Source organism: Salvia splendens, chromosome 14 (genome assembly GCF_004379255.2).
Source record: "Salvia splendens isolate huo1 chromosome 14, SspV2, whole genome shotgun sequence".
NCBI lineage: Eukaryota > Viridiplantae > Streptophyta > Magnoliopsida > Lamiales > Lamiaceae > Salvia > Salvia splendens.
The window spans coordinates 20,149,612-20,221,700 of NC_056045.1; the positions used below are offsets into that span (position 1 = coordinate 20,149,612).

The window sequence follows — 72,089 nt, forward strand, 5'->3', positions numbered from 1 at the left end:
CGAAGACTGCCAGGAGCTGATGCAGATGCACGGGGCGAAGCATTGGTTCCCGGGTATGTTAGGCAACATAGATTGTATGCATTGGGAATGAAAGAACTGCCCCGCTGCCTGGAAAGAATTCTACACGACCGGCAACAAGGGAAAGAATCCCACGATGATCCTCGAGGCTGTAGCTGATTACCGGCTGTTGATTTGGCATGCATAATTTGGGGTAGCCGGGTCGAACAACGACCTCAACGTCCTCAACTCGTCGTGCCTTTTCAACGAGCAGTGCCAGGGCGTCGGACCGGCCATCAGTTTTGTCGCCAACGGGAACCAGCATGATATGGGCTACTACTTGGTGGATGGGAGATATCCTAGGTGGCCCGTCTTTGTGAAGACGATCAGATACGCATCAGATGAGAGGAATGCCTATTTTGCGGAACGGCAGGAGTCGGCGTGCAAGGACGTGGAGGGCGCATTTGGTGTGCTCCAGTCTCGATGGGCGGCAATTAGGGGTCCAACGCGTTTGTGGCATGTCGACTACATTGCTGATATAATGTACGCATGTATTATCATGCACAACATGATTGTCGAAGATGAAGGTGTACAACTGACTAGTTAGGCCAACGACGATAATGAAGTCGGTACAAGCCACGGCGTGGCCACCCCCAGCATACGAAGTGGGGTACCTCACGATGAAGCCGGCCGCCTCCAAGCACATGCCGACATGCGCCAAGTGGAAGCTCATATTCGACTCCAAAAGGATTTAATTGAAGAGCAGTGGGCGCGGAGGACTGCACGGCGTTAGTTTTTTTTGTAATTTTGTAATTTTTTAATGTACCTTTTTTTAATTTAAATGAAATTATTGCATTTTCCCGTATCTGTGTCGTAAGTTGAATTCGTATTTTGTGTGATTGTTATTTTTATAATTTTGTTTATTATAGCTGGGCTATTGTTTGTCCAGTTGCTTGTCCTGATAATGTGGCATGAGGAGTTTTAGTGCTGATGATATGACAGGAGGAGTTTGTGGTTGTGCTATGGCTGGGCTATTGCTATTGGAGATGCTCTTAGAGTGAACTTCAAAAACAGTCCATGGACTATGGGTGACGAGTGAACTTCAAAAACAGTCCCTGGACTATGGGTTTATCTCGTCCATAGTCCCTGGATTTTAAAAATATCCCCAGACAATCCTAGATTAAGCCTTTATCTCGAAATGGATCATTTTAGCTTTTTTTTTGGTACAAAAATGCCCTTTTGAAGGCTTGGGCAATTTGAACTTTTCAAAATTTGTACTATTCATTGGTGTTAGCTCATTATTGTTTTTACAGCGGGTGCAATTAATTATATGACTTTAGAGCATCCGCAATGGCGGACGACTGACCGGCGTGCCAGACGTCCGCCATTGTGCAAAGGTGACGCGGATACGGACGTCCGCTGCGGACACCGGAGTTCCGTGGCGTTCCCGGGACGTCCGTTGCGACGTCCTTGCGGACGTCCGCCATTGCGTTGACCACACGGAAGTCCCGATTATTTTATATTTTTTTTCAAAAATTCTATAAATACGGCTCGTTGAATTTCATTTCATTCACACCAATTGTATTAACGAGTATCTCTCTCTCTACGTTTCTTTTATATATCCAGAATGGCTGGTAGTGTTAGTGGTAGTGGTTTTGGTGCGAGCGGTAGCGGTGCGGGTGGTGGTGGTGGGGGTATGATGACAATGAGGCAGTTGGCATACGGAGGCACGACCGACATGTTCGATGAGTACCTCCACATCGGCGAGACGACTGCCCGCGATTGCCTTAAGTATTTTTGTCAGGGCGTTAGGGAGATATTTGGGGATAGGTATCTTCGGAAGCCTACCCCCGAATATTGTCAGGCCTTACTGGATATGCACGGGACTCAGAACGGGTTTCCGGGGATGCTAGGCAGCATAGATTGTATGCATTGGGAGTGGAAGAACTGCCCCGCTGCCTGGAAGGGGGTGTACACTACGGGTTTCAAGGGCAAGAATCCCACTATGATCCTTGAAGCGGTAGCTGACTACCGGCTATGGATTTGGCATGCCTATTTTGGAGTAGCCGGGTCGAACAACGACATCAACATCCTCCAGTCATCCCCCCTTTTCAACGACCAGTGCATGGGCGTTGGTCCGGCAGTCAATTTCGTCGCCAATGGCAACCAGCACAACATAGGTTATTATTTGGCTGATGGGATATACCCTATGTGGCCCATCTTTGTGAAGACGATCAGATGCCCATTAGAATAAAAGAAGGTATATTTTGCAGGTCGTCAGGAGGCAGCGCGCAAGGATGTGGAACGAGCATTTGGTGTGCTCCAGAGTCGATGGGCGGCAGTGAAGGGTCCATCACGGTTGTGGTATGCTGAGAGAGCATCGTTAAAATTTTTAGTTTTTTTAAAATGTACCTTTCTTTTTTTAGTTTTTTTTAAATGTACCTTTCTTTTTTTGTTTAATGAAATTTTTATTCCGTAAATTTTAATTCCGTAAATTATTTAATTTTGTGAATTTTTATTAATGTGGGAAGTCCGTCGGGATGTCCTTGGGGATGTCCGCTACTAAGATTTTAACAGATGGGCTGTCTCCCATGCCGATAGGATAACCCTAGCTCCTAAGAAAGAGGATGCATATAAGCAGAGGAGATGGTTTCAGTGGTTTTAAAGATTCATTCCCACCTCTTTTTGTTGAATCACCACTGTAAGAATGGAAGAGAGAGATAGAGGAGAGAAGGTGTAAAGAGAGAGAAATATAAGAGCATCCTCGTCCGTGCTCTTACCAAAGTGCACGGATATGGGCCAAGACCCACTTTTATTATTTTTTACTCCCTCCTCTTCCCCAAGAGCACAACACCCTCTTTCGCAAGGACATGCTCAAGGGTCTCACCCCATTCCATTATTTAATTTAAATACTTCAACTACTAAAAACATTTCCACAATATTAAAATGCATTAAAAATACCCGGAATACTATTACAAATTACAAAAAAATTAAAAATTACATAATTAAAATCCTAAAAATTAAAAATTACATAATTAAATTCATAAATTTAAAAAAACCCACTACTAGTGGCCGAATTTCGCACAAATGGATGATGAATGTGTGTATTTATAGATGATTTTGGGATTAAAATTTTTTAAAAAAAATTAAAAAAACGGTAATAAAACGGCTATATTTTTGGGAATCAGATTTTTTTTTATTTTTGGTATTATTTTTAATTTTTTTTAAAAGAAAATGAAAATGCCAACAACCAATAGAAACGCGCCAAGTCGCCCTGCTCAGCGGCACGGACGTGCTCAATGTATCGAGTAGAGTCGTGCCTTTGGCAAGAGCACAGCGGAGGACATAGGTGTATGACGCCATCCTTGCGGAAGAGCATCGCTGCGGATGCTCTGAAGTCACCCAGTTAATTACACCACCTGTAAAAACAATAATGAGGTGACACCAATGAATAGTAAAAAATTTAAAAGTCCAAATTGCCCAAAAAAACAATAATGAGCCTACACCAATGAACAATAAAAATTTAAAAGTCCAAATTGCCCAAACCCTCGAACGAACATTTTCGTATAAAAAAAGCTAAAATGACCAATTTCGAGATAAAGGCTTAGTACATGGTTGTCTGAAGATATTTTTAAAGTCCATGGACTATGGGGGAGATAAACCCATAGTTCAGGGACTGTTTTTGAAGTTCACTCAATGATTTATGGTGTAGTATCTATTGCGTGTAATTTCACCGAAGAACAGTTTACGTCATTTATATAATTTTTTTAAGATTCCATTCTTGTTATATCGTTGATTGTGACAAAGTAATAATAATATCGGGTGCAAGTATCTTTTTATTTAAATTTTTAAGCGATCTACATCAATAGTATCTGATCTTGTCGAAAAATGCACCAATAGTCCCTAAAATATTTTAGAGTGAACTACGCAAATGGTCCCTGGACTATGTATTTTGCACGCCAATGGTCCCTGAACTTTAAAAATATCGTAGATAGTCCCTGAACTAAGGGAAAATCACATTTTCGATATTTTTTTCACTTTTTAATCTTATTCTATACCAAAAATACCCCCAATTTTGGCCTACCACAAACTTTACTTTATATACTACATCATCCATTTCTTAATTTTAACTTTGATTTTATTTTCACCACATTGAATTTTATATATTTTCAAAAAATTGATATTCAGCTTCAACTTTCGATTCAACCTTTGTTTTTGTACTTTTTTTATTAATCAAATTAATTTGTTTTCGAAGGTTAAATTCTAACTTGCACATTTAAAATTTTGATATACTAATTAATAGTTTTGTACTCCTACTATATGTTTCATTAATTTTGTATAATGATTAATGCATAATATATCAAAAGTTTGATGATATTTTACAAATAGAATTTTTTATGCTAATAGGAACACATAAGAATTCGTAATTTTGAATGACTGAACATAATACCACAAAATTTTTATTTCACATTATTTCTATATATGTTATGGCTTGAATTTGATTTATTTTATTTTCCTGTACTTTTTTTATTAATCAACTTAATTTGTTTTGGAAGGTTAAATTCTAACTTGCACATTTAAAATTTTGATATACTAATTAATAGTTTTGTACTCCTACTATATGTTTCATTAATTTTGTATAATGATTAATGCATAATATATCAAAAGTTTGATGATATTTTACAAATAGAATTTTTTATGCTTGATAGGAACATAAGCATTCGTAATTTTGAATGACTGAACATAATACCACAAAATTTTTATTTCACATTATTTCTATTAATGTTGTGGCTTGAATTTGATTTATTTTATTTTCCCACTTAATATGCTCAATGTGGTGAAAATAAAATCAAAGTTAAAATTAAGAAATGGATGATGTAGTATATAAAGTAAAGTTTGTGGTAGGCCAAAATTGGGGGTATTTTTGGTATAGAATAAGACTAAAAAGTGAAAAAATATAAAAAATGTGATTATCCCTTAGTTCAGGGACTATCTACGATATTTTTAAAGTTCAGGGACCATTGACATGCAAAATGCATAGTCCAGAGACCATTTGCGTAGTTCACTCAAAATTTTATAGCCTTTTTGGTCTATAAATTATATATTTAGTACCTGGTAGTCTTTTATATCCCTCGACATTTGAAAAATCTCCTAAATGTCATGGAGGGCATTTTTGATATTTGAAAATTACAGTTTTGGTACCTCTTCAATCATGCAATTTTTTTGGACATACACAAAAGCACCTTTTGAAGTAATTCACTTAAAATTTTTAAAGAATTACTTGAATAGTGTATAGATTAAACTTTATAATGAAAAAATTACTATAGTTACTTTAATATTTTTAGTAAAAAATGTTACTTGCAAGAGCTCGCGTTAATTTACATTAGATATAATTCACTTATTTTACTTAAATAATATTTTTCACTATACTATATTTTTATTACTTATAGTAATAAAAATATTTATTTTTCACTTAAGTATAGGAGTAACATTTAAATATTTAAGTATATTTTTTAAATAAAAAATTATTATAGTTTACTATAATATTTTTTTCTTCTCAAATTTTAAAAATTTATGTTGAATTTTCTATAATTCACATTAATATTTTTATTTTAAAATGTTACTATTAGATTTAATTTTTTTCTTCACAAATATACAGATTAATTGAGTTGTATAATAAATAATATTTAATTATAAAAATATATAAAGCATAATTTAAACCTTTGGTTACTTATTTAAATTTTTGCAATCATAAAGCATCAAATATTATTTAAATGATGGGTTCATTGAGTTTTTAAAAGAAAATGATTATGGAAGAAAAATAAAAAAAAAATTAAAGGAAGAGTAAAAAGGTCCAAAATGCCCTCAAACATCAAATATTCACACTAGTGATGCATAGGTTTACTTTAGTCTTATCGTACTAAAAATGATTAAAAAAATTAGGAACCATTAATGCATTTTTCAATAAATTCAGGAACTATTAATGTAGTTCACTCTAAATTTTTAATCTATTAACTGCAGTGAGAATCTTACATCAAATTTATATTAGTTGATATTTTCTAGATACATCTATTATTCAAATAGATAGGTGATATTCTTAATAGACATGAAGTTGACCAAGTGAAAATAGTTAAAACATAAGTTCACGAAATTCTATTCTAATAAAATTGTTTTAATATTAAAACAAAATATTATTTGCACATATAACGAGAAATCTTGAGAATCTTGATACATATTTTAATATGCCAAAACACAAACGGTCAATAGATGACTAACTCTGTGCCAATTAAGGTGCACAAATTTTTTTTATGTGTTTTATGAAAATGAGAAGTAATAAATAGTTAAGTAGTGAAAAAGTAAATCAAGACAGAGAATAATGTGGAGGAGAGTCCACTCTATGTTATCGTCTCTTTTATTTTACTCTACTCTTCTCTATATTATTAACTCTTATTTTGCTTTCTCTCAACTTTAATTATTGTTTTTTTTCTCAAACATGTGCAACAAGGAAACCTATTATCTTAGCTCAGATAAAGGGAGTAATAAATATAGTACTAACTTATTATAGTAATTAGGAAATCATTTTTAAATTTTCACATCTTCATATCTAATAACGATGATATTACGGATTTAAATGCCCATGATTTCATTATGTTCCAATAAAATCGTCTCTCCGAAGAATGAGTATGCATTACAATTATTAATTCATTTCATGATTTCATTATTATTCTAAATAAAATTGTCTTTCTAAAAAATGAGTGCGCATTACAATTATCAATTAATAAGTGCTCTTCACATATACTCAAGTGTCAAGACCTCACCAACAATATAAAACAACGTATCTATAAATCATAGTAATAAAATGCAAACCCTATATTTTGTACCGACTCCAAAATTCTAATCTCAGTCCTTAATTATATTCCATCCATCCATACAAAAATAGAGCATAATTGTCATTTTTGGTTGTCCACAAAAAATAGAGCATATTTAAAAAATGAAAATTTTCAACAATTCCTCTTACCTTTTCCCATTCTCTCTTACTAATAATAGGGACCAACATTCCACTAGAACTACTTCTCTCTTACTTTTTCCATTCTATCTTACTTTTTTCCTTCTCTCTTACTAATAATATGGACCTCACATTCCACTAACACTACTTCTCTCTTACTTTTTTCCATTCTCTCTTACTTTACCAATTCTACATTAAAATTCATGTCATTTATAATATGTCCTATTTTTCATGAACTGAGGGAATATTAAATTAACGATTTTGTTATAAACAAATCAAAATGTCAACAACTTCTGTCAACGAGGGGTAAATTAGGGACAATTGAATTAGACGCTTTTTTTAATTTTGGTAGGACTGTGTAATCCCAATATTAATGGACATCACTTAGTCACTCTTTCCCAAATCCCACTGATAAGGCTCATTTCATACATCGGTTTAAGGGTAAAATGTAAGCTACTTGATCGGTTTATCGCGCAAAACAAGTATTAAATGTGCATGAATGCCGCTTGACCAAGGCAACAAGGCCAAACTGATCAAGTGAGTATAATAGGCGAAAAAGGCCAGATATCGGGGGAGTTGATCAAGGGGAGTAATCAAGCAGTTAAGGAGGGGACCACTGGCTGCCAGAAGAAGGACACATGAGGCTATGAGCTGGATGGTGCGCATCATTCTGTTATCAAGGACAACGTTCTAGAAGAGGACACATGCTGATATATGAGACGCAAGGACGGAGCTGAGTCATGAATTTGTTCCTGAAAAGAGTCGTCATTCTAGAAGGAGAACACGTAGCAATCAATGAGTCGCTCACTCTCAGCATGAGCGAATATTCCCTGTCAAGATCGTTATCCAGCTGGAGGGCGTGCCGAGCCTATAAATAGAGGATGCGCCACCACATTGAAGAGATCCGATCATTTACTTTCCGTCTTAGTTTAGCTTAGTTCTCTAGCATAGTTTGGTTCTCTAGATAGCTTAGATAAAGTAGTGCTTAGTTAGAAAGGGCGATCGAATGAGCGCTGCAGAATACTTGATATCTGTCGGCGTATTCTTAAGTTTCCCGCCGAGGATCTCCTCGATTTTACTCGCTTTCGTAGTTTCCGAAGTGTTAGCTTAGTTTAAATTTCACGTTGTACTGAGTTTAGTTTTAATTAAAGTTGTTTCGTTTTCGTCCTCGCATTTACTGTTTTCGTTCTCGAGCACTAGACCCAGTAGTTAAATTTCCTTTATCAAGTAGTTAGTTACGTTTCTGTCTAAGTTAAAATCAGTAGTTAAAAACTCTCAAAGTTAAAGTGTGGCAGAAGCCAACCCCCTGTTCACTACTCAGACACTTGATACACTAGCTTCTCTGTGGGATCGACCCCGAACTTGCCGCTTTACTGTTAAAGTAGTGCAAAATTGGGAGTTTACAAATTACTTTGGTAGGAAACGAGTGAGAGCGAGATTGCATTGATCAAGTGACAACGACAGTTGCTAACTGATCCAATCGGTTCGGTTATCTTCCATATAACTTGGTCCACGCTATATTCGCACCCCTCTCGAGGTCCTTCCACCCACTCTCTCACCCACCTTCCCACTTTCTCAATTCACTCTTTGTTCATCTCTTCTAAAAATTTCTAGCGACTATTTGCTTGTGCATTTGAAAATTGTTGAATTTGCATGTGTTGATTTCGCGTTGAATTTCCGATTTTCTTGGGTTGAAGTCACATTGAATTTGTGTTGATTTTAATGGGGAAATTGAATTTGAGTTGATTCTGTGAAATTAACACAAATTTAGTGTTGATTTTGTGTTGATGTTGATTTTGTGAAATTAACACAGATTTGTCGTTGTTTATTTGTTGATTCTGTGGCTGATTTTGAAATTAACAAATATTTCCTTTTCTTATTTTCTTCCTTTTCTGTTGATTTTGTATTGATCCTATAATAAACATCAACACGATATCCGCACAATAAAATATTATCAACACCGGTCAATACAATAGAATAATATCAACACTGTGTATGTTAAATCAACATAACAACAATAAATATCAACAGAGAATCAACAACTATACGCATCTATGTATAAATATGTCAACATAGAAGCACCACGTTCCATGAAATATCAACAAAAAATAACAGAATCAACAAAGGATGAACCGCGTACAAAAACAAAAAGCTCCGAGAGAAACCAAAATAAAAACTACTCCCTCCGTCCCTGAAAATTTGTCACATTTCATTTTCTGCCCTCGTTTTGAAAAAAATGATAATAAATAGTTAAAGCAGAGAGAATGTAACTTATTTTCTCTCTTACTTTACCATTTCTCCATTTTAACTATTTATTATCATTTTTCTAAAAACGAATGCAGAAAATGAGATGTGACAAATTTTCAGGGACGGATGGAGTATTAACTAAGAATCAACGTCGTTCAATGAAAAATCATAAACAAACACATATAGTTAAGTTTTCAAATCGATTTTAATGGTATTAAGATTCTTTCCATGATATGAATAATTTCAGTTTGGAATGTGGGAAAAAATTAAGGAACGTCTAAACTGTAAAAAACTTGAGTTACAGAAATACCCTCTGTTCACAAAATAATTGCTCTTGTTGACATTAAAATTCAGCAACGTTATAACCATAAATTTATTATACTTAATGACTAGGATTAAAGTTTAGAGTTTGTATAAAATATATAGTTTGCATTTGCTCATATTTCCTATAACCCAATATCTGATCTTGAAACTTAGTCTGAAAATAAAAGTCAGTCAGTTTCAAACTTTTGAGATTGGAAAAGTTATATTTTTATGGAGTAACATTATTATCAGTCAGTTTCAAACTTTTGAGATTGGAAAAGTTATATTTATGGAGTAACATTATTATCATCCAGTTTCAAACTTTTGAGATTGGAAAAGTTATATTTTTATGGAGTAACATTATTGTATATATTGTGATCAAGAAGTGGAAGAGTACAAACTCGAATCTCTTTAAACAATGAGGAAACACTCTACTTATCAAAATGAACTAGTACACAATCATACATCAATGATTTATTTATACGCATGTTGACCAAGAACTAATCAACTAACAACTTCTATTACTATATCTAGGAAAACTATTACTCGAGCGGATAACTCTTTGCAAAATCAATGCAATTTCAAGTGTGACAAGCTTATAAATTGGATTTGTTCAAATCGTATCAAAAGATTGATGTGTTTGTTTTCAATCTAATCAAGAAATTTATATTTTATCCACAACCACAACACTATTAAATTAGTATAGCGAAAGAAGGGAGTCGAACCTACAAGGAATGGATGTTCCCACTAACATATTTTTCACACTTAACATTTTTAGCGATGTCAACACACTTAATTTTGGAAATTTTCCGACCTACTAATTTAATCAAAACTCATACTCACAGTCTCACTTAAACCAACAATTACCCATAACCATAATTAAAACAAACTAGCTGATTGGCCAGACAAAGAAAGAAGAGGACTGCATTTAAAATAACTTTTTGGAAATAACTAAATAAACTAATTTTTACTCAGATGCATTAAAGAAAATAAAGAAACAAATTTTGACTCCATTTTATAAAGAAAACTAAAAATGCAATCATTTTTATCCAACACTAGAATAAGTGATTTAATCACGATGTGTTTGCTTATGCATTTATAAGATGTTTCACAAACTTTTAAATATATAAGAAGCAAAGTCTAATTTCATGCTACCAAATACTATTCCATGTTTATTTTGCTGCCCAATCTGAATGGAGTGATGCGTGGGTAAATATTCTCATGTTCCCAAGTGAGAGAGCCGATATAACAAAGTGAATGAAGGTGGGTTCGTTCTCTCTCTCGTCTCCATTTCTTTTACTCCCTCCGTTCCACAATAATTGTCACTCTTTTCCATTTTGGTCCGTTCCATAATATTGTCACACTTCATTTTATTATAAATGATAAGTATGTCTCGCATTCCACTAACTCACTTCACTCATATTTTATTATAAAATTAATATGAAAAAGTGGGTCTCACATTCCACTAACTTTTCCAACCAACTTTTCTTTACATTTCTTAAAACTCGTATCCACAATAAAAGTGACAATTATTGTGAGATGGAGTGAATATATGTCAATTGAGTTCCAATCCCTAAGGCAACTTCTTGATTCATTGTATGCTGATATGACGTCTTTGTCTTTCTTAGTATGCTTTTAGAGGAAAGGCACCCTTGGAATTGTAAAAATCATGGATTAAATATGCCCGGTCAATGGATTTTGACCAAATAATAAAAGTGACGAGACATTTAATTTTGTGAAATTAAATGATATAGCGTCGATCTACATTTTACGTAGATAAATGTAGTATATTCACATTCTCAATTCCGATTTCCGCTGAGTGAGAAAGGGTGGACTAAAGTTGGGCATAATTAGCTTTTAATTAAAGCTTGGAGTTGGAGCTTAGGGAATAATTAACTAGTGTTAATTATCCCACATAGGAGAAGTAACACATATTTTAATGTGTTTAAAATAAGTGACTTTATGTTACTTAATAATTATAGTGGACCAAGATGGGTGAAAGAGCCCACACGCGCGCCGCCGCCGCTGCCGCCCGCCCGCCCGAGCCCGTGGTCGTGGTCGAGGTCACGGCCTCGGGCCTAGGGCTCGGTCCCGATCCCGATCCCGATCCCGATCTCGATCTTGGACTTAGACTTGGACTTAGACTTGGACTTGGACTTGGATCTTAGGTGGTCTTTGGGCTTGGTGCTTGGGCTTGTCCCTAGCCCAAACTTAATCTTTTTATATCACCGCAGAGTCAGCAATCCAAGTGGCTTGACACGTCGTCAAGCGTGGCACAGTCAGAGCTGCCACGTGAGAAAAGCACACGCTACGCACGCGAAAGGCACACTCCTGCCACACGCTCGTAACCGTCGGCGGTTACGAATCTGCCATGATGAGCCTTCATGGCTTGGTTGACCCTGCATGGTGGCTTGGCCTATAAATAGGCTAGCCATTCCACTGCATTAGACACACATTACGCAAGCATAAGCTCTCTCCCTCTCTCTGCATTGTCTTTCTATTGAAGCTCTGCCCTCTCCTCCATCCAGTTCGCCGGAGCTCTGTTGATTGCGGTGCTGCATCACCAGAGACGTAGCCGTTTTACCTTTGGGGACGACACGCCAAACCGAAAGCACTACCGGGGCGTATCTCGTCTTGCGGGAAGAGGCCTCCTCGACTCGGCTAAACTTATTCACGGTTACTGTTTCAATTTCAGTTGTAATTTTTAGTTCAGTTTCTCCTTTTGTATTCCTTCTTTGGGTTTATATTACGCCCGGCTTTTATCTCTTGTAATCCCTGAAACCAACAATCGCAAGACGAGATATAACTTGCTTTTGAAGGAATTTGGACACTAAACTGAACCTAAAAACTTTCGAAACATTTAACACCTTTGCAAGAGATGTCGATTGAATCCAACACCGCTGCTACCACCACCACCGCCGCCATTTCCTCCACCATGGCGACCACTGAACCGGTCAACACTTCATCGATCCCCTCGATGATGCCAACCCCTGGCTTCCCTGCCGCCTCTTCAATTGTCCCATGGTTAGGGACAACCCTTTCGGGGCGTCCACTGGTTCCACCTTTGGTGGTTCGGTTGGTTCCACTTTAGTGGTTCCTTCGGATCCTTTAATGGATCGAGTGCTGGGGCCTTCGGGTCTCACACGAATGATGGGGCCTTCGGGTCTCATGCGGGTGCTAGTCCCTTCGGGGCTGGTACGACCATGGCGGGCTCTATGCCCAACATGAATGGTGGGGGCTCTATGCCTAACCATGTTGTTGGCTCCTTCGGGGGCAACGGAATTGGTTCCTTCCATGGACCAAGTGCGGCACCTTTGGCACCAAGAATGATGTCACCTGCCGAGAAACCACCAAGTTTGGAGGATCTGACTTCAAACGGTGGTACCAAAAGATGTTGTTCTACTTGACAACATTGGGCGTTGCCAACTTCCTCACGGAAAACGAGCCGCCTGCGCCAAGCGACCAAGAGACTAGGCTCGAAGTCATGGCGGACTATGAAGCTTGGAGAAAAGGGGATTATCAATGTAAAAATTTTATTTTAAGTGCATTAGATGATAGCCTCTACGATGATAGCCTCTACAATGTATACTCCAATGTAACCACATCTAAACAAATGTTGGAAAACCTAGAAAAGAAGTATAGCATAGATAATGCTGCAGGGACTGAACAAGTTGTAGCTTCCAAATTTATGGACTACAAGATGGTCGATTCTCGACCTGTCATGGAGCAAGTCCAAGAGCTCCAAATGATCATCCACGCACTTGTGGCTGAATGGATGACCTTGCCTGATAAATTCCTAAGGTGCACGATCATTGACAAGCTTCCTCCCAGCTGGAAGGACTTCAAGAGCTATCTCAAGCACAAGCGAAAGCAGATGACCCTTGAAGACTTGATCGTGAAGTTGCGCATTGAGGCTGATGTGCGCAAAAGCGACCAAAAGGCTAAGGGCTTCACCCCAAATGAAGCCAAAGCCAATCTGTTGGAGCGGGGCGGTCCCTCCAACAAAAGCCCTCGCCCAAACCGTCCAAATGACAAAGGGAAGGGAAAACAACCTTCAAAGAAGTTTGAAGGCGACTGCTACAAATGTGGCAAACCAGACCACTTTGCAAAGGACTGCCGCAGCAAGAAAAAGAAGTCGGCTGCCCACGTCGTTGAGAAGGAGTTCAAGGACTGGGACGAGAACGACCTTATTGCTGTGATCACTGAAGAGGTTAACCTTGTTGATAACAATGGTGGCTGGTACATCGACACCGGCGCTACTGCTCATGTCTGCTCAGATAGGAGCAAGTTTGCCTCCTACACCGCGGTTGAAGGAAGGAAGATCAACATGGGGAATCAAGCATCCTCCGAAGTCCTTGGCATCGGAAATGTGATCCTCATGATGACGTCTGGCGTCACAATAACGTTGAAGGATGTGCTGCATGTCCCGGACATCCGCAAGAACCTAGTTTCAGGATCAATACTAGTTAATAAGGGGTTTAAACTTGTATTTGAGACTGATAGGTTTGCTTTGTATAAGTTTGGAAAATCCCTCGGAAAAGGTTATGTAACCGATGAACTTTTCAAGCTTAGTGTGGCAACTCGCAATGTTGCAAAGCCATTGGCTAATAATAATAAAGCATCTACTTCCTCTTATTTGACCGAGTCTTCAAATTTATGGCATTGTAGATTGGGACATGTAAATTCAAAGCCATTAAAAGATAAGTGAATTTAGATTTACTAAAGGCTAATGAAGTGGATACCCAAGATAAATGTGAAATTTGTCTTGAAGCAAAAATGACTAAGTTGCCGTTTCACTCAATTGAACGAAGCACAAAACCCCCCTTGAATTAATTCACACGGATGTATGTGATTTAAAGATGGTGCAAACTAGAGGTGGTAAAAAGTACTTTATCACTTTCATAGATGATTGCACAAGTTATTGCTACATTTATCTTTTAAGAAGTAAAGTTGAAGCAATATAAGCGTTCAAAAATTATAAGAACGAAGTTGAGAATCAACTTGGTTGTAAAATCAAAACGATTCGAAGCGATAGAGGAGGCGAATATGTAGCCCCGTTTGAGGAGTTATGCAATGCAAGTGGTATAATTCATCAAACAACTGCTCCATATTCACCACAATCTAACGGTGTTGCAGAACGCAAAAATCGAACTCTAAAAGAGATGATGAATGCACTGCTTCTGACTTCAGGATTACCACATAACATGTGGGGGGAAGCTGTTTTGACAGCCAACTATATCTTGAATAAAATCCCTCTCAAAGGAAAAGATGTTACTCCTTATGAGTAGTGGAAGGGAGGGAAGCCATCCTACAAATACCTCAAAGTGTGGGGGTGTTTGGCAAATGTGATGGTTCCTTCGCCCAAAGAAGTTACAATCGGACCTAAAACGGTTGATTGCATCTTCATTGGATATGCACTTAACAGTAGTGCAAATCGATTTGTTGTTCACAAGTCTGAAATATCGACTATCACAGTAGGAACAACAATTGAGTCGAGTAATGCTGTATTTCTCGAAAATACATTTCCTTGCAAAGACAAGGAAAAAGTCTCAACCAATTCTGAGACAAGAATTGAAGAAGCCACTAGTTCTAAACCAGTGGAAGAAGAAGCCACTAGTTCTAAATCAGCGGATGAGGAACCTGAATCGCGCAAGCGTGCAAGGCCCAATCCAAAGGATACAGCACTAAGACGTGGTAATAGAGTCAGAACACCAAAAACATTTGGTCCTGACTACATTGCTTTTATGTTAGATGAAGAACCAACATCTATAAAAGTAGCCTTCGATGGCCCAGACGGGTTGCATTGGAAAGAAGCTGTTCAAAGCGAAATAGATTCAATATTGCTAAACCACACTTGGGTGTTGGTAGATCTACCTGAAGGTGCGAAACCTCTAGGTTGCAAATGGGTGCTTAAAAGGAAATTTAAGGCCGATGGAACAGTGGATAAGTATAAAGCCCGATTAGTAGTAAAGGGTTTTAAACAAAAGGAAGGACATGACTTCTTCGATACCTATTCACCTGTAACAAGGATTACATCTATCCGAGTGCTTCTCGCTAATGCTGTATTGCACAATCTTGAGATTCATCACATGGATGTAACGACCGCGTTTCTAAATGGTGAACTAGAAGATGAAATATATATGGAACAACCCGAAGGATTTGTAGTACCTGGACAAGAGAAAAAGGTATGCAAGCTCGTAAAGTCCTTATATGGATTAAAACAAGCGCCATTGCAATGGCACTTGAAGTTTGATAATGTGATGTTATCAAATGGGTTTAAAATCAACGAGTGCGACAAATGTGTCTACATCAAGAGCACTAATAACGACCATGTTATAGTGTGTCTATACGTTGACGATATGTTAATCTTGGGGAGCAACACTCAAGTAATTAACGATACAAATGCCATGTTAAAGAGAAACTTTGACATGAAAGACATGGGTCTAGCCGATGTAATTCTTGGAATGAAGATTCTAAGAACGTCTGATGGAATCATCTTAACACAATCACATTATATTGAGAAGATATTGAATAAATTCAAAGCCTATGATGGCGCCAGTTAAGACTCCAATTGAACTCGACGTTCACTTGAGCAAAAACAAAGGCGAGCCCGTTGCACAAGAAGAGTATGCACGGGTCATCGGGTGCATTATGTACTTGACTAATTGCACTCGAACTGACATTGCTTGTGCCGTGAACAAGTTGAGTCGTTACACGAGCAATCCAAGCAAAGAGCATTGAAGAGCTCTTATGAGGGTTTTGAGATATTTAAAACATACTCAAAATCATGGGCTACACTTCTCGAGATACCCCCGGTACTTGAAGGGTACTGTGATGCGAACTGGATATCCGATAATAGAGACTCACTTTCAACAAGTGGATACGTCTTTACTATTGGGGGAGGTGTTGTATCGTGGAAATCCACAAAACAGACATGTATAGCCCGATCAACAATGGAATCGGAGTTCATTGCCTTAGATAAGGCTGGTGAGGAAGCCGAGTGGCTTAAGAACTTCCTTGAAGATATTCCATGTTGGTCTAAGCCAGTGCCACCAGTGCTGATCCACTGCGATAGCCAAGCGGCTATTGGAAGGGCAAACAATGGTTTCTATAACGGTAAGTCTCGACATATACGTCGACGACATAACACCGTGAGACATTTGATCACAACAGGGGTGATTACAATTGACTATGTGAAGTCAATAGATCATCTAGCGGATCCGCTAACCAAAGGGTTAAACCGTGATCAAATGAATAAGTTGCTAGAGGGAATGGGTTTGAAATCCACAAACTAAAGAATTATCATAGTGGTAACTCAACCATGATGACTGGAGATCCCAAGAACTTGGTTCAAAGGGACAACTAAGCTATGAGAGTTCATGAGAAACACTCAACTATATTTATTCCCTAGAGAGCAATAGAGTGTTGGAGAACTTGCCTAGTGGTAAAGGCTAAGTCTATGACTTTTAATGGTTCTTAAGGATCTCAAAGAGATGGAGTTCTCAAAGAGACCAAGTATGGCAAGGTACTAGACTAAGAATCACCTATGTGAGTGCGAAGTGTGGTCGCTTCATAAAACGCACTTATGAATCCAAAGTGATGTCCAAGACCGTAATGGACACAAAACGTGAGAACGGATGAGGTTGAGGTGTTTAAGCGTTAGCACCATTGTCTCGGTGCACGTTGTGGAGGATTAGTTCAAAGCATCGCGCTACTAAGCCGTCTGTGTATCCGATTGTGTCGACTATGGAGGGTTCAAAGCCAACAACTACCTATCCTTATGCTTATATACCTCTCGAGGGTTGAGCTTATTTCTGCATGCATATGCATTCGGCTATTTCCACTCATGTGGGGGATTGTAAAAATCATGGATTAAATATGCCCGGTCAATGGATTTTGACCAAATAATAAAAGTGATGAGACATTTAATTTTGTGAAATTAAATGATATAGCGTCGATCTACATTTTACGTAGATAAATGTAGTATATTCACATTCTCAAATCCGATTTCCGGTGAGTGAGAAATGGTGGACTAAAGTTGGGCATAATTAGCTTTTAATTAAAGCTTGGAGTTGGAGCTTAGGGAATAATTAACTAGTGTTAATTATCCCACATAGGAGAAGTAACACATATTTTAATGTGTTTAAATTAAGTGACTTTATGTTACATAATAATTATAGTGGACCAAGATGGGTGAAAGAGCCCACACGCGCGCGCCGCAGCCGCCGTCCACCCGCCCGAGCCCGTGCTCGTGGTCGCGGCCGCGGGCCGCGGGCCCGATCCCGATCTCGATCTCGATCTTGATCTTGGACTTGGACTTGGATCTTGGCAATTGGTCTTTGGGCTTGTCCCTGACCCAAACTTAATCTTTTTATACCACCGCAGAGTCAGCAATCCAAGTGGCTTGACACGTCGTCAAGCGTGGCACAGTCAGAGCTGCCACGTGAGAAAAGCACACGCTACGCACGCGAAAGGCACACTCCTGCCACACGCTCGTAACCGTCGGCGGTTACGAATCTGCCATGATGAGCCTTCATGGCTTGGTTGACCCTGCATGGTGGCTTGGCCTATAAATAGGCTAGCCATTCCACTGCATTAGACACACATTACACAAGCATAAGCTCTCTCCCTCTCTCTGCATTGTCTTTTTATTGAAGCTCTGCCCTCTCCTCCATCCAGTTCGCCGGAGCTCTGTTGATTGCGGTGCTGCATCACCAGAGACGTAGCCGTTTTACCTTTGGGGACGACACGCCAAACCGAAAGCACTACCGAGGCGTATCTCGTCTTGCGGGAAGAGGCCTCCTCGACTCGGCTAAACTTATTCACGGTTACTGTTTCAATTTCAGTTGTAATTTTTAGTTCAGTTTCTCCTTTTGTATTCCTTCTTTGGGTTTATATTACGCCCGACTTTTATCTCTTGTAATCCCATAAATCAACAGGAATTTAGGTTTGGCAGTTTTACCATCGTCCAGCGGGAGTGGATCCCCTGCTGTGGTGAAAAGACAGCTGGAGATGTTGTGCTGACGTTCCAAATATTACTGCACCGCCTGCTGCACTAATTAAAACAGCAGTCCTTTCTGTATAAATTAAACTTCCATTTGGTTACTTTTTTTCATATAACACTTGTGGTGGTAGTATCCATAATTGATTTGATCAATGATTTAAGTTAATACATTTGTACTACTCTAATGTCCGCACCACCGTTAGTGAAATAGAACTAATTATTAATTTATTGAATAGTGATTATATTTATATAGTAATACTTTGTTGAATAGTACTTGATTATATTTATATAGTAGTAATACTTTGTTGAATAGTAATTTTTAGCAATTAGAATTTTCATTTAGAAACATTTTAACTAATATTATTATAAATTAATGTTATATCAATACGTTATTATTTAAAATCACAATTATAGCTAATTAGTTGCAATAGATAGCTATTGATTTTAATTCTAATTTATTTTCAATTTACTCAATTGGCCTATGATGGTTAAAATTGAAACTAATACTATAACAAAATAAATATTTGCCAATAAAACTGTCATTTTTATATCAACATATTTTGATTAATACTGTAAATACAATGACACTAATTAGTTAAAACACAACGTCAGATTGTTGTCTTATTGTATTTGATTTTGTTATATTAGTTTTATTTAGGATATTTTATAATTTTATATATGTCAATTTAAAAGATCGACAAGAAGTCAACACAAAATTATGATTTAAATTAAAATTATCCTTTAGTATTACACTAAAAATGCCTTACAGAATAAAACTAAGAGAGTTTCAATTATTTTTTTAAATGAATTTTTAGTGTAATATTAATATACTATTATACTAATTGAGATTAATAAATTTAAGTATAAAAAATGATTTTCCAAATTTGATATTTTTAGTAGAAATAAAGTATAAGTAGAACCGATAACTCTCAATTGAAATCGAAATGATGTAAATATAATTTTAAATACTACTTAATAAATTCTTGATATTGCATTAATTAATCATAAAATTAATAGTTAAATACGTAAAATTTAAATGAGCATGGTATGTTGTATGCAACTTTATAAAATTATGAAATGTTAAGTAAAATAAATAACCCATGAAATGAGTACTTCAAATAACATTATTGATTACGAAAAGTCGCTAGAATATTCATTACTAATATTTTATTGGTGCATTGAGTTGACTGCTATTTTAATTAGTGCTTTAATTAGTGAAGCAGACGGTGCAGTAATATTTGGATAGAGTTTGCAAAAGTTGGGAGAAAACGTCGACGTTTTGCAGCACAGCATTCCCTGCTGTGTTTCCACCACAGCAGGGGATCCACTCCCTCGTCCAGCAATGCGTCAATGCATGTGAACCTTACCAATCGGACATTGACTGCATTTTCTTCTGAGTTTCAGCAAATTTCAACTTTCTCCCTACTGTATGCTCCTACCCCTGATTCATGAACAAAATATACCTCAAATGCACATATACCACATAAAACATGCGATATATCCCCTCATAAAATTGAAACATCGTCATCTTTACTTTATTATTTTTTCTACTTTATCATCTCTTCATTCAACTCATAAAATAAAACAACTTAATATCTCGTGCTAAATAAGAAATGCTCCACTTAGAATGAGACGGATGGAGTACCAAATCGTCGCCAAATTTCAGTTTAGGATATCAACTTTAAAATCTATTTGTAAACTATCAAAAATATTGATTTGATATGATTTTGCAGGTAATCAAGATTGTCGCGGTATCAGATGGCAACCAAAACAACATCCCATTATTACAACAATCAACATCATCTTATACTTAATTATATTATTTGCAAAAAAGCATCGTTTTGTACATAATTATACAATTTCATATATTTTACTCCATTTCATCTTTTATTCCTTCTATCCCATCTTTTTTTAACATAAATATTAATTTAAAAAAAATAAAAGTATTTAATTCAGTATATATCATTTCACATCTTGTCATTATTTTGGTTGACGTCCTATAATGCTATGTAAGTAAATCATTAAACCATGTCAAACATTGAAATCTTATTTAATGGCAAAATCAAAACAAATCATTCATTTTGGTTTTAAATTGACATGCAAAATTATAATTGGACTAGAGTTTAAAAATTTACGTGAACTAGTCGAGTCTGGCCACACGTAATTCTAAATTCGTCATACTGACACGATTTTATGTTTGGGCTTATGTTGGAGGTATAACTCAATTACTACAATAATATTTTAAAATAATAATACTTTTTGTTGTATATCTCGTTCCATTTTGTTAATTTTTTTGAAGTTAAAGGGAGAAAAAGAATAAACCACACTTTTAAAATTATAACTTTTGATAAATTGGAATAGATTTAATGTAAGAATGGAGATTTAAATAAATGTGAACATTAGGTTTATATAGTCCATACACCTAGAAACGAAGTCCAACAATCGATATAGCATTTGGGCCCAATTCATTTTCCCCAATTACACCTTAGCTGTGTATACACTATAAATAACTCTAAACCCTAACCTCTCAGCGCACAGCGTCGCAACGACACCAGAGGAGGAAAACTCAGCCGCCGCGTAGCCGCTAGGTTTGCCGCCGTCCCCTATCACCTCTTGATTCTTCATGTCTGTTTGTTTATCCGTAATTTCGCTTATGCTAATTGATGATTGTTAACCTCTATCTATGCCCACTTTAGCTCAAGCCCTAATTTGTCAAGATTTAATCTGCTCGTTTTGGTAAATGTATGGATCGATTATTTTCTCCGATAGTTTTAATTTGAATTAAGTAATTCAGCAGCCGATCCATTCTGTAATTTTGTTAACTTGTTGATGGCTATTTCTTTGATTTACATTAGTCGTTACTGCTGTGCATATGGACTAGTGCTAGGCAAAGTCTATTCTGAACATTTTGGGGAATTTGCAGTTTTCGTTTTGATTGGCCTGCTTCTTATTTTAGTTATGAGTTTGCAGAAACCATGGCTGTTCCTTTGTTGGACAAGAAGGTTGTGAAGAAGCGTGTCACCAAATTTAAGAGGCACCACAGTGACAGATATGCTTGCCTCAAGGTACTCTTCTACTATCCTTTAATTTTTGTAATGAAATATTGGTAAAGGTGGAGCTACATTATTCTGTATTCTGTAGAATACTATCATGTTATTGGATTATTATCTCTGAGCTAAGGATTGAGGAAACTACCTATTAGCTGAAATAACTACTAGTATGATGTTATTGATATAGTTTCACACCTTACTTTGAGCTCAAAGATTTATTTTCTCTTTTGTGATTTAGTTAGAGTTTACTTGTGATTTCTGCTAGAATTAATTTAAGTTACTTTCATGCTCATGTTGTTTGATTTAGTCGCATACAGATGGTCCATTGTAATGCTAATTGACTTTGTTTTTTCATGCAATAGAGCAATTGGCGCAGGCCCAAGGGTATCGATTCGCGAGTGCGAAGGAAGTTTAAGGGAGTTACCCTTATGCCAAATATTGGCTATGGCTCAGACAAGAAGACCCGCCATTATCTTCCAAATGGCTTCAAAAAGTTCCTTGTCCACAACGTCAAGGAGTTGGAAATTTTAATGATGCACAACAGGTTCATATGACTTCTCTATGGCATTGCCTTTGAATGTTTTACCACTGCATCCATTCATAGTCTCGATTTCTGATGCAACTGTGAGACCTAACATACTGTTTTGATCCATATGTTGCCAGGAAATACTGTGCAGAGATAGCACACAATGTCTCCACCCGGAAAAGAAAGGAAATTGTTGAGCGTGCTGCTCAGTTGGATGTGGTGGTTACTAACAAATTGGCTAGGCTGCGCAGTCAGGAAGACGAGTAAGCTGTTGCACGGCTACTGCATATTTTCCTGTTGAAATGTTTTGCTTAGTAGAATTCAGGTTATCGAAGTAGAGCTACTAATTTTTTTTGGATTTACAAGTGATGCAAAATGTCCTGGGTGAAACTTTATTTAAGCATGCATTTATTTTTTGGATTATAATTAGTGTTCGTTTTTAAGCACCAATACTAGGCATGCACACGGTTCATAAACCGCGGGTTCCGGTTCGGAACCAACGATTCACGGTTCAAAATTTCATTGAACCTGAACCGGCCGCCAAGGTTCTAGGCAGTTCCGGTTCCTGTTCAAAAACCGGCGGTTCATGGGGTGGTTCAAAACTGCCGGTTTTCAGCCAAAATTGCCTGTTCCTGGCCGGTTCGGCGGTTCAAATTATTATTATTTTCCGTTTTAGTCTTTGTTTCAATTAGACTACAATTCACAATTTATAAGTCACTTAATGTCGTATAATAAATAATATTTGGTTTCTTATTTAAATTTTTATTTTCTTTTTGGTTTCAAAGTTCTGTGAGATTATATCATATACTACTACTACATGCTAGTGGTTGTCAAAGTATATATGCTGTAGAAAATTCATTTTCTTTTTATAATATTCATTTATATTTTTTTGTTCTAATTTAATACTGCTAATACTTAACAATTTCATCAAAAAATTTGGCATCAATAATGAATGACTTTAACTTTTCGTAGGTTTTTTATGAATTTTTGGATTAGAAATATGAATATGATTAAATTTGGCCATCTTGTACAGTTTCTATTTTCTAATAATGTGATTAAATTCTTGTAACTCAAATACTCAATGTAGTTGAGTTTACTATAGCAGCAAGATGGGCCTAAACCGAAAAGGTCCATTTAAAATTGATCGAATAATTTTAAAAAGGCCTAATTAATTCGTATTATACATTTGATTTTAGAATAAAATTTTGTTGAGTGGATTAAGTAAAGAAAAAATAAAATATAAAATGAAAAAGGTAGAAAAAAGAGAATAAGGTAAGAGAGAGCAAAGTAAGTAATAAGAAATATGTTACTTTTACTACTATTGAACGTATCAAAATGCAAAATGACTCCATTCATATGGAACGGAGAGAGTAGTATTTACAATGTTTCGATAATCAAGTTAGAATTTGTATTATTAGATAATACTCCCTCCGTTCCTAAGAGAGTAGTATTTACAATGTTTCGATAATCAAGTTAGAATTTGTATTATTAGATAATACTCCCTCCGTTCCTAAGAATAGCACTCCCTCCATTCATCCCAACTAAATTAAGTTGTATTCCTCTTTGGGATGTCTCAACTAAGTTGAGTCATTTCATTTTTTTAAAAAAAATAAAATATTAATTACTCCCTTATTAAAAAATAAAAAGTTTTTTTAAATAAAAATGTAGTCTATATTTAAGGGAAGAAATATTAATTTGTTGGATCAAAGATTAAAATCGTGATTTGGCCGTAGAAACAAACATAAAAACAAATGAGAAGGATATTACTACTAATTCGGAGAAATCTAATATTTCCCCTGAAAAAGGGCAACGAATCAAGTAATTGTGGATAAAGTATAGCCAACCACCAACTATTTCCCTCTCCGACAGCAACTCTAAATCGATTGTAACCAAAGAAAAACATTTAATATCAAAAATAAAAATACAAAATAAGATGAGAAATAGCATAGAGAAGCTCACAGTTATCAACAATATTATCTGAATCAACAAATAAACGCAAAAATAAGAGAAAAAAAATAATTTTTTTCCGAAGCTTCTCTACGCAGAAATTCATGGCGCACACAGTCTCGTAGCCAATCCTCTTCACTTCACTGTTTGCTCTCACGATGGAGGCTCGTGCGCGACGTCGTTTAGCTCTGCTTTCCTCCCACGTGAACCCACTCATAGAGACATCAGGCACGGCCTCGTTTAGCTCGCTGATAGCCTCCGCTTGCAACGGAGGGAATGAGATGAAAAAAGGAGAAGATGATTGTGTATTTTGCAGGATTGTTCACGGTGAAGCTCCTGCTTTAAAAGTAAACTTTCGTTTTTTTTAATTTCCCCTCCTTTTTAGTGGAAGTGTTTGGAATTTTGAATTTTCTGATTATTATGTTTGATTATGTGTTTTGTTCGTCGCCAAATGTTGGTGAACATTTTTAGGGACTTATATGCTTCCTTGGTTTGATTAATTGGTTGTGTGTAGCATTTTAATTTATTTTCCATTATATCAGTTTGGGTAGAAACTAGAAGTATATGTTAGGGTTATTATGTAAACGAATTTAATCAGAGGGGAATCCATTATAATATTTGTTTTAGATGAAATTGCCACATTTTCAATGAAAATTGTGGGTAAAGAGTGCGAGAGTGGTGATGTACAAGGTATTAGCTATGGACATTCTTCTAGATGATGCTAATATCATCACAAATCGCAGCTTTAGTTGGCAGGATTTTCGAGTGCATTCTAGGATGGACAATGCGGAGGTACTATAGCATTGGCCGACTATGATTGGTTCCTGCCAATCTGAAGTCTATCGAGGCGATGGAGCTGTTTTCTTGATCTGTTTTGGAAGTGAGTGAGTTGGAGATGCCTATTGGCTTGTGTTTCGAGGTTATGAGATCAGCATGTATGATGTATGTGGAGGTGGAGGTTGTGGTTATGAACTCTAAACAACGAATGCATCGTTACTGCACATTAAAGTTGCTACTTCAGGAATATTTGTAGAGGAGCTGTGTGATCTTGCCATCAATTGGATCTAAATTAGATGATTTCCAAGCTGTTTCAAGAAGAATGGATTAGAATTGGGCTTCTTGTGAAAAAGTTGCAATATAACTGTTTATTCAGTTCCAAAATCTGTATAATTTTGCTTCTGAAATGCTGTCTTGTTTTCTGATGTCGATTTGTGTTTTATAGTCTTTTTATGGATTTATTTCCTAGAACGTCTAAGTTTGTAACCTTGAAGCTGCTGAATATAATCAACTATTAAGGAAAAGAAGTGAAGATAGACTTAGTCTTTTTTGCTGTCTGCGTTCCAAAGTCTGGTTATCTGTAACTGTAACATTGTGTTTGGCTGCAGTTATACGAAGATGATGAGTGCGTGTGCATTTTGGATACATATCCTCTATGTCATGGGTAAGGTGTCATCTCCCGCAACTCCTCATATTTTTCTGGTCTCATTCTTTTGTAGGCCAGGATTGGGATTTCTTCATCTGGAATTTCCCGTTTAAGTGGAAAAATATTTACACTTTTTCTAGGCACTCTCTTATTATTCCAAAGAGTCATTATCCCTCGTTGGATGCAACTCCTCCATCGGTAAGTTTTCATATGTTGTAATACTAAATTTGCTCAATATGCAGGTCTAATTTCCACACTTCCTAAATTTCAAGTCTCCGGACAAGTATAGATAACTTTATTCGTCCGAACCTGCTCCAGTGCGAACCTATTCTGAATTCTGATTGTGGGCTTCCATTGTTGCAAGAGATTTATGACTTAAATTGCAAGTGAATTGTCAAGCCTTTTTCTTGAATGCATTAATATCATTAGTTCATGAACTATAGTATGAGTCCTCTTGCTGATTCTATTATGTGTGAAACTAATTCATCCTTCATCTTATAGTCCTTCATCTCTTCTCCAGTGTAAGTGAGCAGTTTTTAAACCCTAAAGTTCTACCAACATATTTTCATCTTTACAATGGATTTGATCTTTGTTCTTGCCTAGTTGTGCTGTTCTGTTCTCAACTCGATAGATTATAGTATTAAAAAAACTACAAGTTTTTCGGATCTCACTAAGAATGTTGCGAGTAAACATGTGTGCACACTGTCGCGTGACAGTGATTTAATTCTACTTATTGACTCACTTCACAGATTATCGGGGCCATGTGTTCGAAAGTGCCTTTGATTAGCAACGCTGTCATGAAAGTTACCGGTTGCGGTACGTTTTCTACTCTCTTTTGCTTGCTCCCCTCCCTCTTCATGTCGTTGTAGCAGTGGTGACCATTCTCATGCCATCAGCGTCTCTGCTTTTTCTTACCAACTTCTGTTTATTTGTCTGCTGCTGCTGTGTGTGTGTGTGCGTGTTTTGGCTTCTGCTACTCTATGCCGAACTTACTGTTGATTTTTTGTAAATCTGAACACATGGGGTAGTTTCTCCAATTCGACTCTTTCACGCCTTCACTTGGTACTCCAAACATAGATATCTATCGGAATTCCTTTGCTGCTTTCTTATGTTTACGAAAACTAGCTCAGAAGAATTTTAACCATACAGATTCATTCAACTTGCTGGTCAACAACGGTGCAGCTGCTGGCCAAGTTATATATCATGTAAGCTCTAATCCCTTTCTCGAGCACACACTCCCATCCGCTGTCGAAGAAGATCTACCCCTCGTATTTAGATCAGAATTTACCGATGCTTGTAGTAATTTTCTGCTGCATGTTAAGTTCAGACCCACATCCACATAATACCTCGTAAAGCAAACGACTGCTTGTGGACTTCTGAGGTACCCTCTCCCTCTCTCTCTCAATATCTCTTTTGAGTTGGATTGATGATGAAGAGGAAACGCTCTTGCAGTCCATACGGAGGTGCCCGATGGACCAAGAAGTCTCACAGCTTGCAGACCGCATTCGTGAAAGCTTGATGTTCGTGAGCAGGTATGAAGATAGCAAAGGTCAAGGATCGAGTCTTGTTGTGAATTAGGTGCTCGTCGTCTCTCTGTACAATATGTGCGTTGTTTTGCTTTGAGCTCTATGCCATCGCGAGACAGACGAGGTGTGGATATCGTGAAACGAACTGCATCAATGGTTGTATTCTTATATAGTGTCATTTGTTGCTATGGCTGATCACAGAACTCTCCTCCATGTTTTGTACCATAAAAAACACTGTGCTCTACTTCAGTCGTTTTGATTTCTTTTGCAATTTCTTTAAAAAATACATTTTCAAAAACAATTAAGGTAAGTCTTGTGTCACACGTCCAATTGATCGAAATTACGCTCTGGGTACACTAGCAATGTGATATATTATGAACTTAAACATGAGCACAATTGAATGAGCCTTGTGAATAAATGAGAAAGATACTACTATTACTCATTTAGTCACATCGTTAGGCAATAACTTAACATAAAAAATGGAGTTATTATCAATTTTGGATTTGACACATATTAGTACTATATGTCTCAGGTTACTCGCACTTTTTATTTTCTTTAGTTAAAAAATTTACCAATTTGAGATTGATTTTTTTAATGTAACTAAATTAGTATTTTAAGTGTGTGAGAAATCATTTAATAAGTAAATACTTACCGGGCTGTTGTTCTCGCCGAGGCTACGGGTTATTCCTTGCACTGCGGTAATTTAGATTATGGGTTGTGCACTACAGATCTCTTCAAGGCAGCCGACTTGAATCTGCTTCACATTATAAAAAATGGAAGATGTGAGAGGGGGGAAATAGATGGAGTAATTGAATCCTTGGACATCTGACGCCGAGCGATGTAAACTCAACCAGCGGTGTTGAGCCAGATACAAAATCGGAACAGCAAGTCAACAGATCCACCAAGAAAATACAAAACCTAATCTTACCGTTTTATGCTATTGCTCATTCTTCCTCTTCGATTTCTTCGTGCACCTCAAAAATCGTCTGGTTTGTAGGGTTCCGGTTTTGGGTATTGAGGTTGGTAAAGAAGGAGTAAATGATGTTGACGATCTGAAAATAGAAGAATGATTGAAGGGGGCAAAATTCCAAAAAGGGACGTTATGGCAAAATGTATCCGCCATTTGGACCCTGAAAAAAAAAAGTTTCCAGCCATGGTAAAGACGCGAGAAGCTCTCGCGTCTTTTAACTAAACACGCGTGAAGCTCTCGCGTGTTTTAAAAGTGTAGACGCATCAGCCTAATGCATGTTTAAAGTAAAACACGCATATTCCTCTCGCGTGTATTAAAGAAGAGACGCGTCTTCCTCTCGCGTGTTTAAAGCAAACACGCGACAAGCTCTCGCGTGTCTCCCTTGCTTCACAAAATCCGTCCAGAAGACAGAACATACCACAAAACGCGAAGAAGCAGCGAAAATCGGCGAAAATTCTTCCCAACCAGCGAAATTCGAAGCCTAATCCGATATTTAGCTCTCCCATTCCAATTTGAAGTGTTGTTAGGTAACTTTCAACCCTTATTTTCGATTTTTATTGGTTGGGTATAATAGTTAGGGTTCATGGGGTAGGAAGTATTTTGTTGAATTTGGTTGAATTTGGTGTTGAATGATTCAATTTGGTTGATTTTATCTTGAAATTGGTTGTATTTGATGTTGAATTATTCAATTTGGTTGATGTTTTGTTGAAGTGTTGAATATGGTTGAATAAGGTGTTGCTTTGTTGAATTTGGTGTTATTTTGTTGCATTTGGTGTTAATTTGGTGAATGTGATTGATATTTTGTTGAATTATTGAATTTGGTTTTGAATTATTGAATTTGGTTGAATTATTGTTGAATTATTGAATATGGTGTTAATTTGTTGAATTTGGTGTTGATTTGTTGAATGTGGTTGATATTATTGTTTTGAATTATTGAATTTGGTTATGAATTATTGAGCATGATTGAATTTGGTGTTAGTTTGTTGAATGTGATGTTAATTTGTTGAATTTGGTTGAATTTATTAAGTGAAGTTTTTTTTAGAAAATTTGGTTTATAATTAAACATGTTAAATTTTGATTATATTAGGATGTCGCGATATGGACCAGAAGATCCTTCTGTTTTGCATTATCAGCACAGTCATATATCACGCAAGGCGTGGGCAGACCAGGAAACAACCTCTTTCAATATTCGGCGCTTTGAGGGACATTTCTGGGAAATCGATAATCATCACAGACGCGTGATTGATTATGTTTGTAGATTTGGTTTAGGTGGAGTTCTTTTATGTGGTAAGGCTCTGGATGTAGATCATGCGCTGATCACAGCTTTGGTTGAGCGTTGGAGGCCAGAGACACATACATTCCATCTTCCCGTAGGGGAAACTACCATTACATTACAAGACGTTCAAGTATTATGGGCTTTACGTGTATATGGAGTACCCTTCACAGGAAATGGGTTTTGTGAAACTGGGTGGAGGGGTTTATGTGAAGAGCTCTTGGGCTTCTATCCCCTTCAAAGCGAGATGAAGGAAAACGGTATCTTGGCATCCGCGCTAATACATAGGATGACGATTGAACCGTTAGGAGATGGTCTCGAAGACGAAGCCTACATTCAACGGGCACGTATGATTGTGCTTGTGCTATTGGGAGGGTTGATCTTACCCGACGGCTCAGGGTGTAAGATACCTCTCATGTGGTTGACCCAACTTTGAGATGTAGAGGCTGCCTCTATGATTAGTTGGGCGAGTGCTGCACTTGCTACATTATACCATAATCTTTGTGAGGCGTCTATGGGCAAAAGGACAGACATTGGAGGTCCGACAGTGCTCCTACAGCTTTGGGTGTGGGAGAGAATGCCCACATTGAGACCGAATTTTGTAGCGGCACGTATACATACAACCAACACTCCATATTAAATTGATAACTTTTGTTATTATAGGTGGACTAGCTCCTATATGATAAACAGAGCCCCCAAACATTCTGTTCGACATTATCGTGAACAGTTGTCATTACTCCAAAATAGCCAGATAAAATGAATAATGTTTGATATATATTTGGGTAATTTTAATGTAAACTTGTTATTGTAGTTTATTTGGATGCCCTACGTGGACCGTCAATTGCCAGACTCCTGCCTCGAGATGAACAACAATTGGAGATCTGTGACGTACATAGTTTGTTGGGCTATTGTCGAAGCACATGAGCCTGAGCGCGTGGTTAGACAATTTGGAGGCACACCGTTCATCCCGGAATTGCGTGATTGGGGTTTCAATGAAACTCACTTCAAAACCAATCGTCGTGGAAAGGCTAAGACGAACTGGGTTGTGCAGAACAAGGCCTACATCCAACATTGGGAGAGAAGGTCGGAGTTCGTTACTGATCATTACATGGAGCCTCTTGCAGACCACGTGCAGGTGATGAGAACTCGACAATACATGGAGTGGTATTTTAAAATTACCATTGCATATATCACGCAGCCGGGTAGGCTTCCAGAAGTAGGGATGAACACTGTTGCATCATCATCTACACTCCAAGTAAGTATTGTATTTTTATAGATGTTGTTTCATTTTAAAAGTATATATGTTATTAAATATGCACGTTTTATTTGTTACAGGCGGAGACATTGGCACGTGTATTTCATATGTTGTGCGGTTTTGACCAGCAGACGCCGTAGGATTGTTGCATGAGATTAACAGTCTTGCTCTTAACTGCCTCACCGAGTGCGGTGAGAGTGAACGCACGGTCATACCTTCCACACAGCGCACTGATGTGGATATGTCCCGGGGGTTTATCCGAAGAGCTCGCGGTATTGGTCAGAGAGGTATCCGAACAGGCGGGCATGGTTATTCACGGCATTTCAGAATGTCCCAAGACATGCCAGGGTCATCACAAGCAGCAAATGAAGAAAATATTAATTCAGATGACAACATAGATTTGGATACATTCATCGACAATTTTGCTGGTGAGCCCGAAATGCAAAATCCACCGGCACCAGATCCCTCTAGTTGGTTTCCTACTTGGTCAGACGCGCCACAGTCTAGTTGGGTGACTCCATTAGATAGAGTTGGGCTACCATGGAATCCTACTACACAGGATTCATTCTTTTCGGATGTCCATATCGTGCACTCTCCGACAGATGATGATGATGATGCTGCTGATGATGATGATGCTGCTGATGATGATGATGGTACTGATGATGATGCTGCTGATGTTGCTCCTAGGAGTAGTGCCTACATAGAGCGCCCCACGAGGAGAGAGCATATTGACCCTCCTAGGAGTAGTGTTCAACTTGAACGGCCTAGTAGCAGTTCATCGACGAAATTCATCGTGTGCCATAGTCCACTGCGATCTGTCTATGGTGGTTTCGAGGTACCTCAGAGCTTCTGGACTCACCTTTTCTAATTCACGCCTTGCAGTCCAATATCTCCGCTCCTCAATTACTTCACCCATTTTCCATACCCATTTCTTCACTCGGGGCCTTTGTGTCTTTGTAACACATTCGATCTAACGTGAATTAAACAGAATCGATGATAACCAACTGGTGATTCTTTCCACACATCAGCCTTCAAGGCATTTATAATGCCTTGATGTCTGTCACTTATTATGCACACTTCCTGGTCATGCTTTATAATATGCACTCTCACAAGATTCAAAAACCAACTCCAACTCTCGTTTGTTTCTTCCTCAACAATAGCAAAAGCAACAGGCAAACAATTCTTATTTGCATCGTAACCTACTGCAGCAAGTAATTTACCTTTCAATCTTCCACGCAGGTGAGTCCCATCAACTGATAAGACCGGCTTTGCTACCTGGAACGCCTCTATTGCTGGCCCAAATGCCCAAAATACGTAGCGGAACACCTTTGTATTACCTTGACTCAATACAGGGTCATGCAACCACTCAATGATTGTCCCCGGATTTTGAGTTTGCAACTCAGTCAGGTAGCTGGGGAGTTGTCTGAAGGATCCCTCCCACCCACCATATACAAGCTCAATAGCTTTTCTGCGAGCGTACCATGCTTTCTTGTAGCTGATTTTCACGTGAAATTTATCTTTGATATATGTAAGCACTGCAGAAGGCTTGAATTCAGCATCGTTTTCAATTTGACTTCGAATACAGAGAGCAATCATGGATGATGTAAGATTAACATGTTCACTTGGATCGTGATCTCCCATACAGCAATGACGATCAACCCATGAGTTGATCGACCAGCTACCATCACGTTTCTTAAATGTTGCTTTAACCTCTAATTACATGGGTAGTGTTGCCCAAGGTCCCTGCCTCTTCTTTTCGGACCAAATGGGTCCCTACATACTGCATGACATCTTCTTGAATGACTATCCATAACCTCATACATCCGACCTGTTCCCACATGCCATAATGTGATAGCAGTTTTCAACTGCAATTTGCTATCAAATTTTGTTCCCACATCTATATGTCTCGGATTATCCTCATCCCAATACCACATATCTTCGTCAACCAATCCATGGTCTTCTAAAAAGTAACATCGGCTGCCTTCACATGGTAATGATCGAAAAAATGGTAACCCTTCAGGCACATAGTCGGGAATAGATTGCTCCCCACGAACAGATGGTTGTACATAATTCTCAACCATCATATCAAGTGACTCGTCGTCTGTAGGATCTTCACATGATTCTGCACTATAATCAAGATCACTTGGTTGAGAACCATCACAATCAGAGCCATCTGCACCATCAACATTATCTGCACCATCACAATTATCAGAACCATCTGCACCATCACCATTATCAGAACCATCTGAACCATCACAATTATCAGAATCATCTGAACCATCACAATTATCAGAACCATCTGAACCATCACATGTCATATTTGGTACATCTAGTGGTTCATCAACCTCCCTCCCAGATGTGTTGAATTCAAAGCTATGATATTCATCATCCCTCCTAGATGTCCCGACATCAAAACTAGGATAACCATCTCTCCTAGACGTTCCAACATCATGATGAGTGATAGGTGGTTCAAATTGCAACACAGTGGTAACCGGAGTATATTCAATAAAAAGTTCAATTTGACGTGGATTTTCAGCAAACATATACTCCAACAAATTAGCATCCACTGGTGTAGCTATATAATTCACCACTCCACTAAAAACCACATGATGCCTCCATGTTAAATCAATCGTATGTGCATCCAACTCAATTCCAATTTTTTCACATATCATTGAAACAAGCTGATAATAAAATATCTTTTCATTCAATATAATAAATGATTTTGCACGAGGGGGATCATAAGCAACACCCAAACCTGGGAGCTGAATAATTTTCCCATCCCAATATAAACTAACAAACACCATTAAACCTGCAAAATAAGTACGACATAACATCATATACTATAAATTCAACATACTTAAATAAATATTGAACAAAATTAAAACCGAAAATCAATACCAAGTTCAATGCCATAAACCCTAAATCTATACCTAACTAACATATAGCAGTGATAATTGAAATTAATAGTCAAAAATTACCTAACACCACTTCAAATAGGAATTAGAGCATCAAAATATCGGATTCACTTCGATTTTCGCTGGCTAGAGACGTTAGCCGTCGCTGAGAGTGAGAGAATGAGCGAGCTGGAACTGAAGTCGCGAGTGGAAAGTGAGGTCTCTGCCGTCTGGGCTGGAATTTGTGTACAACGAAACACGCGAGAGCGTGCTGCGTGTTTATCTAAACACGCGATTTCCTGATGCGTGTTACGTATACACGCGATAGCCTGATGCGTGTTTAATTAAACACGCGAGAGCTTCACGCGTGTTTAGTTAAAAGACGCGAGAGCTTCTCACGTCTTTACCATGGCTGGAAACTTTTTTTTTCAGGGTCCAAATGGCGGATACATTTTGCCATAACGTCCCTTCTTGGAATTTTGCCGATTGAAGGGCACTTTGGAAGAAAATGTGTTATTGGATGCTTTTTTCGAAGCAAGATAACTCTATCGTAGCTTCAATATGTAGATATGAAGAAACTCCAATCTAATTGAACAGTGCGGGCTGAGGGGTTAAACACGGGCTTCGCTTGGACACCAATTTGACAACTAAACGTCAGTTTCACATAGTTTCAAATCCTTATATTTGTGAAAGATAGTAACCAAACAACTCCTTATTCTAACTAAAGATGAAATTTCTGTTAATTAATAAAGATGATTTGAATTTACTCCATAATTCCTAAATTAGAGAAGTTTCCTACTAATAAAATAATAATACTACTAGTTGAAGATGTATTTCCACGTCAACTTATAAAGTCCTGCTATGGTCAACCGTGATACAAAAATGACCTTATCCAATATAGCGCAGCTGCTCGTATTAACAATTATTTTTTCAATCATCCATCAAATTTGAATAATGCCACGTCAAATTCATATTTAAAGATCCATATAAATGTGAAGATGAATATTGTCACGACCGCCCTTTAGGGTTAATAAATACGGGCGATCGTGATTAAAAGAATTTAATAAATAGACGAAGAGAACTAGGGTTTTAATAAAGAGTTTGACCAATAATTAATATTTAACAACAAAGGGCCAAGAGGTCGACGTTATCCAAATAATTAGGTTCAACGCTAATAGAATGGTGAGTAAAGACAATGTCTCAGCGGAAGCGTTCAAGAGAAAGAGTGACGTCATGTGTGGAGACACAACGACACTCGTAGTTCACAACTAACCAACCATGCTTCAATTTTAAATTGCTCAACACCACCAACTGCTCGTCGCCGCTCAACCTGCACATAGGGAAAACACATGCAGGGCTGAGTACTTAATATACTCAGTGGGCTTATGCCGAAAACATTTGATGAAAGTTATGTCATCCATACCATAGTGAACTCGAGTTTTACATTTAGAAAAGAAATATCATCGAGTATCACAAACAATTTCATAGACTGGCCAGTCAAAACAATCTCCCCACTTTCTCATCAATCATTCAATCACATCCTCTTTCCATCATTTAATCACATCCTCTTTCCATGGTGCGACGAAAGTGTGGCCACACTATTCGCCCACGAGACCGGCCGACTAGCAAGGACGGCTCACGATCTCACCTGTGTACACTAGCCTGATAGGGTTTGCGGCCCTACTCAGACCCGAATTCGTTTAACATAGCCCTATAGCCTAATGGAGCGAACTCACAAACTAGGCATCAGGCAACAATCTCAACATAGCCCTATAGCCTAATGGAGCGAACTCACAAACTAGGCATCAGGCAACAATCTCATCATCAAAACAAACATGGCATGACATAACAATTTAAACCACCCTTATTCCACCATAATCATAGTTTTGAAAACGTAAAAGAGTTTAGTAAAAGAAAGCCCACCTCGAGTGCTTAATTTGAAATTACGTTCTTTCCTTTGCGATCACGATTCCCTTGCGATGATTCACCTTTAACAATTTATATAATAGATAAATCAACACATTGTTTCAAACAAATAACTAAAAATGCATGCATCCCAAGCAAGCCTTTTATCTCGATTTATCTCGGTTTTCGATTGTTCGACGGCCGCTTACGCTCCCAATTTCCACCGTTGGCTCCTCGTATTTTCTTAATGATATCGAAATAAAATCCCCAAAATTATAAAAGGTGTAATTAATTATCGCAACAACTTTTCCTCGAACTATATTTATTTCGGACTTAGGATATAATTATTCATTCGTTGAAATATTCTGAAATTAATTAAATAATTTCCCACATTTAATTTAATTATCAATTCAAGGATATATTTAAAAAGTTCGCCCCAATTAATTATCGGCCGAAAATTTAATTATTTCATCACCTTATATCTCCAATTTAATTAAGATGCCCCAAACAAAAATAAAAGAGGGCCAAACTTTAAATAAATCCTCCCATTTAATTTTATTAAGCCCAATTCTTTAAATAAAGCAAAGGCCCAATTTTGTTAAATCAAGGCCCAAAACATTTTAAATCTCACACCCCATCTTCCTCATCTCACACTCTCTCTCTCCTCTCACCCTCTTCTTTCTTCTTCTCTCGACGAAATCGGGAGTTCTAACATCTCCGTCGCCGTCGCCTTCCACCGTCGCCGGCCGCTGCTCAACGGAATCGCATCGCCGCTGCGAGAAGCTGCGATGCCAGCCCCAGCTTCGCCTCCGCCGTCGTCGCTGCTCCAGCCGCCCCAGCTCGCCGCCGCTGTTGTCGGCCGACACTGCGCCTGCTCCGGCAGCCTCCGAAACAACATCGCGCAGCCCCGAAACTAACCCGATTTACTCCGAAAGGTAAGTTCTTATTCCCAAAAAAAACGTTTCTTTCGTTCTTAATTTGTTTACTTCGGTTATCCGATCAAAGATGGATTATCTGTAATTGAATACTAGTTGGGGAGATGCTAATTGTATGGTATGGTTGTATAACTTAACATTTAATTTTTACTATCAACAAACTATTAATAATCTGATCAGCATATATATATAACAACCAAAATCCGTATGTAGTCAGTTAATACAGCAGAGCTCAATTGTTGATGGGATTATGTGGGGAGTGAGGTAAGATGATGTGTTGGGGGCAGTATGCGATAATTTATGCTCTAAGATTGAGTAAGAATTTTACCTCTGTGAAATTAACTTGGTGGTGGAGTTCACAAGGTTGAAAAGGGAGGTTCTTGAGGCTGGAGGATTTTGATTACTGCCGGAAACAACAATTTGATGTTAGATTCTGAAGCAGGAGAAACTTTAGATACAAACGATAGAACGTTGTTTACCTTGGATAGAAGTTGAAGAAGATAGATTGCTGCAGAGGACGTTTGGTGAGAAGGAGTGGGTTTGTGGAGTATTTAATCTAGAGGGGGTGGTTAAAAGATATGGGAGAGATTTTAGGGGAGAGAGATGGCGTTTTCAACGTGGTTTAAGGGAGAAGACTCGAATTTGTCTTTTTTTTTTTCTTATTTTTGAATTAATTTGCATTTTATCTGGTATTTGTTTGCAGATTACAGAGGAAGAATATCTTTTCACGGAGGAGGAAAATCTGCTCAAAATCTTTAATTAAATTTGACTTGGTGACCAAGTCAATAGGAAGAGAATCTGTTTTGATCTAATTCACGGTTTTTGTTGTATTTTCTTTTAAATTGTGCAGTCCATAATTTATTTATCACGGACTGCACCTTTATATTATTTATTTGATTTATCGGATCCAACACGGAATTAAGTCCAATAAATATTCCTCACGGACAGGAATTATTTAAATTCATACAGTCATTATTTCACAGTATCTAGTCCAATAATAATTAATTCACCATCAAATAATTCACGGATTTCGCAAAATTTAATATCATTAAAACAAGTAATTTAGGGTTCACAAATTAGGTTTAGAAAAACGGGGCGTTACATCCTACCAGCCTTAGCAGAAATTTCGTCCCGAAATTTGTTACCCTCCAAATAAAGAGTTTTAGATACAATTCCGTCATTTTATCCTCATTTTCCCACGTGGCTTCTTCATGCCCATTATTTTCCCATAGTACTTTCACACGCAACAGGTTTATTGCTCACAATTTGGATCTTTCGGTCCAAAATAGATTGGGGTCTTTCTTCGTAGCTCAAATCTGGATTTAAGCGATTTCCTCAAAACGGATCACGTGCTTCGGGTAGAACGCGTATTTTCGTAACTGCGACATATGAAAAACGTTGTGAACATTTCCAAGGTTTGGTGGTAACGCCAAACGGTATGCAACGGGGCCCACTCTTTCAGGAATTTCATAAGGCCCAATAAATCGCGGCTTCAGTTTGCCCTTGACGCCGAATCGTGTTATCCCTTTTGACGGGGATACTTTCAGGAAAACTTTGTCGCTAGGTTGGAATTGTAAATCAGTTCGTCGAACGTCCGCGTATGATTTTTGTCTGTCTTGAGCTTCTTTTATCCTTTCACGAATTCGCCGCGCGATTCCCACCATTTCTTCAACTGCATCGGGTCCAAGTATTCTTCTCTCGCCAACTTCGTCCTAGTAGAGCAGCGATCTGCACTTCCTTCCGTATAATGCCTCGTACGACGCCATGTTTAACGTTGCCTGGAAGCTATTGTTATAGGCGAACTCGATCAGTGGTAGTGCTGCCTCCCAACTTCCTCCTCGGTCGAGTACCACGGCTCTCAGCATATCTTCGAGAGTTTGGATCGTTCTTTCGGGCTGTCCATCGGTTTGTGGGTGGAAAGCTGTGCTGAAGTTCAATTTGGTTCCAAGCTCCTTTTGTAGACTTATCCAAAATCTTGAGGTGAATTTCGGGTCACGGTCGGATGTGATAGTCCCTGGGACTCCATGCAATCGAACTATCTCCCTTATGTAAATTTGAGCTAGTTTATTGGACCCATAGATGATGAGAATCGGTATGAAATGCGCACTCTTGGTAAGTCGATCTATAACTATCCAAATGGCAGTGTTCCCTCTTAGAGTCCTTGGCAAACCTATCACGAAATCCATGGCGATGTGCTCCCATTTCCACTCTGGAATCTCTAGTGGTTGTAACTTCCCACACGGTCGTTGATGTAGAATCTTCACTTGCTGGCAGACTAAACATCTCTCGAAAAATGATGCTATGTCTCTCCTCATACCATTCCACCAAAAGGAATTCTTCAGATCTTGATACATTTTCGTACTTCTTAGGTGGGCGGTGTAAGGAGTCATGAAACTTCACTCATAACCTCATTTTTTAGTTCCTCGTTATCCGGCATGCATAGTCTTCCTTCAAAAGTAAGGGCATTATCACATTCTTCACTAAAATTCACAGATTGGCCGGCTCGCACTTCTACATGAATTTCCCTAATTATCACATCCATCCGTTGTGTTTCAATAATTCTCAACCTTAGATCAGATTCAACAGCTAAGGTGGCGCTTCGCGCTTCTACTGTTTCAGGTGCTCTCACCACTTCCAAACGCATCTTGCTAAACTCGTGTATCAGGCTTTCTTCTCTAGTGAGAAAAGTAGCCAGTTGGGAATGGTCCTTCCGGCTCAAAGTATCTGCCCACTACATCTATTTTCCAGGGTGGTAGTTGATGCCACGATCGTTATCCTTCACCACTTCGAGCCACCTTCGTTGCCGCATGTTCAAATCTTTCTGCTCGAAGAAATACTTCCGATTTTGTGATCCGTAAAGATCTCACTTCGAACTCCGTAGAGATTATGTCTCCAAATCTTTAAGGCGTGTACTACCGCTGCTAACTCCAAGTCGTGGGTTGGATAGTTCAACTCGTATGGCCTCAATTGTCGTGATGCATAAGCAATCACTTTGTTGTTCTGCATCAACACATTCAAGTCCCACCTTCGAAGCGCATGTGTATACCACGTAGTTCACTCCAGGTTCTGGCACAGCTAGAATCGGTGCACTAGTTAGCTTTTCCTTCAATAGTCGAAAACTTGCCCCACAGTCTGGGGTCCAATTGACTTTTACCCCGTTCTTTAGTTGTTGAGTCATTGGCCTTGCTATCTTAAAAATCCCTCGATGAATCTCCTATAATATTCCGCCAGTCCTAGGAAACTCCGAATTTCGTTAGGTGTGGTTGGTGTTTTCCATTTCTGTACAACTTTCACCTTTACGGGGTCTACTCGAATTCCATCTGTGCTCACTATGTGCCCAAAGAAATTCACTTCTTTGAGCCAAAACTCATACGTATTGAACTTGGCGAAGAGTTTCTCGGCCTCCAACGTATCTAAGGCAGTCCTCAAATGTTCTTCATGTTCCTCTTTGTTCTTTGAGTAGATAAGGACATCGTTTATGAAGAGTAAGACGAACTTGTCCAAGTATGGATGAAACACACGATTCGTAAGGTCCATATATACAGCCGGGACATTTGTTAATCCGAAATGCATCACTATAAACTCATAATGACCATATCTAGTTCGGAAAGCCGTCTTGGATACATCTTGTCGGACTCCATTTGATGGTATTCAGATGTCAATTCCGTTTTCACAAAGACACAAACTCCTCGAAGCTGATCAAACGCATCATCTATTCCCGTTAGTGGAAACATGTTCTAAAGTGTCATCTCGTTCTTCCCTCAAAATTTATGCACACACTCAGCGTTCCGCCATTCTTCAAAAATAGCATTGGTGCACCCCGAGGTGGTACACTGAATTTGATGAAACCCAGGTTTTACAGTTCTTGCAGTTGCATCTTTAGTTCTTCCAACTCCTTAGTCATCATTTTGTATGTTGTCCTAGATATTTAGGGTTTATCATGGCTCCAGTCAATTGTAATATACGACTGTCTATCTGTCAGGAAAGGTAATCCAACATGACTTTTCTTAACGGTCCTAATCTCCTGTGTATAATAGAGCCAAACTTATTTCGCCATTTTCACTTTCGGTCTACTTCATCAAGATGTGAACATATCACTGAAAACTTCTTCCAACATTCCCTCCATTTTCTTCCTATGCGAAAAATTCTTACAATAATGTTCCTAATTCTCTACTTTGGTTGAGGAGGTGGTGGGGATACCACACGTTCTTTCTTTCGATTCCTTTCCTACTCGACATATCTTGACTCGAATGTTTCTCTCTTTGTTGATGGTGTCACCTTGTTAACATACTCTTATTTTCTCGGCAAATGTCGTATTTTAAATACTCCATTCCTCGTTGCTCACTTAGTTTTATTCATCATCCTCGTATCGATCGATCAACTATTTTCACCTTAGATCTCTATACCGTACAAGACGATCAGGCCCATGTGCCTAAAATTTTTCTTAACATTTTTTTTTCCTCTCATTATCTATGTACATAACACGACATTCAATTTCTAGCTCGTTACAAGCAGTTCGTAAATGCGAAATATTCCTCGTCCCATTCTATTGGTCATGTCTACACTTCTGGTTGGTATATCATTTCAGTGCGTGCCGATCTATAAAACTTATTTCCCATGCATATCTTAAAAAAAATCAAGCTTTTGCCTTTCCCAACAATGTTGCATCAAGAACTCCGAATATGTATCAAGAACTCAAAATTTAATCAAACAGTCTTAACTTGGATATGGACTGATTTCAAATTATAACAACTCTGCTAAAACTTCTTTAAATTGGAAGAGTTTACAAAATCACTCAAGGAAACAAGAATTACAATTTCAGCTCTTTTCCTTTGAATCTCCACGCTAACTCACAACAATTGGTTTGGATTATCCCAACAAAGTTTGAAAGAACATAAGATAGGTCATGAAAATAGGATGAGACTGAAATAGATATCAATTCCCGTAGTAGGCTACCAAAAAGGTAATTCAGTTGTCCGATCAATTTTGAAAGGTCCATACGGCAATGGATAATGTCCCAAACATGTCATGGCCAGAAATGATCAGTTGCATGAGGATTTAGAAAGGTAGGCAGTTTCCATGAAGCAACAGTAATCATGGTTCAACGAAGATTAAAATATGGAATAACGATATCACATCAATGGATTCACAGGTTTGCAACCAACGTGAAGTGAACATTTTAGGAAAATCAGCTTTATCAAACACGTTAAGGAAAAATAGAACACGATAGCCTTAACTTGGTGTTGCAGAAAGAAAAATCATTGCGCATGAAACAATATGTGTAGTGAAACTGAGCTAAAAAGAATTTCACTTCTGCACGAAAGAATTTGCCGCATGCATAGTTACGAAATAAAAAGGTGTACAAAAGTTCCAAGAAGAATATTCCGCCCTTTGAAGATACATATATGGGAGATATAATCATACTGAAGGTCGTAACTGCAAACAACTTTAAGAGTGAAGTTCAATGACAGAAGCTCATAAGGTCAAAATATTGTCCTTACGAAAGATGAATCAAAGAAGACTACTAATCAAGATGTCAAAGTTACAAAGGCAAGCCCAAATTTTCAAGAACTAGAAATAAGTCATGACTCGATATAGGGGAAAAAAACAATGGGCATTACTCGCAAAGCATGAGTCAACCAAGGTGTTTATATAGACAAGGGTTCAGATTATTCAATATATATCAAAAAGAGTTTAGAATCCAAGTAAGTACTGTTGATTTAAAATCATTCATTCTAGCTACGAAGGTCGCATTCCGTAGTCCATTTTCGCGAGCCTGCACATGGTAACATCGTTCTAAGAAACCTTGGACTCCAAGTTGAGATTCATCGTGTCGTTACAACTAATATCAGTAGTCGAAAGCCATATCTTCATAATATTCTTTGCACGTGATAACACTCATTCTCTTGAAACGTTGTAGGCATACACGCGCTCTCAACATGCTTTAACAGTCATTTTCGTCGCATCGCCACTTTTGACATATGATTGGATTTATCTTATTAGATCGCAGGTATGCTCTCTACCTCCGTTGTAGGGTTACCTCATTTCGCGTCTTTTCTTGCCTAGAACATTTTCTCGTTTGGAACATCTCTTCAATTTGCACTTCTTCTTTTCTTAAACTACTTATCATATACTACGTATTTTCGCATTCTCCTTGTTCTTGTCATTCAGGGAAAAACAATACTGAATTTGTAATCATTCAATAAAGTTCGAGTTCACACCACATATTCCCATTTGTCCTATCACTCGGAAAAGTGATATTGCAGTTGTCAACAACTAAATTCGATGTCGTTCAATTTAACATACTTCTTAGGCACTCTATGTTCGCATACAAAGTTCATAGCGTCATATTTCACTCCCACCAACAATTTCATAATATACTTCATACTTCAACACCAATAGACCATCAATTAATACATGTTTCACACAATAAGCTTGCTCCAATAATTTGCGTCATTCCAAGAAATAGAAAAAAAAATCCATGGTCCACCGACCTCCATCCCCACTCTTGATCTACTTTCCTCGTATCTTGACAAAATAGGGGTTCGCCCCAACTTTCAGATTCTCGTTCATTTTTCATTGCTCAGAAAAGCAATAGGTAAGTTTTCAACTTAGAACTATAGTTCGCACAGTCATCTAGGCCTACATCTTAGGCACTCTAAGTTCACAACTCATTTCATCATCGCATTAAAAGTCGTGCATCCTCCAGATAAACAAGTATTATCACACACAACATTTTCACATCTCAAAGCAAAACACTTTCACACTTTACATTAACATTCAAAATTTTTGAAATAAATTTTTCTTCAACCTCTCACACTTTTCTCAAACTTTCACATCTCACTTTCAACTTTAGAGTAAAAGTTTTGACTCATACTTGATCATCCACTTTCATCTTTCATGTAAAACAAACAATCCATCGTTCCTCTTCACAACTTGCTTTTTTTTTTTCAAGCATCAGCAAATACTCTTCTCAACTTGAAATCGATCCCTCATGGAATGATTCTACTTCCTCGTTCTTATTAAAATTTTCTCCTCTCTTTCTCAAAATTTTTCTCATCTTCCTTTCTCCAAAGCTTTCTCATAAAAGTTTTTCTCACTAAAATATATTACCTCTTTCTTCGCGGTTGGGCGTGACGAGTTGTGGTGTTGAGCCTTCGACATTCAACACTTTAGTCTATCAATACAAGGGTAGATTTTAACTCAAAAGACTCTTGGGTCCAGAGCGGAAAGAAACTGAGGCTCTGATACCAAACTGTCACGACCGCCCTTTAGGGTTAATAAATACGGGCGATCGTGATTAAAAGAATTTAATAAATAGACGAAGAGAACTAGGGTTTTAATAAAGAGTTTGACCAATAATTAATATTTAACAACAAAGGGCCAAGAGGTCGACGTTATCCAAATAATTAGGTTCAACGCTAATAGAATGGTGAGTAAAGACAATGTCTCAGCGGAAGCGTTCAAGAGAAAGAGTGACGTCATGTGTGGAGACACAACGACACTCGTAGTTCACAACTAACCAACCATGCTTCAATTTTAAATTGCTCAACACCACCAACTGCTCGTCGCCGCTCAACCTGCACATAGGGAAAACACATGCAGGGCTGAGTACTTAATATACTCAGTGGGCTTATGCCGAAAACATTTGATGAAAGTTATGTCATCCATACCATAGTGAACTCGAGTTTTACATTTAGAAAAGAAATATCATCGAGTATCACAAACAATTTCATAGACTGGCCAGTCAAAACAATCTCCCCACTTTCTCATCAATCATTCAATCACATCCTCTTTCCATCATTTAATCACATCCTCTTTCCATGGTGCGACGAAAGTGTGGCCACACTATTCGCCCACGAGACCGGCCGACTAGCAAGGACGGCTCACGATCTCACCTGTGTACACTAGCCTGATAGGGTTTGCGGCCCTACTCAGACCCGAATTCGTTTAACATAGCCCTATAGCCTAATGGAGCGAACTCACAAACTAGGCATCAGGCAACAATCTCAACATAGCCCTATAGCCTAATGGAGCGAACTCACAAACTAGGCATCAGGCAACAATCTCATCATCAAAACAAACATGGCATGACATAACAATTTAAACCACCCTTATTCCACCATAATCATAGTTTTGAAAACGTAAAAGAGTTTAGTAAAAGAAAGCCCACCTCGAGTGCTTAATTTGAAATTACGTTCTTTCCTTTGCGATCACGATTCCCTTGCGATGATTCACCTTTAACAATTTATATAATAGATAAATCAACACATTGTTTCAAACAAATAACTAAAAATGCATGCATCCCAAGCAAGCCTTTTATCTCGATTTATCTCGGTTTTCGATTGTTCGACGGCCGCTTACGCTCCCAATTTCCACCGTTGGCTCCTCGTATTTTCTTAATGATATCGAAATAAAATCCCCAAAATTATAAAAGGTGTAATTAATTATCGCAACAACTTTTCCTCGAACTATATTTATTTCGGACTTAGGATATAATTATTCATTCGTTGAAATATTCTGAAATTAATTAAATAATTTCCCACATTTAATTTAATTATCAATTCAAGGATATATTTAAAAAGTTCGCCCCAATTAATTATCGGCCGAAAATTTAATTATTTCATCACCTTATATCTCCAATTTAATTAAGATGCCCCAAACAAAAATAAAAGAGGGCCAAACTTTAAATAAATCCTCCCATTTAATTTTATTAAGCCCAATTCTTTAAATAAAGCAAAGGCCCAATTTTGTTAAATCAAGGCCCAAAACATTTTAAATCTCACACCCCATCTTCCTCATCTCACACTCTCTCTCTCCTCTCACCCTCTTCTTTCTTCTTCTCTCGACGAAATCGGGAGTTCTAACATCTCCGTCGCCGTCGCCTTCCACCGTCGCCGGCCGCTGCTCAACGGAATCGCATCGCCGCTGCGAGAAGCTGCGATGCCAGCCCCAGCTTCGCCTCCGCCGTCGTCGCTGCTCCAGCCGCCCCAGCTCGCCGCCGCTGTTGTCGGCCGACACTGCGCCTGCTCCGGCAGCCTCCGAAACAACATCGCGCAGCCCCGAAACTAACCCGATTTACTCCGAAAGGTAAGTTCTTATTCCCAAAAAAAACGTTTCTTTCGTTCTTAATTTGTTTACTTCGGTTATCCGATCAAAGATGGATTATCTGTAATTGAATACTAGTTGGGGAGATGCTAATTGTATGGTATGGTTGTATAACTTAACATTTAATTTTTACTATCAACAAACTATTAATAATCTGATCAGCATATATATATAACAACCAAAATCCGTATGTAGTCAGTTAATACAGCAGAGCTCAATTGTTGATGGGATTATGTGGGGAGTGAGGTAAGATGATGTGTTGGGGGCAGTATGCGATAATTTATGCTCTAAGATTGAGTAAGAATTTTACCTCTGTGAAATTAACTTGGTGGTGGAGTTCACAAGGTTGAAAAGGGAGGTTCTTGAGGCTGGAGGATTTTGATTACTGCCGGAAACAACAATTTGATGTTAGATTCTGAAGCAGGAGAAACTTTAGATACAAACGATAGAACGTTGTTTACCTTGGATAGAAGTTGAAGAAGATAGATTGCTGCAGAGGACGTTTGGTGAGAAGGAGTGGGTTTGTGGAGTATTTAATCTAGAGGGGGTGGTTAAAAGATATGGATTCACGGATTTCGCAAAAATTTACCATCAAATAATTCACGGATTTCGCAAAATTTAATATCATTAAAACAAGTAATTTAGGGTTCACAAATTAGGTTTAGAAAAACGGGGCGTTACAAATATTGACCAACCTGATGCAATAATTTAACTTAAGTAGAAAATTCTAGAGCTAATTTCGTTTTATTATCTCTATCCGATTTGGGGTCCAATTAATAGATTTGTCAACTCATTTAATTCCCGGTGTTTTTATCATTCAAAAGATTCAAAATTATTATATGAATAAAAACAATAAGTATTAAATAATTTTAAAATATTATGCCAGCTCAAGATAATCCAAAAAATATTTAGGTGTTCCTCTCTTTCTTTTTTAGCTTCTTGGGTGGAAACTATTCTTCTAGTGTTTTCATCATTTTACATTTTATTTTGTCATAGTTTATGAAAATAGTAGGACTACAAAATAGTTTTTGCGTTTCAAATTTCATAAATTAAATAACAATTAATCATAATTGAGTCTGGCAATAGCAAAACCAGCAAATCTCTCGATCCAATTCAAAACGTCAAATCATAATAAGCATTTTCTCTTGCATCAAATTTCCCAATTCCCCTCCGTTTCTCTTTTTCAATTTTCCCCAATTCTCAAATAGCGCCCATCCACTTTAGAGAGAGAGAGAGAGAGAGGGAGGGAGAATAGGTAAAAAGAGGAAAATGTCGCCAACAATGGTGGCGAAACAAGCCGAGCAGCTCAGGCAAGACGGCAACACGTACTTCAAGAAGGATCGCTTAGGTGCCGCCATAGATGCTTATACTGAGGTAGGTTTTTGTAATTTCTAACTGATTTCATTTTCCATCTCTTCTTTTCTCACCGTTGCGTGTTGCTGAAACCTTCGATTATTCTAAGGCTATTGCGCTGTGCCCTAATGTTCCGGTGTATTGGACCAATCGCGCTCTCTGTCATCGCAAGCGGAAGTATGTACGATCATTGAACTTGTTTCAGAGTTGTTCTTTCCCCTTTTTTTGGTTTTTATTCGGTTTCTTTTTCATGATGTGCAGTGAATGGGCGCGTGTGGAGGAGGATTGCAGGAGAGCGATTCAGCTCGATCATCATTCTGTAAAGGTATGGTAGGTAATCACTGTGGAAACATCCTTATAGGATTTATTTGATACTTTACTGCTTATGCTGAGGTTTATGTAAAATTGCTGAAATTAAATTAGTAAGTGTAAATAATGTGAAAGAGAGTGTGTGATACACATAACTTTTTTTTCTCCCTTTTAGTAATTGCAATATCAAACATTGACCACTCAATAGCTAGGCCAACCCATACACACAGATGATCGGGTGCCGTTGGCAAATTAGCGGTGAATTCAATAGAAGCGATTGTTTTTATGCCGTTAGCAAAGTAGCGTTGAATTCAATGGGATCATTTGTTTTTATCATTAGTTCCTGATAAGGTACTGTTGGAACTTTATCATTTCTTTTTCTTAAGGCAGAGTGAGGAAATGTTGATATTTTCTGGTAGAAAAAGGGGAATGTCGTTCAACTCTGTAAACTAGTTGTGCATGGGGATGTAGTAGTAGGTGAAATTGTTGTTGATTCCTTGAGGCAGAGTGTAGAGAATGTTCATATTTTCTTGTTGTAAAATGGGACATCGTGGTTTGACTCTGGACTTGTTGTACACACACATACAGGAGTTGGTCAAATTGTTGATTGACTCCTTTGTGTTTAAGTTGTTGGGGCTATAGATGCACATATTTTCTTTCATGAGTATTAGATGCTAAATTTTTTTGGGCGGATGCTCTTTTCTTATAAGGTTAATATCCAACAAACATATTTTCTTGCATCTGTTTTTTGGAAGGTATGGAAACCTTTGGAAACTTGAAATGTCATGAAAGTATGTCTGGTTGCAAGCTGTAACCATTAACAATGCTCAGTTTGCTTAAATGAATCCAAAAAATATTGATTTTTTTTTAATGTTCCTGAATCCTGAAATGCCTATACGTTACATTATCATTTATATGTCTGGTTGCAAGCTGGAACCATTAGCAATGAACTTGCAAGTGTTCCCTTTGAAAATATATGCTGTGTTTAAGCATGAGAGTTTGTTCTGATGTTGGATTAAGCCTTGGGATATTCTTGCGGCTAAAAATGTACTATAAATATTCTTCTACATTTATCTTTCGGAAAAACTTACAAACTATAAATACAACTAATTATGTATGCCTTATTGCCTTTGCATTTCAGGCTCACTATATGCTCGGTCTTGCTCTGCTGCAAAAGAAAGAATATGCAAAAGGGGTGAAGGAATTGGAGAAGGTATGATGGATTTGCATTAATTAGTGAGATCACTCTTTTTCTTGAGGTCCAAGTCTCCAAGATCTGTTTTCATATGCTTGCATGTGATTCATGTTCACTATTTTGGCTGTAAATATTTAGATATTACTTCATCAAGATATGTCAAGATGAATTGTGATGGTACATCATATTTTTTTTGGATTGTTGGGATTTTGTTGAAACTGATTTTTTGTTGTTCGTGATGCATGATGTTACTCATAGGCATTGGACCTTGGCAGGGGTGCGAACCCCCAAGGATATATGGTAGAGGAAATATGGCAAGAGCTTGCAAAAGCTAAATACTTGGTTTGGGAACAAGAGTCTACCAAGCGGTCTTGGGAACTTCGAAACTTAAAGTAAGTTCTATCATTTGTTTATCTTCTTTGCTGTTCTTGAAGGTTCTTTACGTTTTGCTTATGGTATGGCATGATATCTGTTTTTTCCTGATGAAAATCAAATCCTGTCACCACATGTTTTCTTTCTCTGCATTGCTTACTGTGCCTGTATGCTTCAACAGAGAAGCATGTGAAGCAGCCCTGATCGATAAATGCAACCGCGATGTTTCTGAAAAAGAAGGTTTTGTCGATGAAACACACCGGTCTACTGTAGATCAACTGAACGCCTTGAACCTAGTATTCAAGAAAGCTGCAGAAGATGGTACCCCAACAGAGGTGAGCATTGATGTCTTTGTATGTTCATATGGTTACCATGTTGTTGAATTTCCATGACACCAGTTATGGATTTTCAGGTTCCAGACTACCTGTGTTGTAACATCACTCTAGACATTTTCCGTGATCCTGTAATCACTCCAAGTGGGGTAACATATGAAAGAGCGGTGATCCTAGATCATCTCCAAAAGGTGACTATCACGTCTCATAACTCAGGATCGTAATTGTGATCATAATCATGAATATGACTTCAAAGTTTCCATTGATTAGGTGGGTAAATTCGACCCCGTTACCCGTGAAACACTGCATCAATCTCAGTTGGTGCCCAATTTGGCCATAAAAGAAGCTGTGAGAGCATACCTGGAGGTGCATGGCTGGGCCTATGAGATGGATTGAAGCTGTTCTGGGATTTTGGATTTGTTCATGTAAGTATATGTTGCATCTCTCCAGCAGAATGAGGATAACAGATTAATTATTGTTGAGCACGTCAGAACATCCTAAGGTCTATTGAACAGCGTGTCCATTGCATAACAAATATGCCCAATTTCAATAGTAGCAGATTAGAAGATCACATAGTTCATAATTTCACATGTATAGTCTCCAGAACCAAACTTGTACAGTGTTTGTCTCAGACTTTTGCTGGGAGATGAAAATCTTGTTTTGTAGCATACTTGAGCTTTTCTTACTCTCAGATGGTCTTCTGTTTGTGGCTAAAGTTTGAACTGGAAATCTTGCATCTAATCTTGATTTTTCCATTTTGGTGTCTTTTCAATTTAGTTTGGCTGTTATTTATGGCTGCTCTCTAGCTAGCTCGACTTTGAATTTAAGGAATCGGTTGGATTCGAACTTGGAACCTTCGCCTGGATCAGTCTCAAGTTTGATCAGAAATATTCCATCTAATCTCGAATTAGGCTATTACATGAAAAACATAGCATGTGTTATTATATGAGGCTACTTCTTCATTTCATGAAAATTTGCGTGAGACCGTTCATCATTATAAAGCATGGTAACATCCAGATCCAAGTTCATTTTTCTGTGGAAATTTTGTATGTTGCTTGTGGGTGTTTGTAATTACAAATATCATTACAAAACTATCGGTTTATTGTTCAACTGGTTTTATTTTTTCAAAATCTTGTCTATCTTTACTGGTTTTCTTGATGGTTGAGATTGCTCGTGAGTATAATCTTTGCATATTTTTTTATACATCTATTTCACAATGTTTATGGACATTATTTAATGTCTGCTTTCCATATTCGATGCTTAATATAATTTCTTCTCTATTTTAATTGTGATTCTCTTTGGCATGTATAATACGCTTTTATGGAGGTTTGTTGTAGATCACTTAATTTTATTGTAGATAATACATTACCCACTTGAGGTTTGTTGTTTCCTTTTAAATGGAACTACTACTTACAGTTACTATTAAAAGGAATTACTACTTGCAAATTGCAATTATAGTCAACTCTAGGTGATTCCAAAATGTCGATTTCAATGATGATTCATATGTGTTGATGTCAATAGTGACTCGTTATGTCAATTTTGCTATTTTAGCAAGACAAATTAAGTGTAGCCATAGGTTGTAAATTTTGGTTTTTAGTGGATGGATAATGATATGATTCAATTGTTTTATTGGAAAAAGGTTGTCACGGACATTATTGGCTGCATTTGATTCACATTTTGTTAGAACCATCCATACGATTCTGAATTATAAATTCACTATAATCAAAATACCAAATCTCTTTTCTATATATATCATGCATATATAATTTTAAGACTAATGAAGCAGAAACAAAAAAAAAAGAAAACGAAGAAGAATTAATATAACAAAATCAGCATCCATTAATTAAGTTCACCAGAAACTGTATTGCATGAAAATAACATAATTTATTTATTTTACGTAAAACATACTCCACTCGTTTAACATACAAAGCTATAATCTGATAGCTCAAATTGAGCTGTTTAGGAGTGGAGTACGGCACGTGAATATTTCAACGGGATTTGATTTGATTCCTTCAATTATAAACAAAGCCAAAACAACCCTTTTTTTTTCTTGCTCCACATAAAATTCACGCAACTACAAAATTCCCATGTGCTCAATTTCAAAATACACAATCCACAAATTTAACTCGTCAATTCCAATATAGTGTTTCAATACTTGACATGAAAGAAACTACTATAAGATAATAATAATAGTAATAATAATAATAATAATAATAATAATAATAATTTACCAAAAATGACGTCCAATCACGCTGAGTTTGAACAATTTGGGACAAGGATCTCAAAGCAAGATCATTACTAGTATTATTTACTATAACTAACTAGTTCTAACAATATGATCAAATTTATTTCTAAAAGCATAATATACACATGAACTCAATGTGTATATATATATGAAAAGATATGTGGTGAAGAATTTTACAGATTTATTTGCTCCAATATCACGAGGTGTAGTTGTTATTCGACCCTCGATTCATTCTCTCAAGAATGCCACTGGCTTTCCTCTTAGCTCTAGAACTCCCATCTTCAGCAAGCTTCGATATCGTGCGATACGTCGCCTCCTCCTCCTTCATCGCCTTCAACGTGGACCGGTCACTGTAGCAGACGTTGTAGAGAATCGCAGCACAGTTCTCCTTGTTGCGCGCGCAAGAGGTCTCCCTCATTATACCGAGCAGGCAAGAGACGGCCTTGAGCTCGCCCATCTCCTCGATAGCCCTCTGGCTGGTCGAGAGCATAGCAAGGATCGATAGCAGCTCATCTACGTGGTTCCTGCTCTCGAGCTTCTTCAAGATCACAGGCACCGCCCCGTTCCTGACCGCCCTCACCTTGTTCTCGAGAAGGATGCACAGGTTGAAGATTGCTGAGGTGACATCCTTCATTGCAGATGGATGCCCCTCGTCCAATAGGTCGATGAGGGGTGTCAGCGCGCCAGATTTCCCGATCAGAGCCTTGTTGGAGTCGAGGGCGGATAGCGTGAAGAGGGTCGCAGCTGCATTGCTCCTCGTCTCGATGGTTCCTGACCTCAACGCATCCATGAGGAGGGGTATGACCGTTGGCGTCTCTGCAACGAGCTTCTTGTTGCTGTCGTGGATGGAGAGGTTCAAGAGAGTAGTGATTAGATCTTCCCGGAGGTCCGGGTGAGGCTCAGCCCCGTCCTGCTTGGTCTGAGAGAGCGGAGACAGCAGCTGAGGGATTGCATCGAGGGATTCACCAAAGAAGGAGCGGAACGAAGGAGTTCTCTTAGTGAGGAGACGAAACTCCTTGGCCGCATCTCTCTGGTCCAGCCGCGAAACAGAGGATATTTTCTTGAGCAACGAGACAAAACGAGCCTTATCGTCCTCTGTCATACCATCCTCGTTGTTGTACTCGAGGGATTCAGGCAGCTTGATGCCGTGTATTTCGCACCATTGCACAATCATGCCCCGAACCAAGTGGTTCGGGGTGAGGATCGTGTGGGAAAGCACCTGCTGAGTTCGAGGGCATGTGCGGTTCCCTGATTTTAGCCATTTTTGGATGAATGACCTATCAAATGTCTGCAATTTTGCAGGAGAAAATGTATAGTAAACACTATGAACCGAAATTTAGATCTAATTGCAATAGAATTCCAGTGCAGAAGAATCAAAACGAAATAACCTTTTTCACGACATCATTTTTTTTTACAAAATTACACAACAATATCCCCAATAAACAAACACCATTTATATGCAGTAGAGAGAGAGCCTCAACAAGCAAGAAATCGAAACAGAACACGGCGTAAATTAAATCATTTAAGAGTCTCTATTCAATTCCTTCATCAATATAAGCATTTCAACGCTAAAATCCAAAAAAATTAGTTTCAACCAAAAAATTGCTAGAACCTAATGACTTGGAATTCCATCAATGATGTCAACGGCGGTTATACGAATTATAAAATAATAATAATAATAAAATTAGAGAGAGAAAAACGATCGATTTACCTGACCGGAGGCGATAATGACGGGATCTCTCATGAGTTGCAGAGACAGCGGGCATTTAAACTCCTCCGGCACCGCTGCCTCTCCGCCGCTTCTATTCAGCTTCAATTCACTCAAACAGCGCAGCGTTTTGTGCGCTCTGTCAATCGCGTCGAGATTCACAACATCGTTGCCGTCATCATCCGCGATCGATGTCACCAATCTCTGCAGTTCTCTTTTGAGCTCCATCGCTCTATCCGCCGCCATCGCCGTTTTTTCCCCTTCCGCCACGCCTCTCTTCGCCATCACCTTTCTACAATTCATTCAATTCAATTTCTTTCCTATCCTTTCCACGAATGAAATCCACTTGCGTTTGCTAAAGCGATTCTCGCCTCTCTTTGATTCTTTGTTATCTGATTTCCCCCATTTTCTCGTCGAGTGGCTTTCGCTTTTAGTCTTAATTGAAGCTCTCTCTCTCAACACAATACATAGAGGAGGAGAAGACACCTAATTTTCGTCATTTTTTTTTATTTTATAGCCTTTTTATCCCAATTTTCATTAATTCGAAAATAACACGTCATCATTCACTAACACCAATTTTGATGGTAAAAGTTGGAACGGAATTTTGACTGATATTATTAATCCACATTTGTATTAATGAAATATTTAATTCAATGCCCATAATATCTAATAAAGAAAATGAAATTGATACGTCAACCAACGTTAATAGCTCACTAATTTTTTATGAGTCAAGACACATAATCAAATACAATTAAGTAGATATTACTACAATGGAAGTTTGGTGGTAACTTCTACTTACTCTCATACACAAAATGTTTTAATATGTAATTTAAATTGATCTACGTACACTATAAAACTAGCTCATAGAATCTTTGAGGAAATTAATCTATAGAGATAATCCGGTTTTAGGAAATAAGAAATTGTTGAAATTAATTAATTATACTTGTTCAGGAAACAGAATCAGAGTCCACTTCATGGTCAAAATATATCTTCCAATTGTGACATGAATTCAGAGAAAATAACAGCTAAATTATGATGTAATATTACACGGATATATAGCTTTTACCTATAATATGGAGTACTATAATATATAGTGATAAATGTTAATAAATTTAATACACATAATTGGATATTTTAGATATTTTATACTCCATTTAAAGTTATTCATGAATTTCAATTAATTTATATCAAATTAATATACTATATAGTCACACTTTTGCGATATTTAGGAAAATGGTACTATTTTCAAATTAAATATATAAGATTTGGGAATAGATTATAGAACTGAGTGTTCTTTTAGGATTCAAAATACAATTGAGATAATTTAATCAGAAAAAATATACTATGAAACAATTTCAATAAAATTGGTTGGTCTAATTATAAATTTAATATGTACATTTACCAAGAATATGAAAGGGATGGCTTCCACTCCCTACCAAGCAAAATATTTGTTTTTGGCAAGTTTTTTCTAAAGAAATTGTTAAATTTTCATAGTGAAACAAAATTTCGAATATAATTATAAGGTCATATGATCTCAACTTGTCAAAGATATGAAAAATTAAGGAAATTTTCATATATTTATGAAATCTTTATGTTAATAACAAAATCAAATATTATTAATAAGTCAATAACATAATCATGGTTCTCTAAAAGCATCTTCAATCATTTACACTAAATTTAAATCCATTTTAGTGTAAATGTCACGTCAAATATGATTTTACTCAAACCATTTACACAAAACTCAAACTTAAAAGATTATTCTTCATATTATGCATTTTTTACTCACAAAATTTGAAAAAGTTTTTTATTTTGTTTTAGTGTAAACCTACAATAGATATTTTTTACTCAAAAACTAAAAATGAGATTGATTTTGAAGTACCATTGAAGCTAATTGTCTAGCCCAATTTAGGATTTAGTATACCATTGGAAATGATCTGACCACAGAATAAAATTAGAGAACCACATAATTATGGTTTTGAGATTATATGATCGCATTATAAATATTAAGGCCATTTATTTAATTGAATTTTTCCATGAAAAAGTAATCACATAATTAATAAGTTAATAGTGCAATCATGCACTATATTATTAGAGAATCACATATATAATTGTGATTTTGAGGTTATATGATTATTTGATGTAAATATAAATGTCGATTATTTAGCAGAATTATGTCATGAGAAAGTATGATTTTTAAATTGGTAAAATTTTTAAATTTTTTATATAACAAGAAAAGTAATAAGTATCGTAAAAGTCATGAAGAAAGTAGTGTAAATTTGTAGAGTTTTTATTTCCTAGATTCTGAAGATTTTTTTGCTTTCTAGTTTTAGGTTATATGAGTATTTAAAATTATTTTATTATTTTTATAAATATAATAATAATTATTATTATTATGGTGATAATAACAATCCTAATTATATTGTTTTTATAATTATAATTATTATTACTGTTATTAAAACAACAACTAGTACTAATCATATTGTTACCGATTATAAGCAAATCTTAATTTAAATTTTAAAATTATGATAATAACTATTTGTACAAATAATTATTTTAATTTAATAAGTACTGGTTATTATTATGTTAAAATTAATAAATGAAAATTTAAATTGTATAGATCATACTACTTACTTATAATAATTATAGTAATAATAATAATAATTCCCATCATTATACTTATAATTAATAATTCTTCAAACAATTTTTAATGTAAAATTTAAAATCATGAATCTTTGTAGTACATTATTATTATTATTATTATATTAATTTATAATTTAATTAAACAATTCATAGTTTAGTTATTAATTAGAATTTAATACTATAACAAATAGTAGTATAAGATTCCTAATAGTTTTCCTTTATACGGAATATTTTCAAATACACAAGATATTTACTGCGAGGAACATATTCTCATGAATCATATAGTATTCTTAAAAAATAAATGAACCCCAAATGTATCTCTATAATCTTAACTAATTAAGAAAAAAAATTATATGTTGTTTATTATCTTAAATAGCTAGCTAGTTTAAAATTTCTAAATTGGGAGATATAGTACTCCCTTGGTTTCAAGATAGTTGAACAATTTCTTTTGGGCACGAGATTTAAGAAATTGATGTATTAAAGGTTAAAGTAGAGAGAGTAAAATAAGAGAAGAAATAAAGTAAGAGATAGTAAAATATGAGAGAAAATAAAGTTTTTATCAAAAAAGAAAATGATTCAACAACTTGGGACAACCCAAAAAATATTATTCCTACGACTTACCTATCTTATATGACAGAGGAAATAGTAAGTACTATTTAATAAGCTAGTAGTATTATACTATTAAGGGCAAATAGTCAGAAAAAATGGTCAAATATTGGTTTAACCCATGACCTTAAAAATTAGTCGAAAAAACTTTAAAGTCTAAATTTGTTCATTACTTAAATCACAGGCGTCCGCGTATGATTTATGGATGTCATATCATATAAAGTTTCACTATAATTTTTTTTAATTCTCTACATATTAAAATTTCTAATTTTTTTGTTAATTCTAAAATTTACGAGATAAAACTAAATTTGACAAAGCTTAGCTAATTTAGAGTCACTTGAAACTTGACCTTTGCGAAAAAATAAAGAAGTCGGTTGGTGTATAGTGAGGTGGGATAGTCTATAGTTTGCCACGTGGACCCTAGTCCTTAAGGCGTAGCGTTGAATAGTGACGTGGCATTTAGGGTGCTGTCGGTTTGTCGTTTTCGTTGCAGACATGGCAAAGCCAAGTTGGATGGTGTCGGCATCTAACACGTAGCTGTATTTCACTGGGTTTTTGCTACCTCATTTGGGTTCTTTTTGTTAGAGCATCCACAGCCGTGCTCTTGCCAGCAGCACGATTGTGGACCCGGCTCCACTTTTTCTGCCTGCTCTCTGGCAAGAGCACAACACCCACAGATATGCTCTTCCGCAAGGGCGAGCACAATTAATTTAAAATTCAATTAAACAAAAACATTTCCATAATACTAAAATTCATTAAAAAACCACAATAAATATTACAAATTACAAATAAAATAAAAAATACATAATTAAAAATTAAAAATTACATAATTAAAATACTAAAAATAAAAAATTACATAATTAAACTCCTAAAAATTAAAAATTACATAATTATTGGCTAATATTATCCGAGGAAGACTACTCATCCGGCGGCACTAACCCCAATTGTTTTTGGAGACCCAATATCATGGTCTCGTGCGTTTGAAGTTCCGTGGGGGTCATAGTTGACCTATCCGACATATTGAGTTGGTGTAAGAGCATCCACAACGAGTTGTTCGGGGTTGGAGGTGGCACATAGGGAGCGGGTTCGGGAGCGGGGGCAGATGGAGTCGCGGCGCGACGGCGGTCGGCTGCCGCCTTCTTCCTTCCTTGCGGTCGACGTCGGGAACCGCTTGGTTCGGCTTCGGGGCTACCCAAGTTAGCTCCGGCGAGTTGGCTAGCCACTTCTTCGGAGCCGGCGTCGGATAGGGATACCGACCTTGACCGTTTGGAGGAGCCGCTAGAGGAGGATGTTACGCCTCCCATATACTTCGGGTGGAACCGCGTTTCCTGCCAGACGTTGAGGTACTTGAACGACTTTCCGTTCATGGATTGGTAGGTGCTCAGCGCGGCAGTGATGATGTCGACCTCGCTCCGGCCGCTCCCGGCATTCCGCGTCTCCTGGAGGAAATAGCCATTGAACTTGCCAATTTCTTCATTGGCTCGACCGATGCAGTTGCGCACCATACTCTCATTGCGCTCAATCGTTCCCGGTGGCCGGTTTGCATTGTACCGGCGAGAGACGCGCTACCAAAAGTGATCGCCGGATTGGTTTGTGCTAACCGCCGCATCTTCGGAGATTTCGAAGTACGCCTTGAAAAATTTATCCATCTCCGTCGGAGTGTACGGTGTCCGGACACCGCTACGAGTAGGAGCCGACGGAGTTTGGGAGGGGGCGGTCGGCCTAGGCTCCGGTGTCCACCCGTATCGCCCTTGGGAGGCACCTTGGTCGTCGATAGGGTATGGCCGGTAGCCACCCGGAACGGCCGAATCTTGAGTTTGAGGAGGGGCCGAATATTCCGTTTTCGGACTAGGAAACAGTTGTCCACCAAACGATTCGGGGTTTCAACCGTGAGAGGGAGGGTGGTCATCGCCTTGGCCGGACATTGTTATGTTGTAGGGTATGAGAGAATGAAGATGAAAATGGATATGGGAGAATGAAGATGAGAATGGATATTGGAGAATGAAGATGAGAATTGTGTAGTTTGATGTGAATTTTTGGGTGTGAAAGTGGGGGTATTTATAGATGAAAGTGTGTATTTTTGGGGGAAAAAAAATAAAAAAAATTAAAAGGAGTAAAAAACGGTAATAAACGGATATATTTTTTTTGGGATTTTTTTTTAATTTTTATCAGGTTTTTTAATTAAAAACCGATTTTAAATAAAAAAACATTTAAAGGCAACGGCTATGCCATTGCCCAATCGCCCAACGCCACGTGTCCTGCTCGCTGGCGCAGCGTGTTAGCGGCGCGAGCGCAGCGGCGGCGAGACACCACCGTGCCAGCGGCGCGGACGGACGCCGGCTCTTCCGCCACCGTCGTGGATGCTCTTACTCCAAATCTTGTTAGCACATTATTTATCCTTTTATCTGAATTTCAATATATGCAACTTTTCATAATCATATTGATTAGTACGATATACTACTAGATTGGATGAATAAGTTCAATTATGCTAATTACAAAAGGAGTGGGTATGTTTTAGTAGGAAAAACCATTCGTGAAAATTTTCGATTGCCATCAACTCTAATTTTTGCAAATAAGTTATACTCCCTCCGTCCGTATCCTATAAATAGAAACTTTTGAGATGATAATGTGAAATTAATAAAGTAAGAGAAAGATAAAAAAAAAAGTGATTGAGATCTTATTAGTAGAAAAAGAAACCGATCTTATATATAGAAACTTCTGATATGATAATGTGAAATTAACAAAGTAAGAGAAAGATAAAAAGTGATTGGGATATTATTAGTAGAAAAAGAAACCGATCTTATATAGTACTCCCTCTGTCTCACAATAAGAGTCTTGTTTTGTCATTTTGGTTCATCCCATAATAAGAGTCTTATTTCACTTTTACTCCCTATAAATGGTAAGTAGGCATCACATTCTACTAACTTATTCAATTCACTTTTGTTTACATTTCTTAAAATCCATGCTATAATCAAACATGAATCCTATTGCGGGATGAATGGAGTACTATAAAAGAAGAAAACTTATTAAAAATAGAATCGCATTAATTTAATGGATGGATCAAAATTAAAAAATGAAACTATTGTTTTTTTGCTTTCGAATGCCACTTATGAAAGTTCAAAAAGGGCAATGTAGAGTGTTAATAAAAAAATCCACCAAATATAAGCAAATGTAACATTCCAACTACAAAATCTTTGCTTTTGACCATTGCTTTGGAAATTTATGCATAGCCATGATTGCCCTTGAATTTCAACTTACCGACATTGATGACAATATTGTGTAATATCTACTTTTTAGTGTACATGTATAGATAACACTTGTTGTGTCTAATCTGACGTCGTTGATTGATGATCAAATCAAAGAAAGAATACCAAGATAAGAACACAACCAATTACGTGGTTCGGTCATTTTGATCTACCTCCACGAAAAAAATGAGTTTATCTTTGTTCACTCTTACAAGATTTACACTCAACACGCAATGCAAAAATAAAAACGAAATAATCAGCTTAACAAACATGAGTTGGCTGCTCGTTTCCTCTCTTCTCTCTTTTAACATTAGAGCATCCCCACGGATGTGGGTCCGGACCCACTTTTATTACTTTTTTACTCTCTACTCTTCCCCAAGAGCACACCACCCACATCCATATTCTTACGCAAGGACATGCTCAAGGGTCCCACCATTCTATTATTCAATTTAAATAAAACATTTCCAAAATATTAAAATGCATTAAAATACCCGTAATACTATTACAAATTATAAAAAAAATTAAAAATTGCATAATTAAAATTCTAAAAATTAAAAATTACATAATTAAAATCCTAAAAAATAAAATACCTAATTAAAATCCTAAAAAATAAAAAAATACATAATTACAGGCTAAAAAATACCCCGTGGAAGACCATTCTTCTGGCCCTATCCCCAATGTTCTTCGGAGACCCCGTATCATTGCCAAATGTGAATCAAGTTGCTTGGAGGTCATATTTGACCTATCGGCCAAATTGAGTTGGGCCAAAAGGGTCCACAACGAGTTGGTGGGGGGTTGAGGTGGCACAAAGGGAGCGGGAGCGGGGCGGATGGAGTCGCGGCGCGACGGCGGTTGGTCGTCGCCTTCTTCCTTCCTTGCGGCCGGCGTTGGGAACTGCTCGTGCCGGCGTCGGGGCTATCCAAGTTAGCTCCGGCAAGCTGGCTAGCCACCTCATATTCGCCGACGTCGGATAGGGATACCGACCTCGACCGTTTGCTGAAGGAGCTGGAGGAGGATGATACGCCTCCCCTATACTTCGGATGCACACGCACCTCTTGTCAAGCTCTGAGGTACTTGAACGGTTTGTAATTTAGGGATTGGTAGGTCGCCAAGGCAGCACTGATGATGTCGAGCTCGCTCCTGCCGCTCCCCACCGACCGCTCTTCCCGCAGGTAATACCCCTGGAACTTTTGGATTTTTTCGTTGGCTCTGAATATGGCATTGCGCACCATACTCTCATTGTGCTCGATGGTTCCAGTCGGGCGGTTTTCATTAGACCGGCGAGAGACGCGCCACCAAAACCTATCACCGCTTTGGTTCGTGCCTATCTCCGGATCTTCGGAGATAATCAATTAGGCTTTGAATAATTGATCCATCTCCGCCGGAGTGTACGGGGTGCGGACACCACGAGGAGTAGGAGTAGGAGTAGGAAGAGGAGGAGTTTGAGAGCCGCCGCTCCCTCCCGATCTGGGTTCGGGTGCCCACCCGTATCGCCCATCGGGGGCATCTTGGTCGGACACCGGGTAAGGCCGGTAGCCACCCGGAACTTGAGAACCTTGGGTTTGAGGAGGGGCCGAAAATTGTGTTTCCGGACTAGGGAATAGTTGTGAGCCGAACCATTCGTGGTTCCAACCGCGGGAGTCGGAGGGGTGATCGCCGGAGCCGGACATTTTTTTGTAAGAGTGAAAGATTGAGAATTGATAAGAGAAGATGAGAGAATTTAGATGAGAATTGTGTAGTGTGGTGTGAAATTTTTGGTGTGGAAGTGGGGGTATTTATAGATGAAAATGTGAATTTTGGAGAAAAAAAATTGAAAAATAAATTAAAAGTGGGGAGAAAACGGATATAATTTATTGGGAAGTGGGAAAATATTTTTTTATTTAAAATTGATTTTTTAAATTAAATTTGATTTTTTTAAAAAAATAAAAATTGAAAATGTCAACGGCTTTGCCGTTGGCCAATCAGAACGCGCCATGTCAGCCTGCTCAGTTGCACGGACGTGCTCGATGCCAGCGGGAAGAGCACACCGGCGAGCAGCACACCGCCGCGCCAGCGGCACGGACGTCGTCTGTCCGGATGAACAGCACTGCAGATGCTCCTATGATTTCATGTGTATAACAATGCATAATAAAAAAAGCATGTTCAGTTTGAAAAGATTACTTCCCATGTTTGAATGTTTGAATATGTACTATGTTTGTTTCATAAAATTGTATCTAACAACTTAATCTTATAGATGGATAATCATATGGTAATAAGTCATCGTTACCTCCCCCAACTTAAATAATCTCACAATTTAACCCTAGATGGATAATCTCACAATTTAGGTGGTGTTCGGTTTTCTAGATAAAATAATATTAAGATATAATCTAGATTAAGTTGTGAGATTATTTTAGTCGTAGGGGGTTAGCTATGACTAATTTTTCATATGATTATCCATCTAGGATTGAGTTGTGGGATTGAATCTCATGATTCAAACACACTACATATTTAATCTCGGAACACAATCTTACAAACAGAACATCCCCAATAATAGTACTAGGCTACTAGTTATGACTAACTCCTTTAATCACTTCTATTAATCCAAATGCACAAGTATGATTACAATGACTATATTCTATAACCGTTCTTGGCTCATGGAAGGCATCGAGAGGGGCGCGAATTCGGATCAAGTTATATTGAAGATAACCGAACCGATTGGATCAGTTAGCAAATGTCATTACCACTTGATCGATGCAAACTCGCTCTCACTCGTTTCCTACCAATGTAATTTACAAACTCCCAATTTTGCACTACTTTAACAGTAAAGCGGCAAGTTCGAGGTCGATCCCACAGAGAAGCTGGTGTATCAAGTGTGTGAGTAGTGAACAAAGGGTTGGCTGCAGCCACGCTTTAACTTTGGGAGTTTTTAACTACTGATTTTAACTTAGACAGAAAAGAAACTAACTACTTGCTCAAGGTAATTTTAACTACTGGGTCAAGTGCATTTCAGACAGGAATGAAAATTTAACTACGTAAACAGTAAATGTTAGAGTTTTGTATACTAGAAATCACCTTTCGAGTGATTGGATACTGTAAAACTCTAATGGTTATTTTCCAATAAATGCAACAGATTATTTTTGTCATAATGTTGTTATGTTTTACATTTAATGGTTGTTTATTACATATTTAAATGTATGAGCAAACGTAACAAAGTCTAAGTCTTTGTATTAGTAGACCGGTTGTGGGCGTCGTCCAATTTAAGGTAACACGGTCAGTTCTATACAAAGAAAAAAATAAGAATTTCACAACCTAGATAGGCCTAGACTACCTATCGCGAAAGGTTGCAATGCCAGTCCGATTATTTCTAAACCTTATTGAAATAAGATGACGTTGGTGTGGTATAGCACTGAATGGATCTAACAGCAAGACAAGTCTTTATGCTATCTACTGAAAGACGAGGTCTTGATAATTAATTTCTTAATCAATGTGCGTTAGCATTGAGCATACGATATTGAGTATCCACTACTTTGACTTACCAAAGGTGCGGGTATTACGTAACCCAACGATCCAGGTATATTGGGTAGTGGTGATCATTATCTAGAGGTGCTAGGATTGCTGTTATGTTGAAACGTGCACGAGGAGAGTCTCGTTTGATAACATCCACAAGAGGAGCTCGAAACGAGGTTTTATTATTCGGAACCTAGCTAGTTGAAGTTTGATTACTCTATGAATAATAAATAAGAGTTTCTTGCTAAGTCCACTCTTGGAATTCGAAATATGTTAATTAATTAAGTCTATAGCAGACATTAATTAATTAATGGATGTTTCCATCTTAAGCGCGGGAAATAAATCAAATGCAATTAAAGGAAACCCGGAATACTTGTAATTTCGGATTTGGAAGGCAGTGCAATATTACTTCTGTAGTGGCTGCTCGTAATATTCCAATATAAGCTTATATTAAATTGTGGGTTCAATTTAATTAGTAAAAAGCTAATTGGGTGAGGCATGTTCCAAATTCTTCCTTAGATCCCTGACTGGGCCCAATCTGTGACTTAATATAAATAGGAGAATAAATGAGACAGAAAACACACAACAATTATTTGTCAAAATTTTCGTCCCCCCCTCTAAAGAGAGATCTCGAAAATTGTGCCTCCTCCGTGAGCAGTTTCTGTCTTCCATTATTCGAGTCCTAGTACGTTGGTGAGATTTGCCCACACAAATATCAGCGTATAGTCCGGGACACCAGTCAGAGGATCTGAGGTCTTGTATTGAAGATCTTCACGTGGAGACGGAGCAAGCCATCATCGATTCTTGATTGAATCAACAAGGTAAATCGGCTAATTCCGTAGTAAGCATGTTTTAGGAATTTTATGTGCTAAAGCATGTTTTAATTCAAGTTATGAGCATGATACATGTGATAATTACGCGAATAGATTTTGTCTAAATAATCTGCTAAATAGATCAAATTCATGTGATCCGTTTTGTGCGCACGCTTCCGCTGCCAGCCCCTTCAGTTGGTATCAGAGCCAGTCTTTGGCTCTGATTATTTAGATTTAAATTTCGCGACATTCATGTATGCATGTGTTATTTGATTGCTAAGCATGTTCTTGGTGTTTTTGTTTAATTTTATGCATGATGAACTCAAGAACTATCGAATCAAAAAACTTGAATTGCTCGAACGCACCACGTGCGATCGAAGTAGGGATGTCGAGACAGTGGGAGCCGAGAGCCGGGAGCCGTGATCACGGGGCGACGCGCAGACGAGTGGGGACTCGTGCGCGCCGCCGGCCGAGACCACACGCACCAGACGGAACCCAGTTCAAGGTCGACACGGCGGTGACTGGCGCGGAGTGGTGGCTCGTCCGAGAGCCACCGAGACACCTCGAGACACCGGGCCGAACCCTAGCTGAAGGTCCGAGCTGGCCGAGAGCGGCCGCGCCACCGTGCGCGCCGCTGGCCGAGAGCTCGCGCCACCCGTCGAGACGTCTGGCCGAGACGGACGCGCGGTATCGCGCACCATGTGCCGAGGAAGTGGGAGCATCGTGCCTAGTACAGGCCGAGACGGGCGCTCGCCGCTGGCCAAGTTGCGTCGGCACCCGACTGCCGAGACGACTGAGACGGGCGTTCGCTGCTGGCCGAGACGCGTCGACACCCGACGGTCGAGACGCGGCGACACCCGAAGCCTCGAAGGGTCGAGACGCTGGCGCGCCGCCTGCGCGCCGGTGGCCGAGACGAGCGTGCGTCGTGTTTTGACGACGAATTCGTCGGATCTTCGTCGTTCATCGTTCGTGCGAACCTCGTACGATGAGATAACGATGAATGATTATTTTAATGATTATTTAATTATTTTATTAAAAGATATCATTAAAATATTATTATTTAATGGAAATAAAATCTTTTTGGAAGATTTGTCTAGAGTTTAGGAATATTTTTTTTATTATCTATATCTATGGAAATAAATAATATTATTTTATTCCTAGATGATATAGATGAGAATAATTTAATAGTTTCCTAATATTTATCTAGATTAAAGGAATATTTTTATTATTTTCTATATCTATGGAAATAAATAATATTATTTTGATTCCTAGATGATATGGATAAGAATAATTTAATAGTTTCCTAAAATTTATATATCTAAGATCCTAAAAAGGATAGATATGTATGAATACATTAAATAATGAAATATCTCTTCCTAATATTTAACATGGAATTAATTTGAATTTAATTTTTCATGTCTTATTAAGAATTAAATAATTTATTTATTTTAGACATATCTTATAGTAGACATGGATAAGAATTATATTCTAGAACAATAATTTCCTAAAGGAAGATACCAATTAATAAAAGATTTAATTATCCAGCAAATTAAATACCAACAGAATTTAATTAAGCCTTAAACTGTCTCAAGGCTAAGGATAATTAAAGTAAAACCATAACCCAAAATATCTAAGCTATAATTACGAACTCAACGTTTGTATATGGTCTCCATCAATTGGTCTGCAATTTATGAAGCTTTTTTCTAATATTATCGCCACCTGCTCTGTGGGGACAATAATCCTAAGAAAATAGCAAGTTCATGAGGGCGGACTTCTCAAATATAAATAGTATGAACTAGAATGTAGTTTCCAATATTATCGCCACCTGCTCTGTGGGGACAATAATCCTAAGAAACTGCGAGATTCAGAAGTTCACACAGAATTTATGAGATAGCTTGATCTTGTTAGCAGCACATAAGCATTGTTATGGGAGTGTGTTGTAGAAATGAGACTCTGTAATGCTAAAGAGATGGTCTTTCTTAGGTAATATTAGGCGGCCATGCCACTCTGTGGTCTCTGGACTATTCGTCGGTGTTGTGACCAGTAAAATTGTAAGATTTTAATGCGTATTTACTTCCTCTGGAGGGTACAAAATTTTAATTTTACAGTTGTAAGATTTTGAAAAGTTTTATGGTTAATCTAATCAAACTTCTTACATAAGTTTATGACAATAGTAAAATACTCTGTTTTGCAGTGCAAATCAAATCGTCTATATGTCGTTCAATTCTCTTTCTGCAATTCTCAAAGAAAATAAACTCGAGGGCCAAAATTACATAGAATGGAAACAAAATTTGGACATCGTTCTCACAGCAAATGAATACATCTTTGTGCTCACCACCCCGCGACCTCCAGTGCCGCCGGCTAACGCTGCAGCAGGAGTCAGAGATGCACACAGACGGTGGCATAAGGCGAATGAGATGGCTAAGTGCTACATGTTGGCTTCTATGTCTTCGGTACTCAAGCATCAGCATTCAGCCATGGAAACAGCCGCCGAGATTATGCAGAATCTCAAAAATCTTTTTGGTACTCAGAATCGAACGGCTAAGTCTCAAGCCTTTCGGAGTATCATGTCAAAGACAATGAAGGAAGGCTCGTCTGTGAGGAACCATGTCCTCGAGATGATGGGCCACCTCAACCAAATTGAGGTTTTGGGAGGGACGATCGATCCCGAGTCCCAGGTAACTATCATCCTTCAAAGTCTTCCCCCTAGCTTCCAACAGTTCAAGCTCAACTTTGAGATGAACAAAGGAATTACACCTTGGCAGAGCTGTTGACTGAACTTCAGTCGGCAGAGGACCTTATGGTCCAGGCTAAGGCGGCCATGATGATTTCGGCGCCTCGTTCCTCTGGCTTGAAGCCTAGCAAAGGAAAAAGGCAGGCACCGAACTCAGGACCGGCCAAGATAGCAAGGGAAAGAAGAAGAAGAGGGCTAACAAGAAGCCCACGGGGAAGTGTTTCAAGTGTGGAAAGAAGGGGCATTGGAAGCCAGACTGTCCTAAACGGGGCAAGGCTACAGGTATGCACCAGGCTCTAGTTGTCGAGTCTTGTTTGACTTCGACATCAATTTGCACTTGGGTTGTTGACACAGGAGCAACTGATCATATTTGTTTTGATCCTGACTTAATGCAGGTGACAAGACGGCTACATGATCGTGAGATCGAAGTCCAGCTGGGCGACGCTACCAAAGTGGCGGCCGTTGCAGTGGGAGACATTTATTTGCGTTTTAAAAGTGATAGATTTTTGATTTTGAAGAATGTTTTGTTGATACCTTCTTTTAGAAGAAATTTAATTTCAGTTTCTAAATTGGTTTATGATGGATATTCGATTTCTTTTAATGACAACTGCGTTATTAAGAAATATGGTTCTTATATCTGTCGTGGTATCATGGAAAACAATCTGTACACAATCACTTCTACACAGTTTAATAATCGCAAATCAGAACTCAATACAACATCGAAAATTTCAAAGAAACGAAAGGAACCTTCAAGTTCAATGAACGAAAAGTACTTGTGGCACCTTAGACTTGGTCATGCCAATGAAAGGAGGATCCATTCTCTTGTTCAACAAGATCTTATCAAAGGTCTAGAGGAGGAACCTTTTCATAAGTGTGAGTCATGCTTAGAAGGCAAGATGACCAAGAGGCCTTTTAAGGCTAAGGGAAATAGGGCCAAGGAAGTACTTGAGCTCGTTCATTCCGATGTATGTGGACCAATGTCAATTGAGGCAAGAGGTGGTTTTCGATACTTCATCACATTCATTGATGACTTCTCGAAAATTGGATATGTCTCCTTGATGTGTCACAAGTCAGAGTCTTTTGACAAGTTTAAAGACTTTAAGACTCTTGTGGAGAAGTATCATGGGAAGAATATCAAATGCCTACGATCAGATCGTGGAGGCGAATACCTCCGTGCCGAATTTTTGGACTACTTATCAGAAGTGGGAATTCAATCCCAACTGACTGCGCCGGGCACGCCCCAGCAGAACGGCGTGGCTGAATGAAGGAACATGACCTTATTAAACATGGTTCGATCGATGATGAGTTATGCACGTCTGCCTATTTCATTTTGGGGACATGCCTTACTTTCCGCAAGTCACATTTTAGACAATTTACCATCAAAATCCATACCTAAAACTCCATATGAGTTGTGGACTGGGCGTAAGCCCAATCTAGCACATCTCAAGGTTTGGGGTTGCCCGGCTCATGTATTGGAAAAGGATCCAACTAAGCTAGGATCTAGGACGGAGGTATGTTTGTTTATAGGATACCCCAAAGGAACGAAAGGTTATGAATTCTTTAGTCTCCGAGATAAGAAAGTCATTGTGAGCACTCATGCGACATTCTTAGAGGAAGACTATGTAATGAATCATAAACCCAGCAGTGAAGTGGCTCTTGATGAGCTAACTTCAGTCACAAGTTCCATTAACCAAGAACAAGTACCAAGTGTACAAACAATTCCCGAAACTTCAACTTCTACTCAAAATATTGTAGTGCCGCGCCGCAGTGGGAGGGTCTCACATGAGCCCGACAGATACATTGGTTTGGGAGAATCTATGGATCACTCCTCGGACAGCAATGTATTAGATCCCTGGAACTTTGCGGAGGCGCAGACAGATATCAATCATTGCGAATGGGTAAAAGCAATGGATTCGGAACTAAAATCTATGATAGACAAAGACGTCTACGATTTGTCCGTCCTACCCGAAGGTTGTACTGTCATTGGGAGCAAGTGGATATATAAACGTAAACGTGGACCCGATGGATGAGTTAAAGTCTTCAAAGCAAGACTAGTGGCCAAGGGGTATACCCAAAAGGAAGGCATCGATTATGATGAGACCTTCTCCCCAGTGGCTATGCTCAAATCGATCCGGATACTGTTGTCTATTGCAGCTTATATGGATTGGGATGTATGGCAGATGGACGTTAAGACTGCATTTCTAAACGGCAGTCTTGAGGAGACCATCTACATGGAACAACCCGAAGGATATGCCATAAAGGGCAAAGAACACATGGTTTGAAAGCTTAAGAAGGCCATTTATGGCCTCAAGCAAGCATCTAGATCGTGGAACCAATGTTTCGATCAAGCTGTTTGCAAGTTTGGATTCGAAAAGTGCCCAAGTGAAAGCTGCGTGTATAAGAAAGTTGATAAGGGGAATGTGGTGTTCTTAGTTTTATATGTAGATGACATTCTTCTAATTGGAAACAATAAAAAGATGTTGTCATCAGTTCGAACATGGTTATCAAACAGTTCGAGATGAAGGATATGGGAGACGCGGGACACATCCTCGGGATCAAGGTTCTTCAGAATCGAGAGAAGAAGATGTTGTGCTTATCTCAAGAATCTTACATCGAAACAGTACTTAGTCGTTTTAGCATGCAGGACGCCAAGAAAGGTTTCTTGCCTTTTAGACATGGCATCCATTTATCTCAAGAGATGTGCCCTAAAACGCCATCTGAGATACAAGCAATGAGAAGGATTCCATATGCTTCGGCAGTTGGAAGTCTCATGTATGCTATGCTTTGTACTAGACCAGATATTTGCTTTGCTGTTGGCATGGTGGCAAGATATCAGTCGAATCCGGGCCAAGGACATTGGACTGTCGTAAAGAACATACTCAAGTACCTTAAACGGACTAAGGACTATGCTCTAGTTTACAATGCAGCCGAGCTCTGTCCTTTGGGATATACTGATTCAGACTTTCAAGCTGATCAGGACTCGAGAAAATCTACTTCAGGATATGTGTTCACCTTAGGAGGTGGAGCCGTAATTTGGAAGAGTGTGAAGCAGAAATGCATCGCGGACTCGACCATGAAAGCCGAGTATGTGGCCGCTTCGGAGGCTGCAAAAGAGGTTGTATGGTTCAAGAACTTCCTTATGGATTTAGGTGTGGTTTCGAATCTGCCCAAGAGCATCACCATTTATTGTGACAATTCTGGTGCTGTGGCAAACTCGAAAGAACCAAGAGCTCACAAAGCGAGCAAACACATAGAGCGGAAGTATCATATCATTAGAGATATAGTGCAGAGAGGAGACATAAAAGTGGTCAAGATTGCGTCAGAGAACAACCTGGCAGATCCTTTTACAAAGGCTTTGGCGGTAAAACTGTTCGAGTGCCACGTCGAAGGGATGGGAGTTCGACTCATTCAAGACCTCAACTCGCTTTCAGTATAAGTGGGAGAAATTTAGACGTGTGCACTACTATTTTGTATACTCGAAAGCTGTTTTGAGTATAAGTGGGAGATTGTTAGGGTTTTGTATACTAGAAATCACCTTACGAGTGATTGGATACTGTAAAACTCTAATGGTTATTTTCCAATAAATGCAACAGATTATTTTTGTCATAATGTTGTTATGTTTTACATTTGATGGTTGTTTATTGCATATTTAAATGTATGAGCAAACGTAACAAAGTCTAAGTCTTTGTATTAGTAGACCGGTTGTGGGCGTCGTCCAATTTAAGGTATCACAGTCAGTTCTATACAAAGAAAAAAATAAGAATTTCACAACCTAGATAGGCCTAGACTACCTATCGCGAAAGGTTGTAATGTCAGTCTGATTATTTCTAAACCTTATTGAAATAAGATGACGTTGGTGTGGTATAGCACTGAATGGATCTAACATCAAGACGAGTCTTTATGCTATCTACTGAAAGACGAGGTCTTGATAATTAATTTCTTAATCAATGTACGTTAGCATTGAGCATACGATATTGAGTATCCACTACTTTGACTTACCAAAGGTGCGGGTTTTTCGTAACCCAACGATCCAGGTATATTGGGTAGTGGTGATCATTATCTAGAGGTGCTAGGATTGCTGTTATGTTGAAACGTGCGCGAGGAGAGTCTCGTTTGATAACATCCACAAGAGGAGCTCGAAACGAGGTTTTATTATTCGGAACCTAGCTAGTTGGAGTTTGCTAAGTCCACTCTTGGAATTCGAAATATGTTAATTAATTAAGTCTATAGCAGACATTAATTAATTAATGGATGTTTCCATCTTAAGTGCGGGAAATTAATCAAATGCAATTAAAGGAAACCCGGAATACTTGTAATTTCGGATTTGGAAGGCAGTGCAATATTACTTCTGTAGTGGCTGCTCGTAATATTCCAATATAAGCTTATATTAAATTGTGGGTTCAATTTAATTAGTAAAAAGCTAATTGGGTGAGGCCTGTTCCAAATTCTTCCTTAGATCCCTGACTGGGCCCAATCTGTGACTTAATATAAATAGGAGAATAAAGGAGACAGAAAACACACAACAATTATTTGTCAAAATTTTCGTCCCCCCTCTAAAGAGAGATCTCGAAAATTGTGCCTCCTCCGTGAGCAGTTTCTGTCTTCCATTATTCGAGTCCTAGTACGTTGGTGAGATTTGCCCACACAAATATCAGCGTATAGTCCGGGACACCAGTCAGAGGATCTGAGGTCTTGTATTGAAGATCTTCAAGTGGAGACGGAGCAAGCCATCATCGATTCTTGATTGAATCAACAAGGTAAATCGGCTAATTCCTTAGTAAGCATGTTTTAGGAATTTTATGTGCTAAAGCATGTTTTAATTCAAGTTATGAGCATGATACATGTGATAATTACGCAAATAGATTTTGTCTAAATAATCTGCTAAATAGATCAAATTCATGTGATCCGTTTTGTGCGCACGCTTCCGCTGCCAGCCCTAGAGATGCCCACCGGTTCCGGTTCCAGCGCTTAACCGCCGAACCGGAACCGTGGCAATTTTCCCGAACCGGAACCGTCGCAATTCGGGTCACGGTCCGATTCAGGTTCAAGATATTTCGAACCGGAACCGTCACCGAACCGGCGGTTCGGGACGGTTCGGAACCGGCGGTTAACCGGCGGAACCGCCGGTTCGGGTGCGTATATCAAGGCATCGGGGATGGGGCCGACGGCGGCAGCTTTTCAGCTGCAAAACCGGCCGGTTTTTGCGGTTTTTTGGCGGTTAACCTTGAAAACCGGCGTTTAACCACCGGTTCAGTGGTTTCCGGTGGCGGCGCGAGACACGAGGAGACAAGGTGCAGCTTTTGCAGACTGTTTTGTCCCGGAAACCGGCGGTTTTGTCCCGGGAACCGGCGGTTTTGCCCAAAAACCGGCGGTTCCGGCGGTTTTCCGCCAAAACCGCCGGTTTTCCGAAAATTCAAATTTTTTTTTTCAAATTTCAAATTCGAATTCTTCCATTTTCCCCCCCCATTTTTATCTATAAATACCCCCTCTATCCTCATTTACATTCACGGTCCGGTTCCGGTTCCGCCTTCGACCAAACCGGAACCGGTGGTTCCGAACCGTGGGCAACACTAGCCAGCCCCTTCAGTAAACACCATGATGAAAACGAAACAACTTCGATTAAAACTAAACTCTGAATAATTCAGCGTGAAATTTAAACTATGCTATCACTTCGAAAAATATG

The 72,089-nt window shown here is 38.2% G+C and overlaps 4 protein-coding genes and 1 long non-coding RNA gene across 7 annotated transcripts; 3 read left to right on the forward strand and 2 right to left on the reverse strand.

The window, feature by feature from the left end:
• Positions 1–21,006: 21,006 nt before the first annotated feature.
• On the forward strand, positions 21,007–22,556 carry LOC121765121 (60S ribosomal protein L32-1-like). Its single transcript, XM_042161159.1, has 4 exons — positions 21,007–21,145; positions 21,528–21,622; positions 21,970–22,151; positions 22,271–22,556. Exons 2-4 carry the CDS (start codon positions 21,533–21,535, stop codon positions 22,398–22,400), a joined length of 402 nt encoding a protein of 133 aa, XP_042017093.1. The 5' UTR covers positions 21,007–21,145; positions 21,528–21,532; the 3' UTR covers positions 22,401–22,556.
• Positions 22,557–23,740: 1,184 nt separating this feature from the next.
• LOC121765120 (adenylylsulfatase HINT3-like) lies at positions 23,741–27,339 on the forward strand. 3 transcript variants are annotated; one of them, XM_042161156.1, is made up of 7 exons: positions 23,923–24,427; positions 25,466–25,521; positions 25,644–25,701; positions 26,253–26,319; positions 26,653–26,708; positions 26,831–26,884; positions 26,956–27,339. In XM_042161156.1, exons 1-7 carry the CDS (start codon positions 24,239–24,241, stop codon positions 27,079–27,081), a joined length of 606 nt encoding a protein of 201 aa, XP_042017090.1. In that variant the 5' UTR covers positions 23,923–24,238; the 3' UTR covers positions 27,082–27,339. The 3 variants fall into 3 exon arrangements, with proteins under 3 accessions (XP_042017091.1, XP_042017090.1, XP_042017092.1); XM_042161158.1 differs by having other exon boundaries at positions 24,243–24,407; XM_042161157.1 differs by lacking the exon at positions 25,466–25,521 and having other exon boundaries at positions 23,741–24,407; positions 25,577–25,701.
• Positions 27,028–28,210, reverse strand: LOC121765122. The gene is made up of 2 exons (XR_006042733.1): positions 27,958–28,210; positions 27,028–27,783 (listed from the first exon to the last, which is right to left on the reverse strand). It is a non-coding gene; the product is annotated as an uncharacterized LOC121765122 (long non-coding RNA).
• Positions 28,211–46,477: 18,267 nt separating this feature from the next.
• On the forward strand, positions 46,478–49,685 carry LOC121763312 (E3 ubiquitin-protein ligase CHIP-like). The gene is made up of 8 exons (XM_042159306.1): positions 46,478–46,743; positions 46,832–46,899; positions 46,984–47,047; positions 48,173–48,244; positions 48,485–48,618; positions 48,780–48,933; positions 49,011–49,121; positions 49,201–49,685. The coding sequence occupies exons 1-8, from the start codon at positions 46,639–46,641 to the stop codon at positions 49,324–49,326; spliced, it is 834 nt and encodes a 277-aa protein (XP_042015240.1). The 5' UTR covers positions 46,478–46,638; the 3' UTR covers positions 49,327–49,685.
• Positions 49,686–51,129: 1,444 nt separating this feature from the next.
• Positions 51,130–53,356, reverse strand: LOC121765680 (U-box domain-containing protein 9-like). The gene is made up of 2 exons (XM_042161887.1): positions 52,887–53,356; positions 51,130–52,463 (listed from the first exon to the last, which is right to left on the reverse strand). Exons 1-2 carry the CDS (start codon positions 53,184–53,186, stop codon positions 51,372–51,374), a joined length of 1,392 nt encoding a protein of 463 aa, XP_042017821.1. The 5' UTR covers positions 53,187–53,356; the 3' UTR covers positions 51,130–51,371.
• Between the last annotated feature and the right edge of the window lie 18,733 nt (positions 53,357–72,089).

Coding starts and splice junctions, on each gene's coding strand:
- LOC121763312 (XM_042159306.1), top strand. CDS start 46,639: ATGTCGCCAACAATGGTGGCGAAACAAGCCGAGCAGCTCAGGCAAGAC. Junction 47,048..48,172: donor TCGATCATCATTCTGTAAAG/GTATGGTAGGTA, acceptor TTTGCATTTCAG/GCTCACTATATGCTCGGTCT. Junction 48,934..49,010: donor AAGATGGTACCCCAACAGAG/GTGAGCATTGAT, acceptor ATGGATTTTCAG/GTTCCAGACTACCTGTGTTG.
- LOC121765120 (XM_042161156.1), top strand. CDS start 24,239: ATGGAGGCTCGTGCGCGACGTCGTTTAGCTCTGCTTTCCTCCCACGTG. Junction 24,428..25,465: donor GTGAAGCTCCTGCTTTAAAA/GTAAACTTTCGT, acceptor GTTTGGCTGCAG/TTATACGAAGATGATGAGTG. Junction 26,320..26,652: donor CATGAAAGTTACCGGTTGCG/GTACGTTTTCTA, acceptor TTAACCATACAG/ATTCATTCAACTTGCTGGTC.
- LOC121765121 (XM_042161159.1), top strand. CDS start 21,533: ATGGCTGTTCCTTTGTTGGACAAGAAGGTTGTGAAGAAGCGTGTCACC. Junction 21,623..21,969: donor ACAGATATGCTTGCCTCAAG/GTACTCTTCTAC, acceptor TTCATGCAATAG/AGCAATTGGCGCAGGCCCAA. Junction 22,152..22,270: donor ATTTTAATGATGCACAACAG/GTTCATATGACT, acceptor ATATGTTGCCAG/GAAATACTGTGCAGAGATAG.
- LOC121765680 (XM_042161887.1), bottom strand. CDS start 53,186: ATGAATTGTAGAAAGGTGATGGCGAAGAGAGGCGTGGCGGAAGGGGAA. Junction 52,464..52,886: donor TCATTATCGCCTCCGGTCAG/GTAAATCGATCG, acceptor GCAAAATTGCAG/ACATTTGATAGGTCATTCAT.